The sequence below is a fragment of the Pinus tabuliformis genome, chromosome Q (genome assembly GCF_031772625.1).
Source record: "Pinus tabuliformis cultivar Carrire ecotype Pingquan chromosome Q, CPIR1, whole genome shotgun sequence".
Taxonomy (NCBI): Eukaryota; Viridiplantae; Streptophyta; class Pinopsida; order Pinales; family Pinaceae; genus Pinus; species Pinus tabuliformis.
Window position 1 is genome coordinate 659,709,679 of NC_142296.1, and position 72,089 is coordinate 659,781,767.

At 35.7% G+C, this 72,089-nt stretch overlaps 1 protein-coding gene and 1 pseudogene across 2 annotated transcripts; both read right to left on the reverse strand.

The window, feature by feature from the left end:
- Nucleotides 1-11,288: 11,288 nt before the first annotated feature.
- LOC149221256 (granule-bound starch synthase 1, chloroplastic/amyloplastic-like) lies at nt 11,289-15,975 on the reverse strand. Its single transcript, XM_089385059.1, has 6 exons — nt 15,721-15,975; nt 15,384-15,560; nt 14,881-15,072; nt 12,441-12,527; nt 12,153-12,281; nt 11,289-11,683 (listed from the first exon to the last, which is right to left on the reverse strand). The coding sequence occupies exons 1-6, from the start codon at nt 15,925-15,927 to the stop codon at nt 11,567-11,569; spliced, it is 909 nt and encodes a 302-aa protein (XP_089241185.1). The 5' UTR covers nt 15,928-15,975; the 3' UTR covers nt 11,289-11,566.
- Nucleotides 15,976-16,018: 43 nt separating this feature from the next.
- LOC149221257 (granule-bound starch synthase 1, chloroplastic/amyloplastic-like) lies at nt 16,019-22,929 on the reverse strand (annotated as a pseudogene). The gene is made up of 8 exons (XR_016249359.1): nt 22,774-22,929; nt 19,488-19,908; nt 19,122-19,202; nt 18,904-19,002; nt 18,672-18,761; nt 16,511-16,574; nt 16,297-16,397; nt 16,019-16,176 (listed from the first exon to the last, which is right to left on the reverse strand). The product of XR_016249359.1 is annotated as a granule-bound starch synthase 1, chloroplastic/amyloplastic-like (transcript).
- Nucleotides 22,930-72,089: the final 49,160 nt, after the last annotated feature.

A 72,089-nucleotide genomic window follows, 5' to 3' on the forward strand; every position in this document is an offset into this window, starting at 1 on the left:
TTGACTAAGTTTGACTTCATTTTGAGGGTTAGGTTCGATTTTTCTAGACCGCATTGTTGGGCACAAAAACCAAAAAATCCTGGGTTGGTTGACCTGCATTGAATTTAAGTTTCACTGTTTTATGAACACAGAAAATTACGACAGTTTTCTCTCTCCTTTGACTGAGTATGACCGAGTTGTTTTGGGTTGAATTCATTCTCATGATCAGGGCGAGTTGGACTGAGCAAGACCGAGTTGCTTTGGGGACAATTTGCTGTTGTTTTAACGAGTGTTGACTTTCTGGTTAGGAGTGAAGTTTGACTGTAGTTGACTGCAAAAATTTACAAGGTTTTTTTAACTTTGTATTGGGCAAGTCACTTTGCCTTTTGTACTCTCTGTGTGTTGAACTTTTGATTTAATAATAAGAAGAGTTGATCAAAGGGTTTTCTCCACATTGGGGTTTTTCTTTGGCATCTGCCAAATCTGGTGTCCTCTCGTCTTGGTTTATCTTCTGCATTTTGTTTCATGTTCTATATATTTTCACGTCTTTTTGTCTTGGTTTGTCTTCTGCATTTTGTTTCATGTTCTATATATTTTCACTATCACTGTGATTATTGTGATTGCTATTGGAAATTGGAAATTATTATTAAGCTACTAAGGAACATTAAAATGAATTGTGCTAACCATAAAACATACCATTGTTAACTAAAATTAACAAAATACCTTGCCAAAATCCATGCCTTGCCAAAATCCATGGGTAAAAGTCGAATTGAGAAAACAAAAGTGCTTCCATGGTTTGCAAAAATAAACACAAGGTTTTGAACGAACAAGGTAAAAATAGACAAGGAATTGAGAAAACAAAAGTGCTTCCATGGTAAAAGTCAACGGGGAAATTGAACAAACAAGAGTGTCTCCCTTGTTACTATCTAGGCAAACGTTGTTAAGAGGAAAAGCTATGTGTCACTATCGAGGTAAACATTCTAAAGAGGAGACTAAAGAGAGATTTAAGAAACCGATGCATGAGAATTTCAAGGGCATTGGAGAATGGGAGATTGAGAAAAAAGATATTAAATTTGCTTGAAAATAAGAAATAGGAATTGCACAAACATCTGAAAATTTTAAGAATACCCAAAAATTGAGAAAGAGTAGCAAGGTTCACGAAAACGGAATTTTAAAGTCAAAAGTCAAAATAGAGAAGTATTCAAATGAGGTGAAACAGGGAAACGCTTGTTTATCTTCAGGGCAAAAAGTTGGGCATAATAGTATTGAAGGCCAAATCTGGTGTCCTCTCGTCTTGGTTTATCTTCTGCATTTTCTTTCATGTTCTATATATTTTCACGTCTTTTTGTCTTGGTTTGTCTTCTACATTTTGTTTCATGTTCTATATATTTTCACTATCACTGTGATTATTGTGATTGCTATTGGAAATTGGAAATTATTATTAAGCTACTAAGGAACATTAAAATGAATTGTGCTAACCATAAAACATACCATTGTTAACTAAAATTAACAAAATACCTTGCCAAAATCCATGCCTTGCCAAAATCCATGGGTAAAAGTCGAATTGAGAAAACAAAAGTGCTTCCATGGTTTGCAAAAATAAACACAAGGTTTTGAACGAACAAGGTAAAAATAGACAAGGAATTGAGAAAACAAAAGTGCTTCCATGGTAAAAGTCAACGGGGAAATTGAACAAACAAGAGTGTCTCCCCTTGTTACTATCTAGGCAAACGTTGTTAAGAGGAAAAGCTATGTGTCACTATCGAGGTAAACATTCTAAAGAGGAGATTAAGAAACCGATGCATGAGAATTCAAGGGCATTGGAGAATGGGAGAATTGAGAAAAGATATTAAATTTGCTTGAAAATAAGAAATAGGAATTGCACAAACATCTGAAAATTTTAAGAACACCCAAAAATTGAGAAAGAGTAGCAAGGTTCACGAAAACGGATTTTTAAAGTCAAAAGTCAAAATAGAGAAGTATTCAAATGAGGTGAAAGAGGAAACGCTTGTTTATCTTCAGGGCAAAAGTTGGGCATAATAGTATTGAAGGCCAAATCTGGTGTCCTCTCGTCTTGGTTTATCTTCTGCATTTTCTTTCATGTTTATATATTTTCACGTCTTTTTGTCTTGGTTTGTCTTCTACATTTTGTTTCATGTTCATATTTTCACTATCACTGTGATTATTGTGATTGCTATTGGAAATTGGAAATTATTATTAAGCTACTAAGGAACATTAAAATGAATTGTGCTAACCATAACATACCATTGTTAACTAAAATTAACAAAATACCTTGCCAAAATCCATGCCTTGCCAAAATCCATGGGTAAAAGTCGAATTGAGAAAACAAAAGTGCTTCCATGGTTTGCAAAAATAAACACAAGGTTTTGAACGAACAAGGTAAAAATAGACAAGGAATTGAGAAAACAAAAGTGCTTCCATGGTAAAAGTCAACGGGGAAATTGAACAAACAAGAGTGTCTCCCCTTGTTACTATCTAGGCAAACGTTGTTAAGAGGAAAAGCTATGTGTCACTATCGAGGTAAACATTCTAAAGAGGAGATTAAGAAACCGATGCATGAGAATTTCAAGGGCATTGGAGAATGGGAGAATTGAGAAAAAGATATTAAATTTGCTTGAAAATAAGAAATAGGAATTGCACAAACATCTGAAAATTTTAAGAACACCCAAAATTGAGAAAGAGTAGCAAGGTTCACGAAAACGGAATTTTAAAGTCAAAAGTCAAAATAGAGAGTATTCAATGAGGTGAAACAGGAAACGCTTGTTTATCTTCAGGGCAAAAGTTGGGCATAATTGTATTGAAGGCCAAATCTGGTGTCCTCTCGTCTTGGTTTATCTTCTGCATTTTCTTTCATGTTCTATATATTTTCACGTCTTTTTGTCTTGGTTTGTCTTCTACATTTTGTTTCATGTTCTATATATTTTCACTATCACTGTGATTATTGTGATTGCTATTTGAAATTGGAAATTATTATTAAGCTACTAAGGAACATTAAAATGAATTGTGCTAACCATAAAACATACCATTGTTAACTAAAATTAACAAAATACCTTGCCAAAATCCATGCTTGCCAAAATCCATGGGTAAAAGTCGAATGAGAAAACAAAAGTGCTTCCATGGTTTGCAAAAATAAACACAAGGTTTTGAACGAACAAGGTAAAAATAGACAAGGAATTGAGAAAACAAAAGTGCTTCCATGGTAAAAGTCAACGGGGAAATTGAACAAACAAGAGTGTCTCCCCTTGTTACTATCTAGGCAAACGTTGTTAAGAGGAAAAGCTATGTGTCACTATCGAGGTAAACATTCTAAAGAGGAGATTAAGAAACCGATGCATGAGAATTTCAAGGGCATTGGAGAATGGGAGAATTGAGAAAAAGATATTAAATTTGCTTGAAAATAAGAAATAGGAATTGCACAAACATCTGAAAATTTTAAGAACACCCAAAAATTGAGAAAGAGTAGCAAGGTTCACGAAAACGGAATTTTAAAGTCAAAAGTCAAAATAGAGAAGTATTCAAATGAGGTGAAACAGGGAAACGCTTGTTTATCTTCAGGGCAAAAAGTTGGGCATAATAGTATTGAAGGTCACAAAACAAATAAAAGAATGTACTGGGAGGTCCAAAAACAAATAAAAATATATATTAGGTGTGGAGTTTGATTATCTTCCTAATTGTTCATAGGTTTTTTGTTTTAGCGGTGTTGGACCTTTGTTCCTCAGGGGATCACCGTCACAAGGTCCAAGGTGATGAGCGATTTTATGGAGCCTCGTGGCCGGGGTTTGGGGTCAGCGCCCCAAAAACTAAATAGATGAAAAATTGTCTTGTAAAATAATGGAAGTTTGTAGTCAATCTCGGTTGTTCACTGGATTGAAAGTTATGTTAATTTAGGGTTTTCAGCCCTAGAAGGCAACCCTCGGTTTATACAATATTGCGGTTGTATATTATTACTGTGAGCAAAAAAAAAAAAAATTGTTTCAAAAAAAAAATTTGTTTGAGAACAAAGAGGAAATTACAGCAAATTTGTTGTAGATTGTATCTATTCATTTTGTTGGATAATATAAAAGAAAACGAATTGTTTCTCCATAAAGATAGTCTAAATTAAGTGAACCACATGTCTTTGTATCTTTTAATTTATACGTTTTTGTGTTTATGTTTTTTGCTCCATTAATTAATTTCTTAATTGCTAATTTCTAACCAAATGCTTAGTTTGTCACTTCTAGAAATGAGAAATGATTTTTAAAAATCAATTAAAAATTTGTTCACAAGCGTCCTCAATAAGATCAGGAAATAAATAGACTTATACGTATTAACAACTAATTCGTTAGTGAGAGAAACAAATAAACCGGCATCATAGACTTTTAACGACGTAAATCAAGGAAGAAGTAGACTTATCTGCATTGACAGCTAATTCGTTAATGAGACACAAATAATCCGGCATCATAGGCTTTGGAAGATGCAACTTAACGATGTAGTGAGGATTAGAAGCTGATGGGTTAATGAGTCCTGAGGAGGCTTTTAAAGATTCTAAAGTAAATTTTTAATCAAAGACATCGTCAAACCTGAAGACCGTTGAGAAAATTTACACCAGTAAACAAGGTACACAATCAATTTCCAGGCATGTACATCACTGCAAGAAACCGCTTGCAACTAGCGGTGGCCGTAATTATCCCCAAACAAAAAATTCCCGTGGGCAGGTTTGAACCATGAACTTCAACGTATGCACAAACAATTTCCGAGCCAAAAATCGCTTGCAACTAAACCAAGAACAAAACTATCCACAAAAAGAAATTTTTCAAGGGCAGGTTAGAACCATGAACGTCATTGTTCTAATCTGTTCATGCTGTCACTTCATGGTTGCCATTTCGAATACATGGCGGAATTTATCAAAGTATTTTTAATTGGAATAACGAACTTCTTTTACCAAATTCAGTCCAAGTTTATCAAAGTTCAGGTCAAGATTTATTTGCTAGGCTCCTAACAACCTTTTTATCGATCAATTTCCGAGCCAAAATTCGCTTGCAAGCAACCAAAAACAAAACTATCCACAAAAAGAAATTTTTCATCGGCAGGTTAGAACCATTAACTTCATTGTTCTAATCTGTTCACTTCATGGTTGCCATTTCGAATACTATGGCGGAATTTTGGTTTAGTCGACAATGTTTGCTATTTTTAATTGTAATAACGAACTTCTTTTACCAAATTCAGTACAAGTTTGTAGGTGCAATAGAAGAAAAAAAAAGAAATAACTAAACACATTCAATTAATATTGACCAAGAAAACACCATAACTAACTGGAAACCAAACACACAAATAGACACATGATTTACGTCGTAAAACCTCGACAATGTGTCAAGGAAACATCCACGGGGCAAGGGATTAGAATGTATTATTCAGCAATAATTCTCTTCACTTACATTTCATAAGCATTCACTATTTTTATATCATCACCTCCGTTACATAACAGACAATTCGGTATAAAACTAAATAATTACATTTTACCCAAAATTACTAATTCGTTGTCAAACTAACAAACTCCACCTTGACAACAATTTTCATAATCCCTTGCCCATGCCCATTCATCATCTTTTCTGCAAGCCAAGAGAACCTAAACACCACCGCAGCTTCTCTATTGTAACTGGCTTTGTGAACATGTCTGCACAATTCTCTCGCGTATGGACCTTTTGAAAAGCTACTTTTCCGCCATCGATCACATGTCTCAGAAAATGATACCTTACATCAATGTGCTTGGTTCTGCTGTGATAATCAGGATTTGTAGCCAAGTGAATAGCGCTTTGACTGTCACAAAGTACATTCACTTTCTCTTGCGTCCTTCCAATCTCATCGAGCAGACCCTTTAACCAAATTGCTTCTTTACTGGCATCTGAAGCAGCTATATACTCAGCTTCGGTAGTGGACAACGCAACTGTTTCTTGAAGCTTTGACATCCAACTAATTGCTCCACCTGCAAGAGTAAAGACATAACCTGTAGTAGATCTTCTTTTGTCCAAATCACCTGCATAGTCAGTGTCTACATATCCACAGACTGATCCTTCACTACCATTAAAGACGATGCAATGGTCACTTGTCCCTCTTAGATATCGAAGCACCCATTTCACTGTTTGCCAATGTTCTTTACCTGAATTTGCCATGAACCTGCTGACAACTCCAACTGCATGTGAAATGTCAGGTCTTGTAGATACCATCGCATAAGTTGCCTACAGCGTTTGCATATGGTACATGAGACATATACTGCTTTTCTTCATCAGCTCTAGGACTCAAAACCGAAGAAAGCTTAAAATGGAAAGCTAGTGGAACATTAATAGGTTTCACATTATTCATAGAGAACTTTTCAATTCCCTTCTCCACATACTTCTGCTGTGATAACCAAAGCTTACCATTTTTCCTGTCTCTGTGTATCTCCATGCCCAAGATACGTTTTGCTGCTCCAAGATCCTTCATATCAAATGTCCTAGAGAGTTGAGCCTTTAACCTGTTGATCTCTTCCATGCTTTCGCTTGCAATAAGCATATCGTCAACATACAAAGCTAAGATAATGAATATGCCATTGAAACTTTTGAAATACACACAATGATCATACTCACTTCTTATAAAGTTCTGGCTCACCATGAAGGAATCAAACTTCTTGTACCATTGTCTGGGAGACTGCCTCAGACCATACAATGATTTCTTGAGCTTGCAAACTAATCTTCTGTTGCGACCTCGTACAAAACCTTCTGGTTGTTCCATATATATCTCTTCGTTCAAATCACCATGTAGAAAAGTTGTTTTAATATCTAACTGTTCTAACTCAAAATTAAACAACGTAGTTAGTGCCAACACAGTACGTATAGAAACAAGTTTTACAACTGGAGAAAAAATCTCATGAAAGTCTATACCTTCAACCTGAGAATACCCTTTTGCTACCAGTCGCGCCTTATACTTTTCGATACTTCCATCAACTCTCTGTTTCAGCTTGAAGACCCATTTACATCCAACAACATTTCTCCCTTCAGGAAGCTCTACAAGATCCCAGGTATTGTTCTTGGCTAAGGAGTCCATTTCTTCTTCCATAGCCATTTTCCATTTCTCGCTATCTGTATCATCTACTACTTCCTAATAACAAGGGGGTTCCCCAACTTCAGTAATCAAAGCAAAAGATGAAGCAGAATCTTCATACCTTTTGGGAGTTTTCCTTTCCCTTGTAGACCTTCTTAGAGCCACTGGTTGCTGAACTGGTTCAGAAACTTGTACTGGTTCAGAAACTTCAACGGCTTCCTTTGTGTCTTCAACACCTTTTTCTCCAGAAGTCTCTCCTTCCTTTCGACTGTTACCGAAAAGTCTAGCCTCCAACTGAACTTGTTGATTCGGCGATCCTTGTACCTGTTCAATTCTTTCAACATTTGATTTTAACAGAGAGGATTCATCAAATGTTACATCTCTACTAATGACTATCTTCCGCAATGTAGAATCCCACAACCTATATCATTTCACTGCATAGTCATACCCAACAAAGACATAACATTTCGACTTTGGATCTAATTTTGAACGCTGATTTTTCGGAATGAGAGAATAAGCATCACAGCCAAATATCCTCAAATGTGAATAGTCACAAGACTGACCTGTCCAAACTTCTTCAGGGATTTTACAAGCAATTGCTACTTAAGGTGATCTGTTAACTAAATAACAAGCAGTAGATACTGCTTCTGCCCACAACTCCTTTTGCAAGTTAGCATTGTTGATCATGCTTCTGGCTCTTTCCATAAGAGTCTGATTCATACGCTCAACAACACCATTTTGCTGAGGAGTATAAACAGCAGTTTTGTGTCTAACAATTCCCTCATCCTTACAGTATTGTTCAAATTCAACTGAAGTGAACTCACCACCATTGTCAGTTCTTAGACATTTAATAGATTTGCCTGTTCTTTTCTCTACCATTACTTTAAATTGTTTAAATACATTTAATATATCAACTTTCCTTTTTAGCATATAGACCCAACCTTTACGAGAGTAATCATCAACAAACGTTAAAAAATACAATGCACCTCCATATGACACAACAGGGGATGGACCCCACAGATCAGAGTGAATATAGTCTAAAACATCTTTACTATTATGATTTCCAACTTTAAATCTCTGTTTACACTGTTTTCCATACACACAATGTTTACAAAAATCTAACTTCAAGGATTTCAGATCGGGAAGAGATTTATGTTTCATCAGTATTTGAAGACCTTTCTCGCTCATATGACCCAATCGCTGATGCCATAGACGAGTACCTGCTTCTTCCTTTTCTGATGCAACCGCTGCTTCACTGACCTAAGTATTTCCTTTTAACCTATAAAAATTTCCAATTTTTTCTGCCTTCATAACCACAAGGGCTTCTTTAAAGACTTTCAAGACGCCATCCCGACCTGTAAACTTATAACCATCTGAATCCAACACTCCCAAAGAAATCAAATTTTTCTTCAAATCAAGTACATGTCTAACACTAGTTAATGTTCTAACTGTATTATCATACATATTAATCCTGATATCTCCCATCCCAACAGTCTGACATGACACATTGTTACCCATAAACACAGAACTACCGTTTACATTTTCATACGAGGTAAACCAATTTCTATGTGGGCACATGTGATGCGAAGCACCAGAGTCTAACAGCCAGCTATCTAAAACCTGAGAGACATTACATTCAGGTGAAGTTTCATCTATCATACATAATTCTTCAACAGATAAAACTTCGTCTATCATACCTGAATCGACCTTATTCGCTTCGTTCTTCGGGTTTTCGGATTCCTTTCGTTTCCAACAGTCCTTTTTCAAGTGTCCAACTTTACCGCAGTTCCAACATTTTGCCTTACACTTCTTTCCCTTCGATTTCGATCTGGAAGACCCCCTGGTTTTTCTCCTCTTTCCTTTGAGCATCCTCTAGCGACCATGGCTTCTGATGCTGTTTCAGTGCTGGATTTCCTTCGTACTTCTTCAGACAGGAGAGCTCCCACAACTAATTCAAACTTCAAAGAATCAGCAAAGCTAAAGCTGATTGAAGTTACGAAGTTATCCCACGATTCAGGCAGAGAACACAACAAGGTTATGGCTTTATCTTCTTCCTGTATTTTGACTTCCATATATGTTAATTGACATATTAGTGTATTAAAAACATTCAAATGTTCTGCAACGTTTGAACCTTCTTTCATTCGAAGACTGTGTCACTGCCTTTTCAGATAAATTCTGTTGGTTAATGACTTTGTCATATAGAGATTTTCAAGTTTTTCCCACAATCCTGACGTCGTAGTCTCATCAACAATATTGAAGAGAACTTCATCCGTTAGGCATAACCGGATGGTACTGAGAGCTCGGGCATCCAAGTCCTCCTAGTCTGAAGTAGTCATGGTTGCAGGTTTCTTAGTTGCCCCATCCAATGCCTTTTGCAACGCTTGTTGCACAAGCAAATGCCTAACCTTCAGTTTCCAAAAAGCAAAATTGCTCTTTCCGGTGAATTTCTCCACCTCGAATTTTACATTCGACATCTTGACCATTTTTCCTCCTTCTTAGGGTTTCAGTCTTTCTAGGAATTATATATATAATTTTGTTTGTCTTTCTCAAAGAAAACTTTTAAAAAATAAATAATTTCCCAATTCAACAGATTTTTAATTTCAAATCCTTTGTTTCCTTTCACGCTTTGTTTTTCTTCAATTCACCCTTTATTTTTAGAATCTAAAAAACTATATTGTCACAGCTTTCTGAAAAAAAATTCTGAGACAATTTCTTTCGAAAAAAAAAATACCCGAATTCAACAGGCAACTGCAGCAGCTTGATCTTCACGCGGCTCTCACAGGCAGATCACTCCTGCACGCGCAGATTTGGCAGCAGCTTTGCGCAAATTTGATAGCAGATTCTTCAGCCACACAGACTTCCTCTTCACGCTCTGCTCAGATGGGCAATATTTGCAGCACGCTGGACAGAGCAGCGGCCTCTCTTCTCATCAGGTTCTGGATCAAAAATGGCAGCACTTCACGCAGAAAAATCCACACGCAGAGCTTCTGCTCTCCACGCAGCTCTGACAGCGTTTGCAGAGGGTTTGGCGGCTGAGACAGCCAGCACCTTCACGCAGAGACAATCCGATTTCCCTCAGAGAACACACGCAGAGACTACACGCCAACGTGCTCTGGGTCACAGCCTTCCTTTGTCTCTTACGCGCAGTCCTTCTCAAAGAATATCGCAGAGAACAGCTTCACACTTCTGTCTTTATCACGCAGTCGCACTCACACGCAGAAGACACCCAGCAACTTCATGCCTTTCCCTCTTACGCAGAGGCTTAACAGCAGGTCTGTCTTTTTCTTACGCAGGGCAGGTTGCTCGCTCAGCCACACATTCAGCCATGCTCAGCTACACACTCAGCCACGCATTGATCGCTGAAATTATTTTTTTTTCCTCAGGCAGATTCACGCTCACGCTCTGATACCACTTGTAGGTGAAATAGAAGAAAAAAAGAGGAAATAACTACACACATTCAGTTAATATTGACCAAGAAAACACCATAACTAACTGGAAACAAACACACAAATAGACACAGGATTTACGTGGTAAAACCTCGACAATGTGTCAAGGAAACATCCACAGGGCAAGGGATTGGAATGTATTATTCAGGAATGATTCTCTTCAATTACATTTCATGGGCATTCACTATTTTTATATCATCACCTCCGTTACAACAATTCGGTATAAAACTAAATAATTACATTTTACTCAAAATTACTAATGCGTTGTCAAACTAACAAAGTTTATCAATGTCCAGGTCAAAATTTATTTGCTACCTTTTTATCGATCAACATCACCCAAACCGTTTTGACCACACGAGTGCTTTTGCTTCAATAGTTATTTTCCTAGGCTACTAGCCACTTTTTATCAATCAACTTCAAGCACGAACATTTAGACCCCACAAATCGAGAAACGAGCTGATTGAAAAGGTCAACGTACAGCGTGGGCACACTCTTTCCCAACTTTAGAGTCCCAAGTAACAAATCGAAGGCCAAGCCTTTCTAAAATAAGATAGAAGACTCATTGGCAAATCAATTTCTTTTGAAAAAACGTTGCATGATGTGACTAAATTGAGGCTTCAAACAACGAGAACAATTTCTCCATGGTGATCTTGCTGTCTTCAATAGGAAAGCGAGATGCTATAACTTTAGGGCTTAAAAGGAAACATTGATCTGAATAAAGCACATCCAACGTCATTTTCTTAGAATCATGCCATTTTCACAGGTGAAGAAACGCAAACTCATAACTGATGAAACTGCCTTCTAAAGCACAAGAAAGTATGTAATTATCACGTACATCCGATTTATATATGTCGGATACCATTTACTTCGCAGAAATTCAGCCTGACCCTTCCAACAAAGAGCTGAGCTAGTAGTCCATTATAAAGCTTTGAATCAAAGGTAAACTTAAAAAGGGGTACAAAAGACTTGCATTTCTTCCCATGCATTTTTTTGGATGTTTACAAAAGAAATTGGGTAAGTAGACGAGTTTATTATTTCATATCTACACATTCAGCGAGAAATTCTCAAGGGGTGGCCACATTTTCTTTTGCCAAAGGACCAATTTCATCTCCCTCTTCGCCAGGTTCACTCCCTGCAACTTGCAGACTCAGCAAAACTTCCTCCCACTGCCGCGACGGGCCCTGCTTTCAAGATAAATAAAGCATAAATGAGATAAGCGCCATAAATAAACATAAGTCATGCCAAAATCTCACTGTTCATTAGGCTTTAAATGATTGGCATAATAGAAGTACAAAATGGAGTAAAGTAATATTGTTTTAGGCAAGAGTATGCAAACAACCCATTATAAACATTACATAATAATTTATAAACCGTCTACATGTGCTCAATTAGTAAAGTAATATTGTTTTAGGCAAGAGTATGCAAACAACCCATTATAAACATTACATAATAATTTATAAACCGTCTACATGTGCTCAATTTAGATGCAGCCGATAACAAGTTTTGACATGGAGACTTCAATGCATAAATATTTTCGGCCCAATAACATAAAAGACCAAACATGCCCAGTAAAGCAGGAATCACGAGTCCCAAAGACAAAAGGGAGAGAATAGAAAACAAGTTCGTTCAAAATTCGGTGTGATGCATTACCTTCCATGAAAAATCTTGGCCCATGCAGTTCTGCACCATAGTTGTGAAAGCAGGTGTCCCATACACTTTTAGAGCTCTTTTCACGGTTGTCGCAATAGCAGCGACATCCTCAGGATCTACTTCTTCGCACTACAGAATACCATGAGTCAATTCTTACTAAACGATATGTTCATTCTCCCATTTATCACTAAAATCACGAAGAAGCTTTTACAACTATTTCAAAAGGGAAAATAAATGATCAGACACTAGTAGATTGTTCTGCGAATGATGCATCTTTTGAGCACTTACATCAACATGAAAATCACCCATCTGGAACCCTGTTATTCCCTCTTGCACTGTATCCACTAATCCACCTGTAGATGCAACTATAGGTACCTGTGCATGACAAGTTCAAAGAGAGATCTTAACAAGAATATTATTGCATATGTTCATATTTGAAAAATATCTTCCATCAGCCCATTAACACACAGCTCTCCTTGCTTGCTTGCATAGACATCATCTTGTGTCAAATTATTCAAACGTAAATCTTATATTTTGCATCTCTCGGTCAGGCTGTGGCTTAGTGATTAAGGCAAGGGGCCACCATACAAACAGTCCAGATTCAAACCTAGGCTTGTGCGTTGTAAGGGAAGCTGTCTGTGGCTTAGTGATTAGGGCAAGGGACCACCATGCAAACAGTCCAGATTCAAACCTAGGGTGCGGTGTGAGGGAAGTTGTTTGACCTCCAATAGTTGGTTGTCCTACCTTTATATGCCAATGTGGATGTGGTTATCCAGTTATATGTCAATGTGGATGCTGTTATCCAGTTAATAAACAGACTACGGGACTATTCGCCGCCTGAATGTACTATTAATCTGCAATACATTAGATGGATATATGTCTATATATAAATAATAATAAAAAAGGATATTCTGTCAATGCTGATCGCTCAACAGCACAGGATTTATGAAAATGTTATTCCAGTAAGACGAGATTATATGGACCCGTGAATTGTCCAACAAAACTACAATGCATAGAGGATAAACATCTTCCACCTGAATGAAAGCGGAACAGATGAGAAATTGTGGCTTATCTGCTTGTGCAATGTTTTTTTTATCAGTGATCACTGATGCAGCAACTAACTCTGGATTTTGGTATCCGTGATATTAGTAGGCCAAAAACTGTCACCAGAAAGGCGGCCTCCGTTTTTAGGGGACATAGTGATGCCCGGTGCCCACCTTTTACCGAGAACGGTGAGAAGTTAGAACAAAGGACCATCAAAATATTGTCAATGATGAATATTACGTTGACATCGCTGACATAAATATACTGGTACATCACTAACAACAGAAACACCAGTGTATCTATTGGACTACACACTACACCTCTGGGAATGGATGAGACTAATCAAGGTAATGTTGCTGTTTTGAAAGTTTACCAATGCCTATGGATTTTATTGTAATGGTAAAACTTTTACATTATCAGAAACTTAGTCCAAATTCAATTCCCAATAACCGCCACCTTGGGAACATGGAACAACCCACCCACTCAAGGTGATGTTGCTGGTTTAGAAGTTTACTGATGCCAGCCACACTGCCCATGATCTTTCAAGGTGATGTTGCTGGTTTCTAATGCCTGCCATGCTGCCCATGGTCTTTCCAGTATCAACATTTGTCACTTTTTTGGAGAGAAAATGTCACAGTTATTAGTCATAAGATACTGCCCATGGTCCCTTTTGATCTACAGCATGGTTACAGGTGAGCCAATAAACAAGGAGAATGAGGATGATGATGGTGGTGCAGAGTGAGTAACAGATACAGGTATGCAGAGTGTGACATAAGAAAAGTTGATGAACCATGTACGAATATTCTAGAGAACATGCAGATACAGCGGCTGGCAGGATGATGATGGTGGTGCAGAGTGAGTAACAGATACAGGTATGCAGAGTGTGACATAAGAGAAGTTGATGAACCATGTACGAGTATTCTAGAAAAAAGGCAGATACAGCGGCTGGCAACCCATGTATTCTGGTGGATGATGATTTTTTTCATATGGACTTCAACCAATATTTATGTTTGCACACGGCTGGCAACCCCCCATGTATTCTGGTGGATGATGATTTTTTCATATGGACTTCAACCAATATCTATGTTTGCACGCAACCAATATCTATGTTTGCACGCGGCTGGCAACCCATATATTCTGGTGGATGATGATTTTTTCATATGGACTTCAACCAATATTTATGTTTGCACGTACAAGACCAGCCATGTATTCTGGTGAATGATGATTTTTTCATATGGACTTCAACCAATTATTTATGTTTGCAGAGAGAATCGAGAAGGAAGAAGCCCAAAGATCCCGGAAAACTGAAGTTGAAGAGAAAGGACGCTAAAGGCAAGAATGGACAAATGACTAGTTTAATGAATATTTCTCATAAGAGAGATTTTAGGAGATAGTTAGGGAGATATTATTAGAGATAGTTGAAGAAATAGCTAAAAAATAATTTACACAGCATGCTCAGGTGTCCCTTTCTTTTGCTTTGGGGAATTGCAGCATGCTCAGGTGTCCCTTTCTTTTGCTTTGGGGAATTACAGCATGCTCAGGTGTCCCTTTCCTTTGCTTTGGGAAAGTGTGTGTTTTTGTTCTGAAGCCGCCTTGATGGCATCACCTTTGATTGAAGAAATATGGCAGTACTAAGAATTGCAGAAATGCAAGAAAGATAAAGGCAAGGGATTTCTTTTCATACCGTGCCATAGCGCATGGCGTGTAACTGGATGAGACCGCAAGGCTCAAATCTGCTAGGAACCAACATGAAATCAGCTCCAGCTGTTATCATATGAGCAAGTGGCACGTTAAACTTTGCTACTCCCCTGACGTTGTCTGGATATTTCTCTTCAAGCTCTTCAAGCTGCTTCTCCAAGTACTTTTTACCGGTGCCCTGGACCACAAAAATAAAACACAACAAACTTGTAACAGTGAGTAACAAGTGCGACACAATAAAATTACTGCAAATGAACTACTAACAGTAGCGGAAACATTGAGGGCATTGATATTGAGTAAGCCAAATGTCCGATGGCCAAGTGCATCAGGCCACGGGATTATCCTCTGTGCGGGATAAGTATCAACAGTTAACTTGAAGATAAACCCTGGCACATCATATCTAGGGTCCGGTAATTGTTCTGTGACAATTGACCTAATCTGCATCTCTAATTAGGGAGAATGGGGCACATTATAGAATGCCGAACTTACTAGGATAATTAACTGCACGTTTTCATCTGCAATTAGAGGGACAGCTTCAGCAAGAATATCTGGACCTTTCTGCTCTTCAAGTCTTCCAATAAATCCTATAACAGGAATATCTGGATCCACGGTCAGCCCAACTTCAGCTTGTAGAGCTTCCTTCAGACTAGGCTTGGCATCTACAACCTGCAGTAGCCCACGTCTGTTTAATAGAATTTATATTAGATAATAAAGAGGTTATAATGCAATTGTAAGCATTCAAAGACCTCTTGAACTATGAAAAAATCATGGTGGAACAAATTCATTAATGAAAAAGGCATTAGATTTAGATTTTCATGTTTCTTACAGTCGTTGCATCATAGTTCACTTCGAGATATTTGTCCGTTGAAGGGTCCCATTCTTGGATATCCATTCCATTCACAATTCCTGTAATGCCAACTTTGCGAACAATAGATTCCAATTCAACTCCCTTGTCCGGTCCAGCTATAAGCTCCTTTGCATAATATGGACTCACTGTAAAAACCCTGTCAGATTCTAGTATTCCAGCTTTCATCCAATTTATTTTTCTTCCCTTCACGGTTTGGCATACCTGCACGAATTAAGAGTTTTTGAGATATCTGATCATTCGAAAAAATTCACCTTTAAAACATTTTAGCACGGATAGATGAGTAGTAGGTGGGGAAAATGTTTACCCATCTATAAAATCAAATGAGCTCTTGAACGAATCGGGAAGATTAAGAAGAGAGAAGTCTGAGAAAGCAAATCTCCCTTGATAGGCTATATTGTGTATGCAATATGCTACCTGAATTCATAAATTGCATCCGATTTCAGTCTAAAATCGTCCAGAAAGTAAGCGGTATATTGTTAAATTCTACACTTATTGAATGACATTGAAAGGAAGATAGAATTGCGAAATACATACCTTGGCATTTGTGAAAGAACCGGCAGGCTTGTAGATACTCTTCAAGTAACAAGGAAGAAGAGATGTATGCCAATCATTGGCAATGAAGACAACATCCTCCCCTGTACAGTTACAAATATTTGTTAGAATCATGGAACTATCATACGTGAAATTTCCAAGAAATTTCCCAATAAGAAGACAAATTGTTTCATAGACGACATATTAGAGAACCTACCATAAGGTCCACTAAAGTGTTCACTGCTTGAGAGATTAAGAATCCTTGGAGCTTCAATAGCTGCCTGTAAAATTAACATCAAAATAAACTATTAGTTTTTTCTTCCTGTCCTCAGCAACGGCAATTGGAAGTTAGAAAGATGGTATGACGGGAGCAGCGTTCCCTAGAAAGATGGAAATTTATACAGTAAAAAATGTTAAAACATGATGCAGGTAAAAAAATGTTTGGAAAAAACTGCAAGAAAGCAACCACAGCTGCATTAATTAACCAAAAGACTCAAGCTTGAAGTCATGAAAGATAACTGAGGCAAGCTAGATATTGTTAGCTGACAGGGGTTTTCAAAACTGCACTGCTACATGACAAATTTTAGAATGAATATCATTATTTTGAATGGTACCACCAAATTAGCTATGATCAGAAGAAGCATGGGTCCGTGGAAATGGTGCCCTCTAAAATATCATTTGGTTTTTTCTTGCTAATCGTCAGGTCTTACTACCATAGTCGAACACTCTTTAATTATGTGAAAATATCTTATGCTCAGGAAGGAACTAAAATGTTTAAAAACGACAAAACAAAGGTACTTATGCTTGTAGATATAACTATTTACAGTTCTACATATTTTGCTAGCAAAAAGTAGAAAAGGTGTCAAAAGCCAGGATACTTATCTAAGAACAAACTTATTCGAGGAATTATAGTAAAGAAGGTACAAATTTGGAAGCAGAAAAAGAGCTTTCTACTGTTGCATCACTGAATGCCCGTGAACCAGAACCAGGAAAAAATGATTCTCAAGAATTGGAAATAATGAGGCACTACATGATAGAATCTATCAACTAGTGGAAACTTTGAACTCAGCTCAAGTGAGATTTTGCAGACAATAAATTTTTTGCATATACGTTGAAGGATATCCATACATAACAAGTTTGAAAGTAACGAAAACTAGGTTGAAAATATGCCAGAAATTTTGAACTGTTACACTCCCATCAAATCAAAATAACAGATGTCCGATAAAATAGGACGAAAACAGCCCTATAATTAAAATAAGGGCATGTCATAATATCATGCAATAAATCAAATACAGGCATGATAGTTAAACATGTATAAAGCATAGAGATCGTGCCCTGCAAAATGGAAAAAGAAGGACCAAAGAAAATAAGTTATAACGAATGAGTAGGTTACAAAAATCAGTAACAAGAGCATTGCTCATACATGAAAATGTCAGATTTGGAGTTTCTTTTGGAAAAGAATGAGTTGAAATCCCAGTAAATGGAGATGGATTACTAGCATTCCAGGGCCTTAGTGAGGTAGGCTGGAAGTTCTCAGAAGTCAAAAGGTCAACAGAGAAAATGCCAAGGACTGATATATAAAAGTTCATCAGTAAGAATAGCCATCAATTAAAGCTAAGCCCGTGGAATCAGAGTATCCTATCAATAATGTTTCCAGGCATATAGACAAGTGCCAAAGCTGAAATCTGAAAACAAGTACCGATCTATATAAGGTGCGTGAACAGCACAGTTCATAAGCAACATCAGTTACGGTAGAGTAAATTAAACCTCAAAGACAGCACAAGGGACTTTGCAAGAAACTGAAATTTTGTTTTTAGTTCACTTCAAAATTCTTTGCACAAGAATCCCGATATGCTTGCGGTGGAAACTAAAAGCTATAACCCGGTCACTGGAATTTGACTACCATCTATTGTCGTGTTCCTGTCAAATAATTGACGTGGCATAGTAGCTCATGTATGTAAATCATCATACTATGTAAGATCAAATGTGCAGCCTTGGGCCAATTTCAATGCACCGCTGATCCTTGCAAACCTGCAGGACCTACATGACCTCGGTTGATTTTGTGGGACCTGTAGCACCTTCACTGACTTGATTGCGAAGGTGCCCCCACATTATTTGATAGTAAATAGTATAGATCATTAGACATCAACCAACGTCACTATAACAGAACCTTTTTGAGATATTTGCCTAAAACTCTGCTCTTGCATAACAACAATGCATGACATTTTGCTTGCATGTGTATTGCTTTCCCTGCTAAATATGCTAAAAACACCACATTCAGCACACACTATATAATAGAATAAAGATTTAATCATACAGCTAACAAAGTAGCGAAAAAAAGGATAGATACGAAGATGGTAAGAAAGTCATGACTATACCTGACATAAGAGGCTAAAACGAAGTTCATTGTCTTGGTAGTCCACCCCAGTTTGAGGACCATAAATCTTTCCGCCTGTTTTTCCCCAAACCTGAAAATGCCAATACAGTAAGATTTTTCACTGAAAATCTGTGCAGGCATCATTGCATATTTGATTAAACTAAATTTCAATTAATTCACTTGGTTTTGCACTGTATAGATTTGGAAAGTAATTAAATATGGCAAGTAGCAACCTTTTCAAGGAAGGATGGGTGATCTACAAAAACACGATCAACTCCCCTCTTGTAAACATGGAAGAATCGCACAGTTTCAGTTCTATCACCTACTTTTACCTGTAATGCCAATCAACCCCAGCTTATCAAACCTGATCCAACTTCATCATCAACTAAAAAGTACTCAGGATTCTCCAACCAAACAATGAAAACATTTAGATCAAGATGGAATTCCATACATCAACCGATACGTTGGTATCCCATGAGTCCTTATACTGATCATAGCGTGGGGATACTGTCATAACCCGATGACCACGTGCCTGCAACAAGACCAAGTATTTTAATAGTACATAACAAACAACATCATTCCAGGGCTTCAGTCGTTCCCTGGCCAACTTATTCTAGAACGATTCCAATTGTGTGACACTGCAGCGAATTGTCTTGCTTTGTACAATACTACAAAGTGCTACATTTTTCACTCGTAGCACCAGGAATAAATAATCATTCCTGGAAACTTAGAATGAGTCTAATGTTTTAGGGACAAGAAAATAAAAAGTACCAAAAAAACAACTTCATAAGAAATTCTAATTGGTAATGAGGCTTACAGCCAGCGCAGGTGGCAATCCTCCTAGAACATCACCAAGACCTCCAGTTTTACTCCAGGGGGCCACTTCAGCTGCTACAAAAACCAGATTCATCCCACCGCTACAAGTGACCACTCCCTTGGGACCCTTGGAACCACCACTAAGTGCCTTCCTCAACACTTGCTTGAAATTTGCCTCTGCATGGCTCTGAAGCCGTCCCAAGTCTGTGCTTCTAATCGACCGCAGGCCCTGGTAGTAGGCAATTTGACCTAGTGAGCTGGTAGCATTACTGCTCCTCTATTCTTTGAGGGCAATGCAGTCCCCGAAGAACGACTTCTGGCAGAATTAGTAATGCCAGACTGGCAGGCTACAAAGTGCTGAGCAGCAGCAGAGGCCATTTTATATGCTGTCTCTCCAAAAAGAAGATACTACAATCCTACGCCTGAAAAAATGGCCACAAATTCTGTTAAGATTTATACAAGACAACTGAACTAGCAGACATTTTACCATTAATAGCCTCTGTAGCATGTTTCTGAGAATTCCTTTATTAGTTTTCTTTTGCAGGTGCTCCAAAACTATTCAAACATAATGGTGTTAAGAAATATCATGATAACAAAATATGTACGTTTTTGTCACTTAGTCTACAGTATCATGAGTTAGTACTGGGATTTCTATAAAAATGTTCCATATACTGTATCATTCCCGACTATACATAAAGCAGAGGTAGTTTCAGTCGCAGTAAGGGAAAAGACATCTCTCTACACTTCAAGCAATTGCCGATCGGTGTTCAGTAGAAACCAAAACTCCTACTTTCTTACAAAGCCGCGTTCTAATAATAATGAGGTGCCACAGCTTCAGAAAGTAGAAATAGGGTCAGGTATTACTCAGTCAAGTTTGCAAAGCATGGAATTGTTCTTAACAATTCTATATAAAAGAGATAAAGAAACACAAAATTTGAAACAATTATATTTGGTATATTTAGCTACAGAATTAGATCAAATGTACCAACTCATTAATACAAACATCAGCTTGATGCAGTGAAGACTCAAAACCTGGTTGAAGGACATATGTAAAACTTTTGGGATTTGGCACCTATAGTTCTCATCTAAACCTCCAAAAGCTTTAATGGTCCACTTTAGTTACTAAAAAAATTAATTCTAAAGCATCTGAGCTTCCAAGAATTTATGAGTTTGATAAAACTCGCTTGGTCAATATGTGAGTGTCTAAGCATTAGGAATTTTAAATGTTTGTCTTGCCGGTTGTAATAACTCATTACTGGCAAAGCTCTGACCACCAATGTTTAGAAGGTCAGAGGTCTGTCCCTAAAAATTAATTTGCTCTATTTTTAGCACCAAATCTTCCAGTTGGCTACCCAAAGGGTTTATAAGTTAATGCTAACAATCTATGATATTTCCGTCAACAGGAGCGTTCGGGGTCTATGAAAGTGGGGTGTAGCTCGTCCATCTACCAGGATTCGTATCTCCACGGTGACATTTTCGCCTTTGTCGGTCGGTAGCCTTTGCCGTTAAATCCGCCCCCACACATGGCCTCCCACCCATTCATAGGTGGTAGATTTCAACACTTGGTTGAGAAGAAACCTTAAAAATTTCCCAAGTAACTGATCATCTGCGAGGGTAGATCCTCATCTATGACAACTTTCCAGGTTAAAAGTGCCCGGGATTACAAGTGTTAAATACTCTTTGTGATTGCTTATTAGGCTTATAACAAACTCAACTTCATGAGCAGTTGACTGCATAAAAGCTCTCTGTCCCTAACAAATTATCTCCTCTCTTCAGGATATCGGGTCCTAAAATTCTAGATTTCAAGAAGGAATCTTAGAGCGAAGAGGCAAACTACTACTCGCTAAGCATTCAACCTTTCTGAAATTTTTATATTTTTATTTTATGGAATCACTTTACCAACATAATTTTTGAAAACCAGGCCTCGGGAAAAGACCTCAAGTATAGACCAGATCAGTAGCCCAATTTGAAAACACAACTGTTCCATAAGGCCATACTTTCTTTTTTTCAGCTATTCACCACCTTGGCATCGACCAACTTCAACCATCTGACACTCCAGAGTGTATCTTTGTCAATTACTTACTGGCTCAGTTCATAAAAATCTGAGCTTGCAAAATGTGAGGTCCTTGAGGTTAATTACTCACTGACTTGTTTCCAGCCTCTTAAAAGAATTATTTTCCTCCAAATTAGATTGGATTCAGCAGTGTTTCTACCTACATCGTCATATCGTCAATGCCGTAGCTCCTGAATGCCAGATCTTTTTACAGCTTAGATCTTTGCCTTCAACGACCTAAAGTGTTACTTCCTAAGAATCGACGGTCAAAAAACTCAAATATTCCTTTGCAAATCAGCTCTTCTAAATCTAAACTTTGAAATCATTAACCGATGCTAAATGATTTTCAGTTTAGCGCCTTCCTCTGTCCTTGAGCAACTAAAGCTTCCGGAAATTTACTTCGAATTATCGCCATCTTATTCCTATGGAACCTACATTTTGAAACTTCAATTTTTAGCCACAATATAATACCTCTTCCTCGACACTAAAGCTCCTTAGAACTGAATTTTTTAACCTGATAGCACACTGTCTGAAAACCTAGCTCTAAATCTTTGAAAAACTTAGGTTCTCCTGAGATCTCAGTTCCAGCAGGTTAAATATTAGCTTAAAATCACCTAATAGCCAAACTCTTCGCCTATTTACCGACCAGATTAGCTCCCAATCCTAAATTTCCCTCCTGACCACCTCAAACTCGGCATCTTAGTTTTCAAGAGAGAGTATCGGAGTGGCTAGAACGTTAGAAAGAAGAATTGGTCACAATACTGCCGTAAGGTTTAAAAGATCAAAAAATAATTTGCCTGGAGCAGCACAGAATTATGTAAAAATCTTCCTCCCATGAATAATCTTAAAATCTCAGTTATTTTATCACCAACTAGCTAAAATCCTCGGCACTTAAAGTTGCGAGGAAAGATAGAAGGTCTTAGACATAAAGGACTCTTTTCACTTGTGCAAGGCCGCTTGAGACTCCAGAATATAAAACACAAAAACACACATGAACAATAGAAACAACGGCTTCATACAAATAATACTAAAGAACTCTTCGCTTCAGAAGAAAATGTTACAAATGTTTGAATTCCAGATGAAGTTTACTTACAAATTCGATTCTTGAACTTCAAAGAGAGCTATTAGCTTCAAGAAACGTCTAACGAAAGGCCACTACTATCACTATTTAAATAAAACCTTTAATCACCAGAAGCCAGAAATTTCAGTAAGCAAACTTTCAGAAACGGCCTACCTCGCACTCGACGGTGCCGGGGAGTGAGACAGTTAAGCTCCACGAAATCGCTGAGCCAGTTCAAGTCCGAGTTTGAGTATCGGAGGACCGCTACTTATGCTCAGAAGCCACCAGCATGGCCACATTTGCCACGTGGAGGTCAGGCACATGACAAAATTTTAATTGAGCGAACATTCGCTTGCCAGCTGGCTTTGGGATCTGGTTTTATTTTGCAAGGGGAGCGGAGGACGTTGGGCCGGCCGACGTGGAATTGACGGTCCGCAATTTGCGACGATGAACAAATGGGTCAGGGCAACTTAGCCACGGCCAAAAAACCATTTGTCTTTCTATCGATGGGTGACGATGTAAAAGGTGAGATAGTGACGGTTCACATCGATTAAGGCGCGCCGAGGGAGCAAAGCTGTGGCACGGAGGTGAAATGAAATGACGGGTGGGGCCAGAGTAAAGACTCCCTGCCAAAGCATATTTCTGGGACGTTGAAAATGTGTTGGTGTGTAACATGGGGCCTCCTCTCCTGGTGTGATTTGTGAATTTTTTGCATAGGGATGTACCAAGGCCACAGCATATTGGAATCTGGATCACATCAGATTCGATTTAGGGATCGACGATCCCTCACATGACTCTACATCTACAAAAGCCGTGATGAATCAAATGAGAATTATTTGAGTGCGATGATGTTACAGAGATATATATTGGAAAAGACAAATCGAGACAAGGAAATCTGTAAGGAGAAAATTGTGAAAGTAAGGGCAAGTGGAAAACTAGTAGAAAAGTAATATAAAATATTTATTTTCTCCATGGTGGAAGACCCCACCATTAGAAATGTGCAGGTATTTTTTTAATATTTTTTCGTGAAAAGTTGGGATTTCTTTCCGAGATGATTCTTTTAAGTACTTCAAAAGATTGTCAATCAAATTTCTATATATTTTTATAGCATAAATTCAATTTATATAATATTTGCTATTGTTTAATGGTGAAATGTGCGGCTTAAAAGATTGTACGGTTAGAAAGCAATTTGTATTGCGTGCTCGTCCGTTGAATTTAAAAATATTTGACATGTTTGTGCTATATAATAGGGGAACAAGATTTTATTTTCCAATATAAAGTTATAAAATATGTTTTATTGTATTTGGTGTAGGCATAACTAATAAATAATATACTTTCGATTATATATATATATATATATATATTATTTTAATAGTTTTAGAATATAGGTTTATATCGTTAAAATATTATAAATATAATAATTTTTTAATATTATAAAAACGTGTTTAAGGGGTTAGATTTAATGGGGAAGAGTGAGGAGTTTTTCACTATTGGGTAAGGTTCAATACGTATAAGGCCCTAATCCTAAAGTCATGGAGACACTTTGAGGTAGTGTCGAACGTGGTTGCATTGAAAAAACTATATTAAAAAAGGTTTTGTGATCAATCAATGTCCTCCACACGTCCTACTTCAAATTTTAGTCAACGGATCTTAGCTCAAGTGGTTTGAAGAACAATTAGTGCCCTATTGCATGGGTTTAAATCTTAGAGACATGTTCTAATCAACCCACAGAACAACCCATTTGTGGTAATTATGAAATAGTTCATATCTAGTGTAATGAGTTCAAGTCTTGGGACATGTTCTAACGAATGTCACATGGCTCGGGTTCGACAATGATTAGGTTCGGTTTGAGTTCGAATTTTTTGATGAGGTTCGCCATTAGGTTCGTGTATATATATGATAAAATAGTAAGAAATCAACATTGATAAACAGCAAAAATGCTATCACGGACATGGAAACTACAAGGATAAATTACAAGTTTGAGTTGTGACATGAAGTTATGAGTTTTGATCTATGGACTTGGCTAATGGCTATGAAGTTCGTTGAACCTCAAAAAATCTATATATATATAATATATATATAGGATAAAATAGTAAGAAATCAACATCAGTAAACATCAAAAATGTTATCACGGACATGGAAACTACAAAGATAAATTACAAGTTTGAGTTGTGACATGAAGTTATGAGTTTTGATCTGGACTTGGCTAATGGCTATGAGGTTAGATGAGGTTTGTTGAACCTAAAAAAAAAAAAATTAAGGTTCGCCAAAATTCGAACCTCAAGGTTAAAGTTCAATGAACCTTGTTACATAGGTTCTAACCACCCATTTGTGGCGTTTATGAAATAGCTATACATGTTCAAACCAACCCATTTGGGGCATTTATGAACTAGTTATATATGGTGAAATAGGTTCAAGTCTTAGAGACATGTTCTAATGAAATAGTTATATATGGTACAATAGTTATATATATGGTGTAATGGTTTAAGTCTTAAAGACATGTTATAACCAACCCATTTGTGGCATTTATGAAATACTTATATTTGGTATAATAGTTGACATTTGTCATATGTTTTATTTAAAAATCCACTGGAAAATATATTTATAAAAAAGTATGTCATATTTATAAATAAAAATTATATAAATAATATATGTGTATGGTTATCATCAATTCAACTTATAACCCTATCTTCATATTTACTCAATATTTATTTATTCCCCGGATGCGGCTGGTTGAAGATGATTTATTGCGGATGTGACGCCGGTCTGGCAAGTGGCCGAGCCACATGGTCTTCCATGCTCTCACCTGTGGGAATTTAAGGCAGGCCTCTGTCTCTCGGCCAACACCATTAATCCGTTGTGCAGATCGAGACCTTCCCTGTAAGCTTAATATCATGGCTCCGAGCCCTCAGCAGACCTCCATTCTACCTCTGAACTGCTCTTGCCACCCTGCTGCAGCAGAGCCAAGCTCTCGCACTGCAACAGGGCGGCGTTGTAGGCTTCTCAGCTGTGTCGACCTGGGAAATGGTATTCACTTCTCCCACTCTATTTACTGCACCTTGCATTTTGATGCCTCGACCCCTGCCTCTGTCCCTGATTTGAATCCCCCTGTCATTTACAGTGTTAACTCTGCTGCCCTCGTCCAGCTCCTAGTCTGTAACTTGACCATTTCGGCTCACTCCTCGCTGCAGCACCCCACTCAGAGCAATATGACGCGACGTCGTCACCACATGCGAAGTAGGCGCGGAGGTAGCCGCGGAAGAGCCATCCGCCCCCCTTCACCACTTCCCTCTGCATCGACTTCCCCTTCGCCCTCCCCACCCCCCAACCCATCCACTTCCCATTTCCATGGCAGTCATCCGGTTACCCGCAGCAGATGGGGCCACCCAGATGCCCAATCTAAGTGCTGCCACCTAGTCCGCTCAATTTCGTTTCCTTTGCTCCATGGACAGACCTGTCGTTATAGCCACCGTTTCGGTGGATTTCAAGGAGGAAGCTGGCATGCACAATGATCCAGAACACAGCCCAGCGAAGAACCTGGTTCATCCGCCCCCCGACCCTGTACAGAAGATGTCGAGCACCAGCAATCAGCAGGAGGCCAAGGATCATCCGACCACCAGCAAACCGAAGGCTTCGAGCAGCAAGGCCACCAGTGCAGCCAAAGGAGGTCAGGATGAAGCCAGAGAGACACACGACAATATGGGTGGCAAGCAGGCAGAGGATACTAATTCAAGCAAGTATGGGTGTCCGATTGTGGAGGAGAAGCCACCGTCATAAGACACCTAACACTTGCATGCAGACAGGTCACGTGCCCAGCTCGGTCTTTTTAGTAGTTTGTCTTTTACTGCTGTTAATTTTGAAATTCACCATGACAGTTAATTTTGAGTTTTGGAGATGTAGCCCGTGCGCAGGCAGATGGTTTTTTCTTTCTCTCGTCTTCGGACTGGTTTCCCCTCCCGGGGCAGTCTCGTTTTAGTTTTGATGTTTAAACTGGTCATATGGTTGTTCTAGACCCGCAGAGGCCGAGGCCTCATTGTAAATTATGTTTCCATTCATAGATTTAGTCTTACTTAGAAAAAAAAATATTTATTTATTAAAATAGGTTTTTAACTCTTCGACCAATCACATATACAAACATACTCTCAACTCAAATCTTTATCAATTTGTCTAGTGCAATAATGTCAACAAAAAAAATGAGCCTCTTCTACTTTCAATATGAAGAGCCACTAAACCAAAATCCTTTCTAATTTATTCATAACATATTTGACATCATCACAACAAGCCAATTCATATAACAATTTCCTATATCAAACAAAGAATCAGTCAAGAATGGACCCTATATTATTGGTGCATATCCAATATATTTACTAGCTTTTATATATACTCCTAATAATTAATCAATCAAGAATGGACCCTAAATTATTAGTGCATATCCAATAGATTTACCAGCATATAATCAAATTTCTTCATATGCAAACTTTTATAGAGTGCAAAATACAATGTGTTATGTTTCATTGTTTAAATTGTATTTTTGAATGCTAAATAGAGTATATATAGGACCAATTAAACGTTTTAACCATAAAAGCTTAATTTTTTCATGATATATACATAATTTTTTTTAAATAATATATAATATATACTTAATTTACATTAAAATATTTTACATCACATGTACATCAAGACATTTTATCATGCAAATTAAAATGGTTGTTTATTAATAATATATTTTTTAAGTATATGTCAATATTAATTCTTATTAAAATATTTTATTGATAACCCACATTGAATATTTTTTATATACAACATTAAAATGTTTTATTTAACAATTTTTCTCTATTTTAACATATTTTTTATTTTTATTTTCATTTTAGAGGGAGAACACACTGACGGACACACTTGCATATCCCCTCATATTGGTTTGTAGAATGAGCCCCACATTGAATATTTTTTTATATACAACATTAAAATGTTTTATTTAACAATTTTTTCTCTATTTTAACATATTTTTTATTTTTATTTTCATTTTAGAGGGAGAACAGATTTACATATCCCCTCAAGGTTTGTAAAATGAGCCCCACATTGAATATTTTTTTTATATACAACATTAAAATGTTTTATTTAACAATTTTTTCTCTATTTTAATGTATTTTTTATTTTTATTTCCATTTTAGAGGGAGAACAGATTGACGGACAGACTTACACATCTCCTCATATTGGTTTGTAGAATGAGCCTCTTGGCTCAACTAGCTTGTATACTTACTCCTTTCAATAATTTTGCAACAATTCATAATAACCTCAAATCAAACATAAAATTGATTTATTATATAATAGTTCACAATTATTTACATGATAAGTTTAAAAGGCTTTACTAAGGTGTGTCTTTTAAGAGTTTACATGATAAGTTTAAAAGGCTTTACTAAGGTGTGTCTTTTAAGAGAAGAGATACTTTATAGAATATTATAAATCAAACATAAAATTGATTTATTATATAATAGTTCACAATTATTTACATGATAAGTTTAAAAGGCTTTACTAAGGTGTGTCTTTTAAGAGTTTACATGATAAGTTTAAAAGGCTTTACTAAGGTGTGTCTTTTAAGAGAAGAGATACTTTATAGAATATTATAAATCACACTCTTGCACACTTTTTTACTTCGTAAGGCTTTCCACTTTGAGAAGAACTTCGTTGTTGGCATAGTGTCATCATTTTTCTTCCTTAGATTATATGTTAGATGATCAAAGGATTTTCACTGGTTTGATCAAAGGTAGTTTCGATAATTTGTTACATCGATTGTTTATTGTTTATCGACCGACCCTGAAAAGCTGCATTTCTGGAATATATTACATTCACCTACAAACAAAAATGTGGCCATGCTTCTCTTCTTTTGGGATCTGTCAAGCACACTCATAATGCGTGGATTTTATAGTTTTGAGATTGTTTGATCCAGTAGAAATTAGGAGGAATCTAGAAATTTACAGGTTGGAGTAGCCATCAGCCTCATGTTTTTTACTTTCGAGATTGTTTGATCCAATAGAAATCTGGATGAATCTGGAAAATTTACAGGTTTCCAAGTAGCCATCCGCCAAATGCGAAGGAATTTGCACTGGATTAAGAATTAGTAGATGAATGTTTCAAACATGTACTGGCAAAGAAATAAAGGGAAGTCTAAGATTCAAAAATCAGTTTCGACTGGCGAAAGCTCGGCTCCAACCTTTGACCTTAGCGCTATTGCGGCGGTTTCCAATGGAGCTCAGGTATCTCCATTTCATCCTCGTCGACTCTCTTCAGCGTTCGAATTGAAATTATTCATAGTTATATCTTCTTGTTTTTTAACGTTTCCTCAAACATTTTCTTTGCTTATTTTCTCTTTGCCGTATTTGCAAGTTTCGCTTCCTACTTGAAACCTTTACTCGAATGTACCTCCCTTTTAAGCTTTTGTAATCTTTGTTTAAGTGTGTTTGTTCCTAAATGCAGCTCGATTCTAAATTTGATTGCTAATAGGCGTTTTCAACGAAAATAAAATAAACCTTTGCTCGAATGTACCTCCCTTTTAAGCTTTTTTTAATCTTTGTTTAACTTTTTAGGTTCCTAAATGTAGCATGATTCTAAATTTGATTACTAGGCGTTTTCAACGAAAATAAAAGATTCAATGAAACCTTTGCTCGAATGTACTTCCCTTTTAATCTTTTTCAATCTTTGTTTAAGGTTTTATGTTCCTAAATCCAGCTCGATTTTGAATTTGATTGCTAATAGGTGTTTTCATCGAAAATAAAAGTTTCAGTAAACGTTGAAGACGATAGAAATCTTGAAATCAAGATTCACAAAATCTTTGTCATTATTTATGGAGTTTGGGAATAAAATTTGTTTCTTTGAATGCGTGAATTAATTCAACATGTGTTTCTTTGAACTCGGATCAATATGCAGGTGACTTGCACAAACAGTTCATACCGCCTTACGACCAGGATTATTTAAATTAAAGATCTGAAGAATACAACATTTGGAAGCGAAGTTAAAAGCCCTTCGTTCAAATTAAAAGTGGAAGGCATTTCACGGCGATCTCTAGAGGTGTTCACTTTCGGCTCTCATTTTAATCTCCTTTGTACATTGCATTTGATTGAAATCTTGTCTTTACCTGATAAGTGTGTCGTACTGTTAAACCTTCGTAACCAGGCAGCTTTGCCAAAAATTTCTGTAGTGACTCGTGTACCCTATTTTGGGGTGGAACTCTGAAAAACATCGAAGTTGCACGACATACAATTATGGCAAATCTTTATGGCTTCCACGTAACTTTCATGTTTGCATTTAAGGCTCTGACTTTGTTCCATTCGGTTTTGGATTTCCAAATAACATCCAGGTTGTTGTTTCACCTCCAACCTTCTGTGAGCTTTCATCAAATCCACATTTCAATCTTGGGGCAACAAATACGCCTAGCTTTGGAGGCTTTACCTTTTTAGCTACTAGACAAGATAGTAATTCTTTAGGTATCATGACAACAACAACAATGGGCAATAGCATGGACAACATCTGACATTTCCTTTTATGTACTTTCAAATGTTGCTCGGTATTAATTAGTGTTGGGAGCTTACTAATTCAGAAAATAGTGGCTCTCTGTTATGCACACAGTTTGAGTAGTTTTTGTCATACAAAGGTTGTCAATGTTAATAGGGTTTTGGTAAAAGTTGGTGATTTGTTATGATAACATAACCTAAATTGTCAGCTTTGAGGTTACTAGGTATTACTGGGTAAATTGTATCAAGGCTCCTGATAGATCTTCAACTTTCAAATAGTCAATGAAATTTGGTGAGCTCTTTCGTCTTTCAATGATGGATAGTACACACTTGTTTTGTTTGCAAAAACATGCAACTGGAGGTTTAGGTTTAGTTATGCCATAACGTCATTAGTAAGAATAATAGACTATGACTCTCATACCATAAGGGGTGTCGACTTTGTAAGATGTTGCCACCTTTTTATCTAATGCCCCCATTCCCTACATTGGGATAGCAGTTTGAGTCATCTACACAATTAGTGCTTTACTTTTTTGAAGTACAAAATCTGTTGCTCCATTTTGGTTACTTTGCAAAAGAATGTACTCATTTGTCTCTGCCATAGTGATGCTCATTCATTTGGATTATTGTTATGAAACTAGCTCACAAAAAGATAGAAAAGATAGATCAACGCCTTAGAATTCAGCCTCTTCGAGGGGGCAACCTCCTTTACATTACACAAATGAACAATTCTTGGATGATACAAATGACAAGACCTCCTTTCTATATGTAGGAGTCTAAGGGGTCATAATATAATCAGAGCGGACATAACAATAAAAAGATAAGTGCACAATAATAACAATAGTGGCCTTCTATGGGGCACAATAATAACAATATGGGGACTACATGAGTACAAAAATATAGTAAGGGGGTTGTACTAATAACAATAAGGGGTTACACTAGTAGTATAGGGGCCTAACATGCCCCTCTCCTTCAAAAAGTGTTGTCCTCAACGCTTGAGTAGTTCTTGATGCTTCTGTATAAAATTCTTGTCCTCCCATGTGGAATCTTCAGTGGGTAAGTTCTTCCACTTGATGAGATACTCTGAAATTGATTGATTCCGTAACTATCGAGTTCTTATTTCTGTGATTGCTCCAGGTTCCAATATGATTTTTCCTTCCTCTTCAAGTTCTGGGAATATTGTTTGAATTAGGATCTTCTGCAACTTTTGAATGAGTGGCCACACTTCTTCCTCCTTCTTCCATTCATCCCTTGCTTCGTTTATCCAAACTGTTTGGATAATAGAAATAGCACAAAACAATGCTTCCACATCCTCATCCTTTCTTGAGAGTGCATCTGCAACAAAAAATTTCTTCCCTTTTCTGTAGAGGATGTCAACGTCATAACCCAACATATTTGTGACCCATTTTTTTTGTTCTTATAAAGATAATATTTGTTCTAAAAGTATTTAAAACTATCATGATCCATTTTTACCTTGAAGTGTCTTCCCATAGGGTAAGGTCGCCATTTCTTAAGTGCATGTAGTATTGCCAACATTTCCTTCTCATAAATAGCTTGCTTGAGATGTAGTCGTAAAAATACCTAGTCACCTACATCAAAAAAATTTCACTGTGATGTTGATCTACCTGTTGTTTCATTCGATTCTGCACCAAAGTGGCGTTATCCTTTAAAAGTTGGAGAACTTTTTGTTGATGCTCGATGTGATCTTTCACTGCTTGAACCTTTTTCTTCTTGATATGTCCTTCTATCTTGAGAGTTTGAGGAGTGGTAATTTCTTCCAATGTTTTACAAGATATGGTCGGATTCATTTCTTGATGCTCAATGTGATCTTTCACTTCTTGAACATTTTTCTTCTTGATATGTCCTTCTATCTTGATAGTTTGAGGAGTGGTAATTTCGGCCAATGCATTACAAGATATGGTTGGATTCATTTCTTCTTTCTCAATGTGATCTTTCACTTCTTGAACCTTTTTCTTCTTGATATGTCCTTCTATCTTGAGAGTTTGAGGACTGGTAATTCTTGCCAATGATTTACAAGATATGGTCGGATTCATTTCTTCTTTCTCTAGGGTTGGGTCTTGACGTATATCCTCTTCTTTTGATGTTTCTTGATCCTTTTCTTCCTCTATGTAAAATAATTTCTTCTTAGCACACTTATGACCTTTAGTGCATTTTTTATCACAATTGTTACAAAGCCCTTTTTCTCTTTTTTCTTCGAATTGTTGTGGTGTAACCCTTGTAGGTTGCAGAAGGCTAGGAGAAACAGCACTTCCATCTTTATAGTTGTGAGGGGTAGAATTCCTTGTTGTCATAATTTTTCTTTCCAGTTTGTAACAAAGCCCTTTTTCTCTTTTTTCTTCCAATTTTTGTGGTGTTGCTCTAAAGAAGGTGTTCCTCTTTGTATCCTCATAATGTGCTATAATTTCCTCTGTGAAAATTGACCACGTAACAAGTGGTTTACGAGAACAAAGCCCTTTATACCATAAAAATTGATCTTGTCCTAAATATGAATACGCAATACATACCTTTTGTAACAGTGGTACACCATGTAGATAAAAATATTTCTCCATTTGTAGTATCCAATTTACCGGATCCTTGCCATCAAACTTCCTCATCTCGTTTTTTCTTGATTTTAGGAGCTCGATCTTGAAACGATTGTAACTCTGTAATTTTTTATCTCCAAGTTCTGAATTTTTGTCCTATAGTAGCACTCTGAGTCCTCTTTCTAACCTCAAAAGTCTAATCAAGATTGGATTCTGTAAGGAAGAGTTATGTCAAATCTCCCACGATGACCCGATTATAGACTGGTTCAGTAGAGCGAACTTGTACGATGTTCCACGTGTCACTTTTTGGACCTTTGATTCTGAAAAATATACACATGCAATATAGTCTGTCCTCTTTCTGTAACTTCTTACAAAAATTCAATATGATGCTCAGAGTGAAAGTTATGAAGATTTTCCAAAGGTGACCTCTTTGGAATGTAATTCGGGGTGTGAAAAAACCCTAACTTCCTCAGATTATATCTCCGCAAATATAGCGAGACAGGATCTAAAATTTAGAGTTGAGGTTAAGACCGATTTTGTCTCGAATGGGTTTTTTTTAGCTTCTAAAACTTAGTAGCGAAAGCTTTATAGCGACAATTCCACGACAACCTTTTTTAGAGGAAATTCTAGAGCTTGCAAAAACCCTAACTTCCTCAGATCATATCTCCGAAAATATAGCGCGAAAAGATCTAAAATTCGGACATGAGGTTCATACCGATCTCTTCTCAAATGGGTTTTTCTTGTAGCTTCTGAAACTTCGTAGCGAAAACATTATAGCGAAAATGCCACGATGGCCTTTTTGGGGCAGCGAAACCCTAAAATCCACAACTCTGATACCAAATGTTATGAAACTAGCTCACAAAAAGACAGAAAAGATAGATCAACGCCTTAGAATTCAACCTCTTCGAGGGGGCAACCTCCTTTACATTACACAAATGAATAATTCTTGGATGATACAAATGACAAGACCTCCTTTCTATATATAGGAGTCTAAGGGGTCATAATATAATCAGAGCCGACATAACAATAATAATATAAGGGCACAATAATAACAATAGTGGGCTTCTATTGGGGCACAATAATAATAATATGGGGACTACATGAGTACAACAATATAATAAGGGGGTTGTACTAATAACAATAAGGGGTTACACTAATAGTATAGGGGCCTAATAATTATTTTGCAGGGATCCTTAATGAAGGATGAAAAATTTTCGAAGGAAGGCTTAAGATCTGAAAGTAAATGGGATTTTTTTGTGATTGTCACATTTCATGATAGCATTATGGTTTGGTCATGGGTATTGACATGAGAAAGTGTGACCACACTTGTACAATGCCTCATTTTCTATTATGTGTTTCTGAAAGTAATCAATTGGTTTGCTCCATGACAATTTATTGTCCCTACAAAGATTTGCAAAATTGACCTTTATGTGATGCTTGTGTTTCCTTGTGTGCTAATTAGATTTTATGTTGTTTTTTGCATATCCTCCATTGACTTCAAAATGTTTTTAAAATGAGTTGTTTTGTGTGTTGAGATCTCGCATTGTTCATTGGCAACCGAGACCAAGAGAATCAAAATTCAAGTGTCTCGTGATCAAAATATATATTGTTGTCTAAGTTTTTTTTTTTTTTTTGTCAACTATACATCTATCTAGAGACTGTAGACATGCAAGTGAGCCTTTATTTGCCAACTAAAGCATTTGCGTAGTGGGAATTTTATTTTGCACCAATTTTAGCAAATTAAATTCCCTTTTCATATGTTGATAAATTTGATTTGTGGTGGAATTGTTATTAAATGATGAACATGCTTTTGAAACCATCTCTATATTTTATAATGATTTTGTAGGATACTTTAGAATTGCTTCAAATTATGTTAATCATAGCTTCTAGAATGTGGCATAAGAAAGAGAGGCAAGTCATTTATGGTAGGCTCTTATTATAGAAAAGGAAAAGTGTCATGTTCTACATTTTGATGTATTCACAAGTATATAAAGAGAATTACCAACTTCAAACAAACAAGGCAAGTCCAAGGATTTTTTCCAATAGATACAACATATCAACGAACAATAGCAGTTTCACACCATTTCTCATTTGAAAATTAGACAAAAACGACACCTCTTATAAAAACTTCAATTGCCACACAAACAATTCAGTAGGCTGAAAAATCCCTGAGATTTCACAACTCAAATAAACTTGTAATTCCAACAAAGTCCAGCCAAATTCTAGACAAATACAAATTACATTGGAAAATTAACTAGAAAACCTCCAAAAATGTTAAAAAATAGACAAAAGAATGTAGAAATACTAATACTATACTGGTAAAGACTGTGATCCTTTAATACTAAATGTGAAGATAATGTGAAAGAATGTGACCCAATTTTCAACAGTTGCATCCCCAAATTTGACCCATGAACCCAGTGATGTACCACATGGTCTAGAACCCTTGCACTCTTAAATAGCACATTGAAAGCCTTTCAATATGATGCATGAAAACAACCATTATCCCCAAATCCTTTCTGACTATAGAACATGAACAAAAACATTGTGGTCATCCATGTGTGGAGATACACCCTAGGTCGTCCAAAAATAATTTATCCTTTCTCTAGTCATGTCTTTATGATAAAAATTATAGAAAGACGATGACTGTATATTTTCTTTTTGATAGATTTATATTGAATAACATAACAACAATAGTTACAATGATGACTCAAGTTGTTTTGATACTTTGTCGATATGAATGCATTGAGATTCCATTGGATTCATTTTAACTAAGCACTTTGTCCCCTAGGTCTGTACACTACGCTTTCTTTATGCCTTCTAATGGTGTGAGAAGTGAGGCCAAGAATTCCAAAAGGAAAATGGAATCAAGTCAAAAGAATGCATAAACAAATTGTGATCTCATCTCTGCAATTAAAAACTCCACACAATACAAAATCATGTTGGTAGAAATAGAACTATGCCCACTTGAGCTGGATAAAATAATTACAACATTATATAAGATGTGGGATATATATGGACAGGAGCAGATTACAACACCAAATAATTAAGGAGATGCTTCAAGGAATGATAAAAACATGCGATATGCAGTGAACAAGAATGTTGGGGGTATAAAAGAAGAGCACTCCTGAGGAGAGGGAAACATTGAATCAACACATACATGACTGCTATAGGACTCAAATATGCAAGAAGGGAGCACAAAAAAAGCAACAATACTACATTGAGCATGTTAACCTAATAGGATAGATGAAAGTGCAAGACTACCTTAAGCTTAATGTGCCTTGGAGGTGAAAGCATCTTGTGGCTCAACTATGCAACTAAACAAAGATGGAAGGAGCTCAAGGAAGAATGTAATGGCAAGACTTGCCAATTGCATGTCTGATTAGGTAGAAACAAACAACACTTCCTGTTGACACCTAATCCTCTGTGATTGGGTGAATTTATGTAAATAGTTAAATTAGGAATGTGAACAGTCATTAGGAGATGAACTGAGCAGTCACACTCTTTGTATATAACAATAGCATACCTAATGAAATAAATTGAATCAGTTTTACTGCCTATTGGAGTCACTGCCTGGTTTGACATGGTATCAGAGCCAGTTCTCAAAATAAGTTGTAACTCCCTTCATTTTTGCTACTGTGGACTGTACACTGGTCTTAGCACTGTCCACTAAGTGTTGTCCTCTGTCGTTCTGACCTGAGCACTGTCCTCAATGCCTCTGTCCTCTGCGTTGTGATTCATTTCCTCAACGCCTGACCGCTCCTCCTTGTTGCTTGGTTAACGCTTGAATTGAACGTTGTTTCATATACGTTTGCTGTTGCCGGTTCGAATGCTGCCTGAATGATATACGTTTGCTGCTTTTCGGTGAACTGTTATACTACCCTCCACCTGTTGTGAGCGTGATTTTAAATGCTGCCTGAAAGCGTGATGAGCCCAGCAGCGGAAGCGTGGTTGTGAGCATGATTTTAAATGCTGCCTGAAAGCGTGATGAGCCCAGCAGCGGAAGCGTGGTTGTGAGCATGATTTTAAATGTTGTTGTTTATTTCAAATACGTTTTGAATGATGCCATTTCAAATAAGTTCGAATGCGGATGTTTCAAATAAGTTCGAATGCTGTTGTTGTATTTAAACGCTGGCCTGTTCATATATTTAAACGCTGACTGTTCATGTATTTAAACGCTGGCCTGTTCATATATTTAAACGCTGACTGTTCATGTATTTAAACGCTGGCCTGTTCATATATTTAAACGCTGGCCTGTTCATGTATTTAAAGGCTGACTGTTGTATGGTATTAAGGCGATGCGCTGAACGCTGGCCTGTTGTTGTATTTAAACGCTGGCCTGTTCATATATTTAAACGCTGACTGTTCATGTATTTAAACGCTGGCCTGTTCATTATTGCTATTTTCTTCAATAGCCCGAGACTCTATTCTTGATACATGATGGAAGCGAAATGAGGGGACCGATCCCTCGTCTTGGCGTTTTCTGTGTATGTTCGTGCTGTATGTCAGTGTTAGTATTGTGTTAATGTGTGGCCTAATATCCTTTCAATAGTTGAAAGCCATACATTTGAACGATGACAAAAAATTTGTAGCAGAATATTTGGTGGAGGCAGAACGTCCATGATGCGTTGAGCCCTTTTAAAAGAGGTCGTATACTGAGTATACATTGAATGTTTTCATTGGTAGCCGTGTACATTTTCTCTCTGTGTATTGAAGTTGTGATGGCAGTGATTCAATGGGTACATGAAAATCTTATGTTAGAAGTTTTAATGGACGATAATACCCTTTGAGAATGCCCTTTTGAGTACATTTTCACTGTATATTGGCATAAATATTTTTCTATCAACAGAAGTAATTTCTTTTCTTACAGAATGCATTCAATCATCTCCATGGTAGGAATAGTTCTCACTGGCAAGGAGAACTATCCTGAATGGTCCCGAATGATAAAACACACCCTCATCTTCAATGAGTTGTGGAAAGGAGTGTGTGTCGGAGAAGGAGACAATGACCCAGTACAACCTACCTCAGACAAAGAGCTCGTCATTTGGGAAAACAAGAACAACAAAGCTTATGCATTAATCGCAGCATCTGTAAATGAAGAGGTGAGTCGCCATATTTCATCATATTCAACTGCCTTTGAAGCCCTACAAAAACTGAAAGAACTCTATGACTCACATTCTGCACTTGAAGTTGTCCAACTCATGATTAAACTCTTCACTCTTGAACTGCAAAATAATGATCCTCTTGCTCTTGCATCTGAAGTAAAGTCTATAATGCATGATATCAAATCTACTAAGGTTGAGCTGGATATCCCTCTTATTGCTTTTCTCAAGGCACTTTATCCTACTTACTCCAATTATCTTGAGTCTTTGCAAGCAAATGGAAATCTCAAAGATATAACCTTTGACTCTCTTGTGAAAAAGTTTGCTGAAAGAGAGAAAGCTTTTGGAAAGAAGACAACCCCTGAGTCTTCTGAAGAGACTGTGTGCCTTGCTCATAAAGAAAAGCATCCTGCTCAAGATTCTACAAGAGGAAGAGGTGGACGAAGAGTGAGAGGAAGATATTTCAGAGGCAGGGGGGGCAGACATTCTTAAGGAGAAAAGGCAGATCTGCATTGCATTTGCTGCAAAAGAAATGGATCACATGATGCCTCTACATGCAAGCTACCATGGGACAAAATTGAGCAGAAAAGAAACCAACAGAAAGGTAAAACTGATGATACAGACAAAGGTAAAGCACCTGAATCCGCTCACTATGTTGAGGCACAATGTAACATTGGAGTAAATGAAGATTTGTTTAATGCTTCACTTACTTCCTGGAAAAATGATTGGTTGCTTGATTCAGGAGCAACCTGTCACATGACTCATAGAAAATATTTTTTTGAAGATTTCACTGACAATGTTGATGGAGCAGTATACTTTGCAGATCAATCAAAAATAAAGCCATCAGGGCTTGGCACAATCAGGCTTAAACTGCCTGGTCTTCCAGACTTTCTTCTGGATCATGTTCTATATCTCCCACAGCTCAAGAGAAACTTGTTGTCCTTGGTCCACATCCACCAGCAAGGTCACTCCATTCATATGTTTGATGGCAAGCTTGAGGTAAGAAAAGCATCTGACCACTCACTTGTCATGAGGGGAATAGAAGAAGAAAGGCTTCTTAAGCTGCAAGGAACATCTGCTCATGCACAACATTTCTCATGCAATTCTCATCATGAAGAAGGTACACTTCCATCAAGTTTATTATGGCATGCTAGATTTGGACATTTAAATTATGACAGTCTCCACTTATTGAAGAAAAATGGTGTTGCTGGTTTGCCTACAATTCCTAGAAAACTTAAGCAATGTGATGCTTGCATTCTAGGAAAGCATAGAAAACAGTATTTTCATGATTCACATTCAAGAGCACATAGGAAGCTTGAACTTATTCATTCAAATTTATGTGGTCCAATGCCTGTTCCTTCTGCAAAATGGAAATAAATATATCATGACATTTATTGATGACTACACCAAAATGTGTTGGGTTTATTTATTGAAGAACAAATCTAATGCTTTTCAAACATTCAAGAATTTTCATAAATGGATTGAAAATGATGCACAATCTCATATTGGGTCTATTCGCACTGATAATGGAAAAGAATATACATCAAATGAATTTGAAAACTATCTTCGCCAACATGGGATCAAACATCAAACAACTGTGCCTTATAATCCCAACAGAATGGTGTAGCTGAAAGAATGAATAGAACAATCTTGAATATGGTACGATCCATGCTTTTCTTCAAAAATTTAAAGATAATGTTTTGGGCTGATGTTGTTCTATGTGATGCATATATAAAGAATAGATGTCCATCTAATGCTATAAGAAACAAGACTCCTTATGAAATGTGGTATGGACATGTTCCTTCAGTAAAGCATCTCAGGGTCTTTGGTTCCACCTGCTATGCTTTGATACCAAAGGTACATAGAAACAAACTTGGTGCTAGAAGTCGTAAGTGTATCTTCTTGGGGTATTCAAACACCTCCAAAGCATACCGCCTCTATGATGAAGTAAATAAAAAGTTTGTTGTATCTAGAGATGTAATTTTTCTTGAATCATCCAAAACTGAAAATGTTGTTGAGCGGCAACTTGATCGCTTGGATAGATTCACAAAAACAAAATCATTTCAAGAATTTGATAATCAGATTCCACATCTTGAAGGGGGGATTCCTATACTAGATCAACATGTGGAATCTTCTTCTGAAGAACACTCTCCCCCGCATTAAACTCCAACAACAGATGATGCTTTAAGTGATGTAATTGATAGAATTGGGAGACTCAATATTGATTAAGTCCCAACTCAATCAATAGAGCAGCCTGGACCATCTCAGAAAGGTCCCCCAAAGTGGCTGACGAAGACACTTGAAAGTGTTCATCCTGATGAAATTGGAAAAACAGGAACCAGAAATTCAAACCAACAAAATGGAGGTGATGTAGATGACTCTAATTCCTATGATTGTGAATTGAACTTGTCTACAGATTTTGAACCAACTTCCTTCAAAGAAGCTGCTTCTCATGATGAATGGAAAGAAGCGATGCAAAAAGAGTATGATGCCCTCATAAAGAACGACACTTGGAAGCTGGTTGATCCTCCATTTGGAACCAAACCAATTGGCTGCAAGTGGGTCTACAAGAACAAGTACAAAGCTGATGGCTCACTTGACAAGCACAAAGCTAGGCTTGTGGCAAAAGGTTTTGCACAGAAAGAAGGGGTCGATTATGAGAAGACTTTTGCCCCCACAACAAAATGGGCCACCATCCGGACACTCTTTGCACTAGCAGCTCAGAACGGTTGGAAAGTCCATCAAATGGATGTAAAAACTGCCTTCTTGAATGGAGATCTAAAAGAGAATGTTTTTATGTCCTAGCCTGAAGGATTTGTTGTGAAAGGACATGAACATAAAGTATGCAAACTTGTGAAGTCCTTGTATGGCCTCAAACAAGCACCGCAAGCCTGGTATGAAAAACTAACTGAGCATCTTCTGAAACTCAACTTCAATCATTTTGATCTTAATGATGCAACTTTATTTGTCAAGAAAGTTGGCAAAACAGTTGTATATCTTGTGGTATATGTAGATGATCTTTTAATGACGGGGAACAATGAAAGCTACATTGCATCCATAAAGAAGGAATTGGGGAAAAGTTTTGAAATGACTGATTTGGGCTATGTTCATTACTATCTTGGCATTGAAGTAACCCAACATCCAAAGTCCATATTTCTTTCTCAAAAGAAATACATTGGAGATTTGTTAAACAGACTTGGCATGAGAGAGTGCAATCCTCTTACTACTCCAATGGAACAAAACTTAAAGCTCACATCTATTGAAGGAAAGGAATTTGAGGATCCAACAAAGTATAGACCACTTGTAGGAAGTCTCAACTACCTTACTACTACCAAACCAGACATTTCATTTGCTGTTGGAATCCTCTCCAGGTTTATGCAAAAACCTTGTGAGGGACATTAGTCTGCTGCAAAAAGAGTTCTAAAGTACTTGAAGGGAACTAAAGACTTTGGAATCAAGTACACACAGGTGGATGACTTCAGTTTGATCAGATACTCTGATTCAGACTTCGATGGAGACAAAGAAACTGGGGTATCTACTTCAGGATATGCTATGAGTCCTGGATCAGGAGTTGTCTCCTGGAGATCATGCAAACAATTAGTTCCAGCAGATTCCACAACAGAAGCAGAATACGTGGCAGCAGCTGAAGCAACAAAAGAAATTGTGTGGCTCAGGAAAATTCTTGAAGATTTGCAGGTAAAACAAGTACAATCAACTCCACTCATGATTGACAACACCTCTGCAATAAAGTTGGCCAAGAACCCAAAGTTCCATAATCGAACAAAGCACATCAATACTAAATATCATCTGATCCGACATCATGTTGAGACCAAAACAATCCATCTCCGTCATTGTTCCACAAATGAGCAAATTGCAGACATCTTCACCAAAGCGCTTGGAAGAGAAAAGCTTGAAAGATTCAGAACGATGCTTGGACTCACCAACATCCCTTCAGATTAAGGGGGGGAATGTTAACACCTAATCCTCTGCGATTGTGTGAATTTATGTAAATAGTTAAATTAGGAATGTGAACAATCATCAGGAGATGAACTGAGCAGTCACACTCTTTGTATATAACAATAGCATACCTAATGAAATAAATCGAATCAGTTTTACTGCCTATTGGAGTTACTGCCTGGTCTGACACTTCCTCCTACATTGTACCACCTATAACAACATTAAAATGGGATCGACATTAGAAGAGAAAGGTTGGCACACAGTTTTCTAGGACAATTAGTGGGAAAATGTTGCAAGGATAACATCACAAATGATGCACCTTAGAGGAAAATTGTTGCAGGAAAACGCACAGGTGTTGAACCTGAAAGAAGCCATTTAGCTAAACATTTTAAGGACTATTTCTCAAACCTTGTATATAGGGGTATCCTCCTTTTGCAATGAACTCACCATTTAAATTTTTAAATGCATTCATGTTTTTCATAATTATATGTTCTATATTTTGCAAGGTAGGCCACCTCAAGCTATAACACCTTTGCCTTATAGATACTTGATCTTGTGATATTGTGGACATTTTAACAAAGGATATATCTAACCATTCTATCTATCACATGATGAGCACTAGAAATAATTTGGTGCTAGAAAAACTACTTAAAATATATAAAAAGTTATGTTTAATGCCATGTTATTTCTCCCTTTTTTGGAGGAAAGTAGCACATGGTCGAGCCATTAAAAGGCTTGTTTGGCCTTCAAGTTTGTTAATATATTCATTATGTTTGGTGTTTCTCTTACAATATAAAGAACAACTAATCTACTTAACTGTAGTTCGTTGAAGACCTATGAGTTAACAAATAAAGATGTAAATTTATACACCTTGTGGTCCTCATTGAAGCTTATAATTCTTGTGGTAATCATCTTATTCAACCTTACATTCATATTGATATTGTGTGCCAGAGAGAATCAAAACAAAACATAGGAAGAACATTACATTCAACAATATCAATAAAAGGCTCAATAGAAAAGATAGCACAACAACCAAAACCACAAAGACAAGTTGATCAACAATTATGCACCAGCCAAAATGATAGGGACATGGATGTGCTTCCATAAGAAGATGGAGAGATTAAATGAAATTTTGAAAGAGAAGATTATTTTGACTACCATTGCCTATGATTTTGTGATTTAATCAAAATTTAATCTACCAACTGCATGTGAATATAGCTTCTTTATGGAAGGAAAAACAATCTATCATCATGAGCACCAGTTGAGGTTTAGAAGTGCTAAGATTACAGACTCTCATTACCTCATCTTCCTTGTTTTGTAGCTTGTAATTTGTGATCCTTCTTAATTTTGTTGTCCTTACAATTGACACGTTCTCCATTAGTAACTTAGAATGACCACAAGTATTATGATATCGACAATAATTTCATGTTTTCTTATTCTAAAGCTTGCACCGTCAATATTTAAAGTTTAAATTTTTACCGTTTTGTCCATTCTTCTATCTATTCTTCCAAGTTGGGGTGAGTAGAAGTAAATGCACAGGCGCTGTTAATATTTAAAGTTTAAAATTTTACCATTTTGTCCATTCTTCTATCCATTTTTCCAAGTTGGGGTGAGTAGAAGTAAATGCACAAAATTTAGAAGATGAAGCGTTGGACTTTTTTGAAGACCAATACTGTAACTTTACCTCAATCCTCAGCATAAAGTGGAAAGCTTACTTCAAATAAGTGATATTGAAAAACTCAATTCCTTCCTTGAGATGAGGAAACAACTTTGAAATGGACATATTCAAGGGTTTCAAAGTTTCAGATGAATCTCTCCTTTATTATTTAAGAGACACCTTGTAAATTGCCTAAATTGTGGCAGTTGTGCAAGCTCATTTTCTTTGGATCCCAGTGGATAACATCTTTTGTGGATTATAACATAAAATTGATCCCATTGCCAAATTACCTATTCATTGGTAACATCAAGGAGTTGAACCTAAAAGTGCTACGGGGTAGGTGCTTGGTCATTTATATAAACTTAAGCTATCATTGTTTTTTGGGCTCACATCAAGTAATGATAAATCTAAAAATAAGATTAATGATGAGGTTCATAATTCTTTTATGTTATCAAGTTTCAAATGGAATCCCCCATAGACACGTTGAATCAACCTTGAAATAACTAATTGAATAAAAAGGTCCATTAATAAGAATTCACTAAAATGTTCAATTATTAGTCCAGGTGACAATTCACACATTCTTATCTTAAGCATCTTGACAAGGACTTTTAACATTATCTGGTACTTACCACTACTTTCAATGCACTAAAGAGATCTACAGATACCCATATCGATTGCTTAAAAGAATTCCTACAAACTGATCCTAGTGCCACACATGTGAACATGTATTTTCTGAAGAAAAATCAATTTTCTAAACTTCTTGTTTATCTTGCATAACTATGAAAAAGTATCTATGGTAGTTGGAGATCATGGATGGAATGTAATGCCTAATTTGAATGTGTCCCTTTTTCAAAGTGGAATATTTTGCTGCGTCAATCAATAACTACAATAAGATAACCACAATGTGGAGCAACATGATCAACACCCATGAGGATAACTAAGAAAACATGAGAATGCAGTAAAACTGATAACAACTTGCAAAGTCTAAAAGTCAAACAACAAAGGTTTAAATGTGGCCAGAAAATAAGTCCATATCAAACACTTTTGAGGATCCTTTAGTCAAATTTGTTGATACTCTTGTCATAAATACACGAGATTGACATTTTTATGACTTTGATTTTCATATAATAGAGAATTATTTCCAAAAAAACTAGATTTAGGTTATATTATTGGTTTCTTCTCTGCATAGCTATCATGGTATTATTAATAAAGTCGCCTCCTTACATAAATTTAAAGTGTAGATGAGTTGATTGTGTTTAAATGTTTACTTTTCACAGTGAATATTAAAAAAATATTTAATTCGATACATCAACTCCTCATCTTCATTGTCCTTTTCTATAAACCAATCTTCATCTTCATTATCCTTTCCTTTAAACCAATCTTTACTCTGAAAGAATGCAAATACTACCTTATTAATAATAAGGTAATAAAGTGGAAATCTATCTATTAAGATGTAATGTTAAAGCTAGTGTTCCATATTATTTCTTTATATTATAAAATACAATTTACTTATATACCATTGTTTGAGTCTTGAATGGAGTTTCGCCTCAGCTGCAAGATGGACTTGCATCCATCGGTCCAATTAGGTTGGGATGGATCAAATTTTTGAAAAGGTGGGTTGGGACAAAGCAAATTTTTGAGAAGGTATGTTTGATTTTAATATATAGGTTTAGGTTGCAAGATAAATTTGAAAAATGTGAAGTATGTTTTATAGTGGTTATTCATTCTCCACTATGATATCTCTCCTATGTTCTTGATCCTGCCAATGGCTCCCCACCTGGACAAGTGGGTAAATCTCAGTAAAAATCATGCACAATGCCTGCCATATCACCAATCTTGATACTTTATACAGACATCATGCACAATGCCTGCCATATCACCAAGCTTGATACTTTTAAAGAGTGGTTCCCAAAAAAGATAAACATCAAGATTGCAAAAAAACACACGTCTGCTTATGTTTTTTTCTTCTTTGTAAGAATGCCACCCATGTGCTTGCTCTTAAGTTTCAACACCACCTGCAAAGCATCAAGAAACTATTACATATGCACAAAATGAATGTGGGAAATTTTCAGAGAATAACGACTTGAATACCTATCCATTTTGTCATGTACACAAAAACCAGTTTCCAGTGCAGGTCACCCGCTATGCATATCACAACCAACCATTGGGGATGGCCAAAGGAGGGATTAGTCAGAGCTTGAGGCAACTTCATTCCCAAATATAAACACAACTAAGATGATTACAAACTATTTCGCGTAATTTCCTATGGAACAATCAATTAATGGTGAGATTGACAGAGTTTTCCCACTAGGGTTCCATTCTTACTGTGGTCTAGCCCACCCAAATGGGATGAATTTCAAAGGGATTAAGACACTATGAAAAACTCAAGTGATGCTAAAGAAGGTTCACCATATGAGAGGAGAAAATAATAGGTTGAAGAAAACTAAGAGTCTGATCTCTGAAAATATAAGGGATTTTTAGTAGTTTGATGTACATTAAGTCCCAAGAGGTCTGTGACCCTCAAACCTGGCATAGGTCCAATCTATCAGGGCGAAAGGAAGAAATTGAAGGAAACTACGAATTCAATATCTGGATATATGATAGCTTTATTCAACATTTTATGTTTTAAAGAACAAATTCTAATTAAAAACATAGAAATTAATTGTTTTTTGATATAGGAAATGTGCACACAAACAATTGATGCAACAGAAGCAAGTCACACATTTTCTAAGAACGAAAACCATTTTAAGAAAATAATAGAAATGATAAATGGTAAAACAATGATGAAAGGAAAAAATTCTGGATTGAAAATGAGCATTGTTGAAAGAGTTCACTTAAAAAATTAGCTTGAAACCATAAATGGAGACTGATGCATGCTCGATTCACTAAGAGGCGGAAATTTTCAAATGGTCCTCATTACATTACACAGATTTACAAATGGAACTCACTCTTTTGACTAGCATTATATCATAACAAAGAATGCAAATTTCCAATGGAACAATTAGTTGATCGTGAGATTGATAAAGTTTTCCCACCAAGATTCCATTCTTGTTGTGGTCTGGCCCACCCAAATGGGATGAATTTTTGAGGGATTAAGACCCTATGCAAGTCTCAACTGATTTTACTTCTATCTTCTATGCTAACCTTTCCTACACTCCTACCTTACGACATTTCCTTTGCAACATGTGGTGCAATTGCTAGTATATGATCATTTCATACTTACTCATTCTAAAAAGTGACATAAAATTATTTGAAAACTAACATTTAAACTACACAATGTATATAAGTTTTAAAATGAAAACAATCAGGTAACAATGACATTATTGTGTCCAGGGTAGATGTGTAGGTGTAATGTAAGTATGTAAACAATTTTAAATGTTGGCTCAATTAAAAATAAAAAAGTTAAAAGTTAAAAGTGATATTGGAGATAAGCGTAAACATTTAAATGTTGTCTCAATTAATAATAAAAAGTTAAAAAAAAAAAAACAAAAGCAAAAACAAAAAAAGTTAAAAATAATAAAAAGTTAAAAGTGTTATGGAGGATGATTTAAATGTTGGCTCAATTAATAATAAAAAAATTGAAAGTAATAAACTAAAAGTTAAAAGTAATATAAACCCTAGGATGAGCGTAAACTTTAAAAGGTGGCTGAATTAATAATAAAAAGTTAAAGTAATAAAAATAATAAAATTCAATTTGTTATATTTTGATTTTGTTATTAACTTGTGAAAAGACTTTGTTAAAATACCATGGGCCAAATACCATGGCTCATCAATACCACATGCCCAAAAATCATAACTTATTTCATAATCAAAATATTTTATAACAATATGACAATATTCTTAACCATGAATATTCACCCCCACTTTACCATGGATATTATTAACTTGTAGATAGGTTTTGTTTCAATACCATGACTTATCAATACCACATACCCAAGAAACATAACTTATTTCACAACCAAAATATTTTATAACAATATGACATTCATAAACCATGACCCCCACTTTACCATGGATATTATGATCTTGTAAATATGCTTTGTTACAAAACCATGGGCCAATACCATGACTTATCAACACCACATGCCCAAAAAACATAACGTATTTCACAATCAAAATATTTTATACCAATATGAGAAGATTCTTAACCATGGATATTCACTCCCACTTTACCATTTAAATTATTAACTTGTAAATAGGTTTTGTTACAATGATCATTGCTTATCAATATCACATGCCCACAAACCATAACTTATTTCACAATCAAAATATTTTATAAATAGTTTAATTGAATCTAATTCTATAACATCTTTTTAATTAAATCTAAGAGGTAAAAGGTTATAATTATCTTTGAGATATATATAAGTCCTCTATCCCGATGACTACTAAAAATATTCCCATAGAAATTAAATCAAGGTTTTAATAAAATTAAAAATGAGAATATTTTTATATATAAAGATGTGAAATTTATATAATATAAATAATATTATTAAGAACCAACATAGATCCATCTTAACTAAGGATCCAAGTGATGAGAGCAAGCAAAGTGACTAACAATAATAGAGGAAAGATAGTGCATGATTCTTTTAAGTTTTTTATTATTGTATTTTCTTTGACATGATTGATCCAAAATATAGGTTTAATATTTTACAACCAATTGAGTTTTTTTTTTTTTTTTTTTTTTTTTTAACATAATACAATGAGAAAACTAGAAGGTAGAGAGCAGAGAGAGAGTGATGGGGGGAGAGAGAGTGGAAGGTGGGAGGGAGAGGGAGAGAGGGAGAGAGAGGAAGGAAGAGAGAGAGAACGGGAGAGAGAGATGGAGTTGGAGGGAGGGAGAGAGGGAGGAAAGAACAAATAAATAGAGAGATAGAGGTGGAGAGAGAGAGGGAGTGACAAGGGAGAGATGGAGAGAGAGTGAGGGAGAGAGGAGAGGAGGGAAGAGAGAAGAGGAGAGGAGGGAAGAGAGAGAAAAGGAGAGGAGATAGTTAGGGAAGGAAGGGGAAGAGAGAGAGAAGGAGAGAGGTGTTGGAATATATTATATTCCTTAGAAGGTAATAATGTCTTCGTATTATGTCGGAAGTTGTCCACAATAATACATTATATACTATTTTGTGATACCATCACATCGTATCCTGTTCTCACAACATACTGCTATTTGTATCAGGTTATTTATAGTTGCTCTCTTTGTAAAATTGTAGGAGATTTATGGAGATAATAGAAGACAACATTCCCGTGGACGTAGCCCAATTGGGTGAACCACGTATATCTATTGTATTCTTTTTCCTTACTCTATTTCTGTTCTTATTTATATGTTGATATATTGTTGGTTTTTAGATACATAGCTAGTTTAGTATATCTATTATTCTAACAAGAGGGAGGGAGATAGTGACATAGTTTGAGGGAAGAGAGAGAGAGTGATGGGGGGTGGGAGACATAGGGAGGTGGGAGAGGAAGGAAGAGAGAGAGAGAGAGAGAGAGAGAGAGAATAAAGATGTAGAGGGAGAAAGGTGGAGAGAGGGAGAAAGGTGGAGAGAGAGAGAGGAGAGTGGGAGGGAAGAGAGAGAGAAGGAAAGAGAGAGAGGGAGAGAAGGGGAAGAAGAGAGAGAGAGAGAAGGGGAAGAGAGAGAGAGAGGGAGAGGAAGAGGGAGGGAGAGAGAGATAGATAGATATGGAGAGAGAGTGTGTATGTTTGGGGGCTGAGATAGAGAGAAGGAATAAGAAAAAGACACATAGATACACATATAGATATTATATAATATTATATAACTAGCCTAGATCCATCTTAACCCTGGATCTATCAAGTGCTGAGAGTGATCAAATATTTTGAGGTGCAAACCTTTCATCAAGTTTTGCACTCAAAAAAGAGGTTTTCACCTCGAGAGATTTGATCTCTCTCGGAGCTTGATAGATCCCGAGTTAAGATGGATCTAGGTTGGTTTAAATATTTCAAGTACAATTCATTGTTTCATAATTACCTATTCATACATTTATACAATATATATTATACAACACTATTCAAAATTAATAACTTTACTTTATATAAATATAAGTATAAAAGAATCAATTATTCAAGTGCATACATGTTAATGATGGTTATTGCTAAGTTTGATTAGTAATATCCATATATCGCAAACAGACTAATGCAACTAAAGTTCATTATCCTCAAGGAACATAATAGTTCATTATCAAGGTGATTGCCAATTGAGCTAACTCACATAGACAATTGCAATAAACAATGTTAATATCTTTAAACTCATACATTAAATCTTATATACACTCTCGTTCATAATTTCGAAAAAAGCTTTTGAGAAATACTTTTTAACCAACAAATAAAACCAACATATTTTCAACTTTCCAATTAAAAATAACCAAAATCTAAACTCATATTCATACTCATATCTTCAAATCAACAATAAAACTAAAAATCTTACGCATTTTCAATTAATTAATATAAATCTATCTCAACAATATTCTTACATTAGCAAAGGTTTCAATCTAAATTGTCATCGCCATATTCTGCATATCTAACCGCTATACTTTCCATATATAACAATACACAATTATCCACTCATGAGGTGTAAATCACTTGGTTTTAGTGAGGCTTAGTTCCTATTAAGTTTTAGGTTCAAACTTTATGGGCGGGGGTTGATCATGGAAGCCACTTTTTGGGGAATTAAACTATCCCAAGGGGCATCCAAGCTCGATGGGCATCCAAAGCCACTTTGTGGGGAATTAAACTATCCTAAAAAGCATCGAAACTCAATGAATGGAAGCCACTTTTGGAGAATTTAACTATCTCAAGAAGCATCCAAAACCATTTTTTAGAGAATTAAATTATTCCAAAAAACATCCAAACTAAATCAAATTTCACATAACCAAAATAATAAAAAATAAATAAATAACATACACTTACAAAATAATAAAATGCATTTTTTTGCTAAATAATAAATAATATATGATTTATTTTAAAATGCATTTTTTCCTAAATAATAAATAATATATGATAATATGATTTATTTTATGTATAATGACTTGATACATGGTATAGCATCTTATCCTTTTGTATCATACTAGTATATCATCTTATCATCTCATCCTTCTCTATAGACTAGTTTATTACCCATTACTTAAAGAGAGGATACTATTCATAAATATTCCTATTTACAAGGTGAAAAGATAGTGAGGGTTTTTATTTTTGGAAAATGTTCTTGTGTGGCTTATAACTTGCAAAAGAATACAAAAATTCCATTTTACCGATATAATCTACAATGTCTTTTTTAATATTTAAATATAGATTATATTGTTTTTTTTAATATTTAAATATAAATTATATTTCCTTAATATTTAAATATAATTATATGGTAATATATTCAATTTAATAATGATGAGCATAATTTTTTAAGCCCCTCATAAATATGAGTTATTTAGTTTTTTAATAAGACTAAGTTAATTAGAGAAGATTTTACATTCATATTTATAAATGAAATTTGGGGTATTCTCATAATTTTTAAAGATATTTTCATTGTTGCTTAAAGATGAGGGAGGTATTGCTTCGATACGTGGTTACTCAAGGTAACTTTCTCATTACCAAAGAGGTTGTTATATGCTTGGAGAGTTCATTCTATAAGCAATTGTTGATGCAACACATATTGTTATCAACCCAACATGTTGGCAAAATTAGGGATCATTTTGGCTCGTGCAACATGATTTATGTTCTTCATGGTTTTCAAATTTATTGGTCCACCATCTTTAAGAGTAATTATGGGTCCATCATCATCATCTCATGGTGGCAGACTTGGTGTTTTAGCAAAGGTCAAGCAGTAGATCAGGTTGGGATTTGACCAAGAGACCAATCTAGAGTTGGAAATAGGAAGGAACTTGTATTTATGGTATTCGTCATTTTCAAGCTAAGAAGTTTAGTAGGGAAAAACCATTTTCTTAGGAAGGGTCTTTGGGATTTCAATTCTTGTTCTTGGAAGAATTGGTGTTTAGTGGCTAGGGAGTTTCCCTTGTCCTCTGTGGATTGGACTATCTTTATAGAGATCATCAAGCTCATTCCTCAACAAAACCTTTTCAAGATGAATATTGATATGGATGGTCACTTTTAAAGAGCTTAGGAATGGAGTTTTTGACACCCTTTTACCTAGTATGACTCTCATAAACTCTACTCTATTTTGCATTGGCATCATGTGTTAGGATGAGTTCTCAATGTCAAATGGGTTTTTACAGATGAATAAAGTCATTGGATTCATTGACAAATGGTATTTGGTTGATTAGAGTCTTCTATACAAACTAGGTGTCTGCTTGGTTAGTGATTTAGCAAGGCCTCCCCTCCAAAACTCAATTGACAAAAAGCAGCTTTGTTGACAGACTGTGACATTTCTGCTCTGAAACATATTTTATCAGAATGTTCCTTTGCAATATCTTATTGGGCCTAGATTCAATCTCACCTCACTCACATTCTCTAGAGCTATTTACATAAGTGGGCAATTTTATTAAGAGATTCCAAATTTATGATTAGAGACTCCTTATTTAATATTTAACATTATTTAAAAGTATATGTTATATATACTCCAAAGCAAATGTGTTTTTTTTATAATAAAATTAGTTCTTTTATTTTTTTAAGAATTATGATGAAATGATATATATATATATATATATATATATATATATATATATATATATAACTTCTAAACAAAAAATTTTATTAACTAAAAATAAAATTTTATTAAATAAAAACTCCTATTAAAGTTTTAAAATTATTTTAATTACTCTAAATTTTCTATCCTTCCTTTCTTTTTCTTTTTTTCTAACCGTTTAAAAGGATATATGCGCTGACTTTCCAGTTTAAAAATATTCGATGGAATGGTACACTATACTTATATGATTGAGGCATTTAAAATTTCGATATGTAATTTTTAAGATTTCAAATTTGAAAAAAAAAATGTTATTAAATTTATTTTTTTGAATTTGTATTTCAGCCTGTTATAATTATAATAAAATATATGAGTATATTTGTTTATTTGTTAAGTTACTTTTAAAATGTGTAAATATAGAATGTGTCCATTTGAAATAGTGTTTTAGGTTAAGGAATAATTTTTAGCTGCCCCACTTGAAAGAGCTATATTAGCCCGTCCAAACTATAGGGCTTAACTCTCATAAATTCAAGGAGAATTGATTTGCGCCTCGTGGCTTAAAAACTTAAACAAACCAACACCATAGCCTGCTCCATATAATCCTTGGTTTGATCTGTCATATGCATTTTGGCCCTGTAGGTTGTAGGATGTAACACCTGGAGCTGCACCAGAATATTGTACTCTATCCAAAGACCTATAAAAGTTTCTGTCTGCACCATTGGAAGAAGCATAAAGAGTTGGAGTTCTTTCATCTGCACTTAACGGAGGCATATATACACCAGCATTTCCTCCATTAGCACGAGGACGCTTAGGTTGAGACTTAACAGCACCTGCAGACCTTTTTCTGTCAGCCTTAGCTTTCTCTAGCTGAGCTACACGCTTTTGAAGAGGATCTGGTCAGAACTGCGATTCAAGTTTGTGCTCCTCAATGCACTTTATAACAGCTCTGTAAGCAGAAAGCTATTTTGTATTTACTTCATTCTGTAGCAGCAAATAAAAATATCGGTCAAAAAAGGAACTTCCGATATAACCAACAATACTAAGCCAAAATGATCATCACATAACAAGACATTTTGTATAACAGTAATACAATCGTACTTGTGCAACATTAGAGTTATTCCCGCTTTTCAAACTTGTCTGAGAAGCTTTCTTAGCATCTTTCAGATATTCCTTCAACAAAGGAACAGGTGCAAACTTCTCTGTCAGCCCAAATGCATGAGCAAAGCTGACTGCCTCAATTTGTTTTCAACAAAGGAACAGGTGCAAACTTCTCTGTCAGCCCAAATGCATGAGCAAAGTTGACTGCCTCAATTTGTTTTCCACTATTGACCAGGGTTTCTACAACATCTGCATGAAATTGTCACAAAATTTTCAGTTAATCTGAATATGTCACAAACATTTGAAATACCAAAAGACAGTTTACTGTGAAAGAAAAAAAAATACAGACAACTTCAACGGATTTGTCAATAAAGATAACAGCTATGCCAGCTTGAGACCATTTTCGTAAGTAAACAGTTCCCCACTCATGAAAGGCCTTATGACACTTTACCATAGCTGATCATCTTCAGGTGCCTTTATTAATATCAACAAAATAACTTACATACAACTTTCTACCTCATAAAAAGATGTCTACCTAGTAGAGGCCACTCAGTATCTGCCTTGCATATGAAATGTTGAGATCTAAAGAAAAGACTACCAACCCCGTCAACTTAGAAACCCGTTCACTGGACTAAACAAAAAACGTTGGGAAGGTTTACTACAGCCAGTATTACCAAAATTTATCTTCAACTCAATCAGCCACAACCAAGTATACTGATAAAATCCACCAGTCCCTCAAAAAAACCAAGCTAGCCATGAATGCCAGAAAATCAACAAAAAGCCTATCTACCAAAATGGATGGAAATTTTGCCAGCCTAGCCACTGAGGCTAACATTACAGAACACCAGCCAACCAACCTGGCATTTTTGATTCAAGTCCAAGGGAACGACAGAGTTCAGGTGTCTGCCTGCACCGTGCAAATGCAAGAACAAGCTTGCATAAGTCATCTTTATCAAACTCTGACGCAATTCCAAAAGTAGCTAAAAGTTGCAAGAAGGCATGGGCCTCCAACGAATTGCCATTGGCAACATCTCCTTCAAGGTTTATCTTCGACTTCCATTCATGTGCAATACTTTTGGCTTGCTCCTTTATATTTAAGGGCAGAACTGGATGTTCAACACCCAAAATAGGATCTGCCAAAACAGGTACAAGAGATTCCAGTAATAATGTACAGGCACGACGTAGAGCCGGGAGCCCAGACTCTTTCTTGTCACTTGACTTTTGTTCAAGAGAATAAAACCCCTCCAAGGACTCCAACACTAACTGTGGTGGGTCAGTTGCAGAGTTTAATGCAGAGGGAACCTAATTGCAAAGCCCTATTTCCAATTGCAAAAGTCATTAAGAATGGGAAGAAAGGATTTAGGGATTATAATATCTGAAAATTTCTATTTTTAAAGTATTATAAAATGAGTTTAGATATTTATATAACAATAATAAGTGGAAATCAGAAAAAGAAAAAGAAAAGAAAAGAAATTGATTGGAGATAAACTTTTTATAATTTTGTAAATGTTATTGAGTTCCAATGCTCAAACAAAATATTTATAAAAGGTAATTCACTGGTCTGTGGATGAAGCAAGCATTTGGAGGCTAATTCGTGAAGTCTGGCAATAAAAGAGGTGAAATTAGAATGAGTAATGATAAGACAGACATCCTTGTATAGAAATTGCAATGAGGTTCTTCTTAAAGGTGACTTAATTGTATCACATTGATTTTGACATGACAACATCAGCAAAATGATATAAAAGTCGTTGCAACTAGTACATCTGTGTTTGGTGCATTAATCACTATATGAGATTGAAGGAATCTGGCGCATTCTCGATCAGAACTATTGCTTGATTGACAACAACATGAGTCTTGTGTTGTACAACAATTGTATAATTGGTGCATTAATCACTGTATGAGATTGAAGGAATCTGGTCGCATTCTCAGTAAGAACTATTGACAACAGCATGGGCCTTGTGTTGTACAACAATTGTATAATTTGATTGTGAAGGATTTAAGGAGAAGTAATGTTGTTTTTTCTGATCCTAGCAAGGATTAGCAAATATACTATTTATTGGTCCCTGTGGTATACATTGTTTGGACCTTGTTTTCTCCCTTAATTGTAAGTGCATAAAAATATTAGATTCATAGGGCATGGTGCCATTAATCATGTGATCCAATGATCTTGGACGTTTTTTATTGAATTCTTCAAAACTTATTTCCATTTGATCTTCCAAAATGTGAAGATAGTTTTATTGGTTGGAACAATGCTACAACTTACAAGTTATAATAACAGAGATTCTGTTTTGCATAATGCTTTCCACCTTGCAATCTTTTTGTGGATATGGTTAAGCAATATTCTCTTCGAGTAAAGAATAAATTATTGTGTGTAGAGTCATTGGGTTTACTATAGTAATGATCCTAACATTTTGTAGTCTTTTGTTTGTTGTTATGTGGTTTAGTGGTTGAGACAGTGCATTACCATGTTAATGACCCAAAGTCAAACTTAGAGATCAGAGCCCTCAATTATAAGTTGGTTGAATTTTATGAGATTTATATGCAATATTAATTCAATAATTAAAAAAAATATATAGACTTAAGCACCCTAAATAAACTTCAATTTATACATCTTTAGAATCTCATTTATGCTACATATTTGCATCTTATGTACATTTTTCCATTCCCATGTCGGAATTGTTCCTCAATTTATGCCTTACGGCGTTTCCTTTGCAACATTTGGTGCAAATACTAGTTAAGTTACTTTTAAAATGTGTAAATATAAAATGTCTCCATTTGAAATAGTGTTTTAGGTTAAGGAATAATTTTTAGCTGGCCCACTTGAAAGAGCTATACTAGCCCGTCCAAACTATAGGGCTTAACTCTCATAAATTCAAGGAGAATTGATCTGCGCCTCGTGGCTTAAAAACTTAAACAAACCAATTGCAAAAGTTATTCACATCTTTTGTATAACAAAATAATTTGAAGGAAATCTGTCGGCAAAGCAGGGCTTGCTGTACCGTAGCCGAAAGATCTGCCCCGAAGGTGCTCAAAGGCGGCTACCCAAAGGGCTGCTGGGTGTCCCTGCATCTGGCTGGCAGATACCCTTTATGCCTAATTATATGCCAGCGGAAAAGCCTGCTGGGAGTTTACCCACCGGCTCGAGATCGAGAAGCAGCTACCTGTTGAACCACCCGTCGATTCAGTCGATGACTCAGCCGTTGATTCAGTCGATAAAGCCGTTAATTCGTTTTTCATGTCGATCCTTTGTTTAATTTTTATTTGTTATTTGTTTTTAAAATCGTTGTTCTTTGTTCTGAAAATAGGATTACTTTATTTAGAATAAAATAAAATCACACACTTTCTTCGATATCATAGTATATACCAACGACTTAATATTGAAAAAGTATTAAATCTAATATCTTTAATTTGGCTTTTCATGCTATAGCGATATGCCTCAATGACTTCTAACGCAATTGCTCTTATTATCTAGTAACATATTTTTGTTTTTTAAAAGTTAATAATATTATTTATAGATTAATAACATGTTTTAATATTTTGTTTTCTTTAAGTTAATAATATGTTTATTATATTTTAGGCGTGGCCTATATTGGAATTAGACTTGAAGAATTTTGATTTTTAGATATATGGGTGAATAAGATTTGATTTTAAGAAAATATTTTTGTCTAATATAATATCCAATAATAACATGAAAAGTAGTAGAAGGGATTTTCTGTTTCAAATCAAAGAATAAGAGATTTAATTTAAAAATTAGTACAACCACGTTAAAAATATTAATGTGGTTGATATATCCGAAGGCTTCATAAATATAACCAAAAAACTATTGCAAGATAAAGAATGTCTTACTAAAGCACACATTTACCCAGATTAACCATGTATAAAAGTGTTATGGGTCAACTTTAACTTGAGAAAAAATATATATATAAATAAATGTTATAAATAATAATGAGGAACTTATCATGGAGGAACTTAATAGAATTGGAAAAATCTCAAATCCCTAGAAAATTGGTGATTGGAGAGCCACTTGGCACGAATACAATTTTTTGAATTTATTAAAAGTAATAGATCATTTTGCTAAATAAAATTTGCTTATATATAAATGAATGTTATAAATAATAATGAGGAACTTATCAAACAAGAACTTATTAAAATTGGAATAATCTCAAATACCTAGAAAATTGGTGGGAAGCCAAGTGTACGAATATAATTTATTAAATTTATTAAAAGTCGATACAACTTAACAAACTCTTCAATGCACTAAAGCCGTTAATAAACATTAAAATTAAGCTAAGCATATTTCTTTAGAAATCAATCTAGATCCTCAATTAAATAAAATGCAATAAATCTTCATCCACCTTAAATTGAAATTAAAAACCTTTAACAATTCTTTATTTCACCACCTGTCTTTTATTTATGATTTTTGTTTTATCTTTTAAGATTTCATCTATTGAATTCTTTATTTACCACCTGTCTTTTATTTATGATTTTTGTTTTATCTTTTAAGATTTCATTTAGTGAATATGGAGCTGCTGCATATTCAGTGAGAATCGGTTGTCACCCTCTCGTTGGATTGAAATTCTTGTGTGTGTTATGGAATCTTGCCACTTTGGTTTCTGGTCAGTTTAATTTTTGTGTCGACGAACATTTATTCCGAGGTTGACACGTGAGTGACTCTATGGGTGAAGCTGAAGCTGGCCCTCACTATACATAATAGTCTAGGGTTTTAGAACAGTGTTCTAACCCATGGAGATGAATATGAATGCGCCAATGAATATGTACAAAATAAGGGTTTTCTTTTAATTGCAATTGCAATGGCCACTGCCGCATCGAATTGAACTAGAAAGCCACAAATGAAATCAAGGGTTACACAGGTGAAGTATTGTATCACGTGGCTATTCAGATTTTTAATCTGAATAACCCAATCAATCATATTTGCTTATATTCTATATTAATTTGCCAATAAGTGAACGTGTAATAATGTTTAATTTTGAACTAATAATGTATTTGGATTAACTATAATCATAAAGATGACATTTTTAATAAGTATGACCTTTTTTTTTGGTTAATATTTGGTAAGCAAATCTTTAAATAAAATTTGAATTTAAACTTATGTCATTATACATTTAAATAAAGTGATACTTACAACATATATAATATGGTTGTGGTAGTATATAGATAAAAAGGGTATTGTTTAACTATTTTATGTTTTAAGTTTTTGGATTAGAATTTACTCATATAATTATAATTGAGACAGTAATTTTTTGTTATTTAAAATGTGTTTTTTATTATTATATAAATGAATCTAGTACTTTGAAAAACTTTTAGAACATCTAGATTATACAAATTACAAATTATACCATTGACACTTATAAAACTTATAATTTTACCAAATAAAATTCCAAAATATAAAATAAATAAACTATAACTATATACGTTAAAATGCACTATTTGCTATGGATGAGATTGACTAGCTATAGCGACAACATACTTTCTCATCTTTAAATTGAATGGATTCACTCCACAATTCACTTCGAAGATTTGACATGGTTAATCATACATATAAAAGAATCAATATAAGGATACCTTTTACATCAAGACACACCATTACAATTACAATGTAAGTTAATAGTTATGTAATATTTAAGATTTAATTCAAACATAAATGTATGGTTCATGATATATTTTAAGATTATCACATTAACTATTATTTTATATGAGGAACAAATGTTTTTTTATTTATATTTGGCTATGTGGTATCGATTTTATATCTTTTATTGAAAAGTGATAGATTAAATATGTTTTTAATGAAGGATGTTAATTATATAAACCAGATCTATTCATATATTTTCATTGTCGTGTTGAGATTTAAAGGAAATGCTCCGGGTAGTAATTGCACGAGATGTATATCTGATTTCGATGGGTAAGTATGTGATTCGCATTTCACAATTATAACTATGTAGAAGTATGTGAGGCGTATTCTATCACTAGTATAACTTTGATGTGTAAGACTCCGATGTGTAAATAAATATGTCATGTTCTCAAAAAATAATAAAAATATTTTAGCTAATGTCAGTCAATCCTAAATTATATATAACTTTTTAATCTTATTAATGGATTAAGATTAATATTAAAATATAACAATGTATTTGAATGGATAGTAAATTATCTCATGCTTTTAGTAGTTCCTTTATCATATATGTGAATTTGAATGGATCATAAACTAGCAATTGCACCACATGTTGCAAAGGAAACGTCTTAAGGCAGTGACATAGGAAAAAGTAGCATAGAGAAAATAAGTAAAAAATTTATGCAATTTTGATATATAACTTTTTAATCTTATTAATGGACTAAGATTAAAATTAAAATATAACTATGTATTTGAATGGATAGTAAATTATCTCATGCTTTTAATAGTTCCTTTATTATATATGTGAATTTGATTGGATCATAAACTAGCAATTTCACCACATGTTGCAAAGGAAAATGGTTGCCCAACCCTCTCGCTGACTTGGACAATACAATAAGTTTGATTGATTTCAATTATTAATGCTCTGATTACTTATCTGTTTCGACAGTACTTGAGGAGATGGGTCTACATGTGACCGCGTATGTTTGGCTTGCTGGAACAGGACACCTGTCCCTTCCTTGTTTTTCATCCTCCCGCTCAATGTGTAACCCTAAACCCTACTTGGCTCGGTCATTTTCGTTTGGTAAGGAAGAGGCTCTGTGCGACTGTATTCTGGTTGATTTCTCCCGAGGGTTATGAGCTCGTCGTTCTGGCACAATGCTGGTCCTCTGGACTGTAACTTGCTCAACGGTAAATTCGGTATGTTCTGTTATGCTCTCTGATGGGTTCTCTGTTTGTTTGCTGGCCGTTTTGATGGCTCTGGGTCGTTTTCCAACGCTCTGCGACTGTAAGTGGTAGTCACTGTAACTCTGTAGTTTGTTCTTCACTGATAGTTGTTAAGATTCAAACATTCCTGGCTATGATTGTGGTTTGTTGGCTTTACCATTCACCTGGTTTTGTTGCTTGTTTGCGCGCTCAGGTAGCGGCCATGAGGTGACCCCGTTCTCGGCCTCGGTTCATCGATTGTTCAGGTATGCACTCTTTCTGAGCTTCAGTGCATTTTTCGCTTCTCTTTCTGTTGCTAACAATTGCGGCCCCTTGTGGTCAGGGTCGCTTACACCTCTGCTACCTGTGCAGTTTCTTCTCCGGCGTTTTCGAAACCCTTCCTCCCTGGTAAGCAAAACTTCTTTTAAGTAACCCTCTTCACGTTTCTTCTCCGCGTGGGCTTCAACTTGTTGCCTAATCTTTTTACTGTTGGTGTCTGCAGGTGGAGGGCAATCGTTGGACACCGGTCTCGGCTCCTTTGGCACTCCACTAGACCAGGTAGGGTCTCTCCATGGTCTTGTTGTTCGTCGACTGTCGTTTTGTTATTTAAATACATTCTGGTTGCAACTGCTAGTAGTTTAGGTTGTTTGGCTGTAGATTCCAGTTACTATAATTTTGGTTGAAAGTCCAATTCTATAAATGAATTTGAGGGTTTGCAACTCGAGTATGTTTCCAGGGTTTGTTCCCGGGTACTCGACCTTCACTGTGTTGTTGTCCGGTTGATTTTATGTCTATAATATATTCGGGAATTCTGAACCCAACTCTCTGTTCGCCTTGTATTTGAATCTTAACTTATCTTAGTTGGTTTCTTGGCTTGTTTATTATGTGCCTGTAGACTTTAATAACGAATTTTACTTTTATGGAAAGAAAGATAGTCTCATATATGAAATAGTGGACTTGTTACCTGGTTATGCGCGTGGTCTTCGCGTTTCTAGGTTCTGTATTTAGTGGTTGTGAAACCCTCTGTTCTGTTGCTTGTGCTTTCGTTCAGTTCTGGGTCACTGTCAACAATACTCTCGGGTTCCCGTCGCTCGCTCTTGTTGTCTTTGCTCGGCCTTACGGTCTGTCACAACGTTTATTCAACATACGAATGTTTCCTTTTGCCTTTTGAGATGTAATCAGTATCTTGTTTGGAAATGCACTCAATGAATTCAGTTTAAAAAAAAAAAAAAAAACTAGTTGCACATGGAAATCGGATTGTTGTAGAATAATACTTTTTAAATTCTTTGTTGCTCTTCTATTATGGTGGGAATCCACCCTACAATGATTTTCCTGTTTGCTTTTATATGACTTGTTAAACAGTTTTAGAAAACTGTTAACAGTTACATACAGTTACTCCAGAAATTGTCAATTTTTCATGTATCTAAATTCTAAGATTAATTAAAAAGGAAAACAAAGTTTTGTTTTTTTTTTTTTTTTTCGTAATTAAATAAAACAAAACCCCTTAACGGAAAAACAAAACAAAACTGAAATTGATGCAGTTTGGAAAAAAAAAAAAAAAAATTAGGTACGATGCCCTATCAACCAACCAACCTGTAACCTGTAAGACAAACACCTGTCTTAATGTTTACCCTGAGCTGGATGCTCCTGCATCAGAAAAGCCGTAAGGCAGTCACATAGGAAAGAGTAGCATAGGAAAAACAAGTAAATTTTTTATGCAATTTTGTTTTATTTACTGCCATATGTCTGAGAAAAACTTTGAAATTTTGAAATGTTGAGCATAAAAAATTGCTGATGTGACTTATCCTAAAGCTAACTACAAAAGTTTAAATATGTGTGTTTGATCAACATAATTTTTAGATGTATAAAAATATAGTTACAATTCAGTTAATTCTTATGATTTTTATTTAATTTTAACAACTTGAGATGATGTCTAAGAAAATAGTTTTAATAAAGTTATAATTTAGTTAATTTTTATGATTTTATTTAATTTTAACAATTTGAGATCTATGATGAAGTATCTTGATGCTTATTATGGATTGATGTGTATTGTCATTTACCACCTAATTAATTTATATAGCCACCCTAGGTAATGTAGTTTAAAAAACAATATTAATATTGAATTTTTACATTTTAGGAGTCAAATCACTAGGATGAGGTGAGTAGGTCCCTTGTCTCACCAATAATGGGTTTTCATAAACCAATTTGGTATGTCCCTTGGATGTGACCTTAAAATCCAATTTTGAAGGTCAAAGCCAAGCCACATACCGAATTTGTGTACGCAAACCCTTGTATATGTGTGTGTGTCCTAATAGGGTTGTATAAAGCCACTGAATATGAAAGGGGTAACACAAATTTCTTCTTGTAAGCTGACAGATGTTGTGATGAATGATCATTACAAGATAACCCCATGCATGTCATTGAATACTCTCTAGTTTTCTTGGCTGAATTAAAAAATAATAAAAATTTAAAAGCGGTGACAAAAATTTCTTCTTGTAAGCTAACAGATGTTGTGATGAATGATCATTACAAGATAACCCCATGCATGTCATTGAATACTCTCTAGTTTTCTTAGCTTAATTAAAAAATAATAAAATTTTAAAAGTGATATCGGGGATGACTATAAACATTTAAATGTTGGCTACATCAATAATAAAATGTTAAAAATTATAAATAAAAAGTTAAAAGAAATATAAACCCCAATATCTCAGATGAGTGTAAACATTTAAATGTTTACTCAATTAATAATAAAAAGCTAAAGCAATAAAAATATTTTTAATCAATTTGTTACATTTTGATTTTTCTATTAACTTGTGAATATGATTTGTTAAAATACCATGCACCAAGGCCATGGCTTATCACTACCACATTCCAAAAAACCATCTCTTATTTCACAACAAAAATATTTGATAACAATATGACAAGATTATTAACCATGAATATTCACCCCCACTTTAACATGAATATTATTAACTTGTAAGTAGACTTTGTTACAATACCATAGGCTAATACTATTTCTTATCAATACCACTTGCTAAGAAAATATAAATTATTTCATAATCAAAATATTTTATAACAATATGACAAGATTCTTGACAATGGATATTCACCCCTACCTTACCATGGATCTTATTAACTTGTAAATAGACTTTAATACAATACCATGGGCCAATACATGGTTTATCAATACCACATGCCCAAGAAACAAAACTTATTCCACAATCAAAATATTTTATAACAATATGACAAGATTCTTAACCATGGATATTCACCCCCACTTTGTCATTGATATTATGAGCTTGTCAATAGGCTTTGTTACAATACCATGGACCAATACCATACCTCATCAATACCACATGCCCACAAATATTAACTTATTTCGCAATCAAAATATATTATACCAATATGACAAGATTCTTAACCATGGATATTAACCCACACTTTACCGTGGATATTATTAACATGTAAATGATTCTTAAGCATGGATATTCACCTGCACTTTACTATGGATATTATTAATATGTAAATAGGCTTTGTTACAATATAATGTGATAATGCATTGGCTTACTAATATCACAGGACCAAAAACCATAACTTATTTATTTCACAATCAAAATATTTTATAAAGTATTTTATTTTAATTTAATTTTATAACATTTTTTTGAATTGAATCTAAAAGAAAATATGTTATAATTACTTTTGAGATATATCTTAATCCAAACATTCTATCCTCACGACTACTAAACCAGAGAAATTAAATTTCTTTTGATTTCTAATGATATTTGATTACTTGCATTAGATACATTGATTTCAATGTAGATGATTTCTATTCCTATTTGATTGCTTGCACTGAATGGATTGATTTCAGTGCAAATGATGATTTTTAATCCTATTTTAGATGCATTAATTTCAATGTAGATGTTGATTCCTTATCATATTTGATTTCTTGCACTAGATGCATTGATTTCAATGTAGATGATTTCTAATGTTATTTGATTGCTTGCACTAAATGCATTGATTTCAGTGTAGATGGTAATTTCTAATCCTATTTGATTGCTTGCACTAGATGCATTGAATTCAATGTAGTGCTGGTTTTTGATCCTATTTGCTTACTTTCACCAGATGCATTGATTTGAGTGTAGATATTGATTTCTAGTCCTATTTTCTTACTTGCATTAGATGCATTGATTTCCATGTAGATATTGTTTTCTAATCTTATTTGATTGCTTGCATTAGATGCATTAATGTCAGTGTAGATGTTGATTTATGATTTGATGTAATTGGATGTATGATGGTACATTAATTTTAAAGTGATTGGATTAACAATGTGCATTGATTTCAGTGTAAGCACAAAAAATTATTGACAATATACATTGATTTTTGTGTTATAGTAATTTAACCTATTAATATTGGAGAGAAAGAGAGACAAGGTATGATGTTTACTACAACAACTCGAGCTAAAGATTTAAATGGTTTATGATTTCAACTATGATTTTCATATAATTGATATGAAAAGATGACAAAACTAACAAGGGTGACAATAATAATAATAGTACAAGAAAATAGTTTGAGATTGATCACAATGAAGACTATTTGTAATTGTCTACATTCTTATTATTGACATTTTTTATCATTCAACACTATTACATTGTCACTTTGCATTCAAAATTTGTATTCCATCATTTTGCATCATTAAAGTTATTAACAATATTTATCATCTCAACAAACTAAGATAACTAAGAAAATTTAAAATTAAAATAATCTCAGACATATTTAGCATATTTAAAATGATTATATTAATATTAGATGTATTTACATATTATTGATAAAAATTAATCATATGTTTGATATATTTTCCTTGGACACACACGACTGAAACCAGCCTAGATCCATCTTAACTCTGTATCTATCAAGCGCCGAGAGGGATCAAATCTCTCGAGGTGCAAACCTCTTTTTTGAGTGAAAATTTTGAGGAAAGGTTTGCACCTCAAGAGATTTGATCCCTCTCGACGCTTGATAGATCTGAAGTTAAGATGGATCTAGGCTGGTTTCAGTGGTGTGTGACCAAGGAAAATATATCGAAGATATGATTAATTTTATCAATAATATGTAAATACATCTAATATTAATATAATCATTTTAAATATGCTAAATATGTCTGAGATTATTTTAATTTTAAATTTTCTTAGTTACCTCAGTTTGTTGAGATGATAAATATTGTTAATAACTTTAATGATGCAAAATGATGGAATACAAATTTTGAACGCAAAGTGACAATGCAATAGTGTTGAATGATAGAAAATGTGAATAATAAAAATGTAGTCAATTACAAATAGTCTTTATTTTGATCAATCTCAAACTATTTTCTTATACTATTCTTATTCTCACCCTTATTAGTTTTGTCATCTTTTCACATCGATTATATGAAAAGGATAGTTGAAATCATAAACCATTTAAATCTTTAGCTCTGAGTTGTTGTAGTAAACATCATACCTTGTCTCTCTTGCTCTCCAATATTAATAAGTTGAATTACTATAACACAAAAATCAATGTACATTGCCAATAATTTTTTGTGCTTACACTGAAATCAATGCACATTGTTAATCCAATCACTTTAAAATTAATGTACCATCATACATCCAATTACATCAAATCAGAAATCAACATCTACATTGAAATCAATGCATCTAATGCAAGCAATCAAATAAGATTAGAAAACAACTTCTACACTGAAATCAATGCATCTAATGCAAACAATCAAATAATATTAGAAATCAACATCTACACTCAAATCAATGCATCTAGTGCAAGTAAGAAAATAGGATTAGAAACCAACATCTACACTAAAATCAATGCATTTAGTGCAAGAAATCAAATAGGATTAGAAATCACCATCTACACTGAAATCAATGCATTTAGTGAAAGCAATCAAATAGGATTAGAAATAATTTACATTGAAAACAATGCATCTAGTGCAAGCAATCAAATAGGATTAGAAACCACCATCTACACTAAAAGCTATGCATTTAGTGCAAGCAATCGAATAGAAATAGAAATCATCTACATTGAAATCAATGCATGTAGTGCACGCAATCAAATAGGATTATAAATCACCATCTACACTAAAATCAATGCATCTAGTGCAATAAATATTCTTCCCTCTCTCCCCCTCCATCTATATCTATATCTACCTCCATCTCTCCTTCTTTATCTCTCTATCTCACCCCCCAAACACACACACTATCTCACTCCATATTTATCAATCTCTCTGTCCCTCCCTCTATTCCTCTCTCTTCTTCCCTCTCTTCACCTTCCATCAATATCTCTACCTCCCTTTGTCTCTTTATATCACCCCCAAAACATACACTCTCTTTCAACAATCTATCTATCTATATCTCTCTCACTCTCTCTTTCCATTCTCTCGCTCTCCCCCGCTTCTCTCTCTTTCCTCTTGTTGTCCTCTCTCCCTCTCTCTCCATCTTCCTTATCACTCCCTCTCTCTCCACCTTTCTCTCTCTATGTATTTATTTTTACCTCGCTCTCTCTCCCCCTCCAACTTCATCTCCTTTTCCCTCCATCTCTCCACTTTCTCACATCCTCTCTCTTCCTTCCTCTCCCTCCCTTTCTCACCCACCTCTCTCTCTCTCTCTCTCTACCCTCCAACAGTGTTACTATATCCCTCCCTCCATCCTTCTCTCTCCTTTTCTCCCCCCTTCTCTCCATATCTCCTTCTTTGTATCTTTATCTCATCCCCAAACATACACACACTCTCTCTCCATCTCTCCCTTGTCACTCCCTCTCTCTCTCCACTTCTCACTTTCTATGTCTTTCTTCTTCCCTCCCTCTCTCCCCCTCCAAATCCATCTCTTTATCCCTCCCTCTTTGCTCCTCTCTCACTCCCTCTCTCCTCCTCTCTCTCGTCCTTCTTATCTATCCCTTTCTCTCCTACCTCCCTTTCTCTTCCCCCGTCACTATCCTTCTCTCTCTCATCCTTTCTCTCTATCCCTTTCTCTCCTACCTCCCTCACTCTTTCCCCATCATTCTCTTTCTCTCTCTTTGCCCTCCAATCCTCTCTCTCTCCGACTATGTTACGTTATCCCTCCCTCTCTCCTTCTCTTCCCCCTTCTCTCCTTCTCTCCTTCTTTGTCTTTTTATCTCACCCCTAAACAAACACACTCTCTCTCCATCTCCCCCTTCTCACTCCCTCTATCTCTCTCCACTTCTTACTCTCTATGTCTTTTTTATTCCCTCCCTCTCTCCTCCTCTCTCTCAAGTCCTCTCTCTCGTCCTTCCTCTCTCTGCCTTTCTCTCCTACCTCCCTCTCTCTTCCCCCATCTCTCTCTCTATCTCTCCCCTTTGATCCTCTCATTATCTCCCTCCCTCTCTCCTTCCCTATCTCCCATCTCCATCTTTGTGTCTCCCTCTCCCTCTCTTACCCTTCTGTTAAGTTATGGTATGTTCTATGCTTATAACAATTTACTTCTTTTTCTTGTTATATTCCACAGATTAGCAATCACATGTACATAAAGTAAAGTGCAGATGGAACATTAAACGATTGACAGAAAAATGGCCAAGACAAGAGACACAAGATGTGGCGGTTACCCCACAATGTGTGGGGAAACCCTTTGATCGAATCTTCTTTTATCTTCAATAATTCATCAGAGAGAAATAGTACAATAAATCTGATTTATATCAGCAGTAGCAAACCCTAGATCAGCAACATCAGCATTAGCGGCTTCATCATCAAACTAGGGCAGACGATATCTCACAAACCGACCGTCGGATTGGCTTGATTCCACCACCAAAAGTTGCAGCTTCCAAAGGAGGTTCAGATGAACCTATAATGCAGTTCATATGACGAGATCTTCTGGTCCACGTAGGTCAAACTTCACTTCTGCAGTTGCAGCTTCAGTTTCAGCAACTTCCTTCAAACTAGTGCAGTGGATATCTTGCAAACCATCCGTCGGATTGACTTGATTCCATCACCAAAAGTTGCAGTCTTCAGAGGAGGTTCAAATGAACCTACAACGCAGATCAGAAGAGGTGTTTTGATGGTCCACGCTAGTCAAAGTTTACTTCTACAGTTGTAGCTTCAGTTTCAGCAGCTTCCTTCAAACTAGGGCAGTGGATATCTTGCAAACCATCCATCGGATTGACTTGATTCCACCACCAAAAGTTGCAGTCTTCAAAGGAGGTTCAGATGAACCTACAACACAGATTAGAAGAGGAGGTTTGATGGTCCACGCTGGTCAAAGTTTGGATCTTCAGTTGTAGCTTCAGTTTCAGCAGCTTCCGGCTTCATATGTGTGAGAGATAGACCCTTTTCTGCGCAGTAGAGAAGAGACTATTTTCTGTGCAGTAGAGAGAGAGAGAGAGATGTGATGAGATGAGTGAGTACAAATGAGGCAAAGTCCTCTTGTATTTATACACAATTGATGATGTTTGAATAGATGCAACTGTTGGGCTTCTGAGCCTACATGAGTTGTAGGTCGACTTGATAAGAATTCCATAATCAAAATAAATTCATATCTCCATAAATACTTATCAGAATCGGATGATATTTATATCAATCCTACACCTCTCGATGAGAGGAATATAATAAAAATATTATTAGCCACGAATAAGATGACCCACATGAAGTTTGGCCCTAGTTGCCAATTTTAACACTCCCTCTCAACTAAGGAGAACTTCATCTGTAATCTGTCTGTTGGTCGCTACTATTCATCCATCAAATGCACTGCCTTGTACAGCCTAACGCTTGCCCTGCTATGCTCCATTCTGCCTGTTCTGCTTTGTCTTATTCTGCCCTGTACTGATCTGTATGGCTCTGCTCTGTTATGCTCTGCTCTGCTTTGTTCTGTTCTGCTCTGCTTTTGTCTGAATTATGAAGAAGAAGAAATGATCGAGGATGTATCATATTGACTCAAAGTCAGTCCCAGATGTTATCGGGAAAACTAGTGTCCATTCAGAGCTGCTAGTCCCACTAAGACGGGTAGCTATCTTAGAAACAAACATATTAAAGTTGTATTTTCCTTTATGAGAGATAGATGAGAGAGAAGCAGAGAGCACCAACCTCAGTCTTTCGCTAGTCTCCTTGCTTGTTTCCTCTCTACTTTGATGAAGCTTTTCCCACTCCTTTCTCACTTGTCCCGCTTCAAAGAACACCTGTAGATTCAAGGCAGTAAAATACCATCAAAGCATAGAGATATATAACCATAAATAATGTAGGATTAGATGTACATTAACCATATAAATGCATGCATAAACAAGATTCAAAGATATACAATCATATGGAGAAAAACTCAAATAGCTTTATTGATAGAAGTAGTAGAAGAGAGGATTACAAACAGGCTGTCTAATCCAGCATCATCCTCCCAGCATGAAAGCCCTCTTCACCTCATACAAAGCAAGATCACCCAACAATGTCTTCAAAGAGAAACCAACAACACTTCCTTGCAAATTACAAAATTCTAGCCCCTGGATCTCTTGGATGAGGGATCCATATATAGATGTTTATAGGAGAGTGAGTCAGCTTTTGGGTTTTTGATTAGTGTCATTTCACTGATAGTTCTTAGTTCCACTTGGATATTTCATATCTCTTACTCATCCCTGGGCGAATTCAGAGAGGCAAGTGTCATATGAGCAATTTCTAGAAGATTCTTTGGGTTTCCACCTAGCAAACTGCTTCTGCCATTTGTCTGCTCTCGCTCATCGCACCCTACAGAAGGGATTTCCAGTATGCATCGCACCCCCCGTGTGTAATAGGTGAGATGCATCGCACCCTATGCATGGAGCAGTCTGTATGGTCCTATTTTGACCAGTTCTGAGTAGTTTTTCATGGAGAACTTTTGGGAGATGATGTAATCAGTTGACCTTGTTCCTTTAGGGTATGAAACAACACTTTTAGGGGTTTAGGAGCCCTTGGTTTATGGACATATGTGATTGGGGTTGTAGTGCCCAAATATGTCTATAACAGTTGCCCCCTAAAGCATGAGTTCATAAATCCTTTTGATGTCGGGTGAAATGCTTTATAATGAGGATCCGAGGTTTTTCGAACTGGAAGGTGACCTGTAATAAGATACAATACAATACATTATCTTCATAATATTTTCATGATCTAGCTGAGGCGGGCATTCCCATGCTCAGCTTTATAAATTCATATTCATGTACATAAGACAGACAATCGTCTGTGTGGCAAACTGATGATTCTGGTAGAGCCATCATCCTTTAGTTTGGATGATTATTGGTGCAGCTGTGATGTACATAAATGCCTTTATTTTCCTGAATATATCGTAGCCCAGATGGATGGAACTAGATCTGGGGTCTTCAAACTCATTCAATCTTCGCCCAAAGTACAAGTCGATCCATGTGAAAAGATGTTCTGATGTCGAACATGGAAAGACATTGCCTAATTACCAGCCAATGATGTAAGCTGTTAATAGGCACGAGAGGAATCACCGATAATGATGATTAACCTCAAGGTACTGCATTACAATTCACGTGGTGTGAATACATGAGTTGATGTCGAATACCACGTAAAATCTTTCGGTTGAAGGCCATTGACGTAAACCTGTCGCCAGAAGTGAGAAACTTGCCATTGAGGCATGCAAGCTTCAAAGTACTGAAAGGGTTGTTCCTAAGTCAACTTCTTGGATAATGAGCTGATGTCGACAAGAAGTGACCCGTCGTAGGAGGGTCTTAATGAATCCCACATCTATGACACGGAATGGAGAAAATGATTTTATGGAGGTGAAAACGATTTGATGATATAAGGTTCAAGGGGGCGGTCACGAAACATAAAGAGTGAAGGTATTGTAGCGGATGAGACGTTAGCTAGGTTGGTGAATTCTCTAAGCGACTTCTCTTGAACATATTGGCGACACTGAAATGGATTGGTAGCGTTAACCCCAAGGTGGATGGTACAGTGGACCAATGGTGATATCACCGGTGAACTGAATAACCCAACCCGACTCAATCATGGTGACGGAGTGAAAGTGTCATGTTCAAGAGCGACCTGCTACCAATAAAGCTATTCAAGTTTTCTTCCCTTTTTCCCCAGTCATTGCTAACCAGTACCTCTTTATTTTTGTTAAGCTTGAGGAGGATAACATATGCTTGTTCTATAATTTGTCCTTTAGGAAAACCCGTCGCTATGTTTTAACGAGCCTAGCGATAGTGAAACTCGCTCTTGTCTGCATGGACAAGTTTTTCTCTATTGTTTTAACAAGTTTAACAACAAAGATAACTCGGTCCTTTTCAATTTTAGAGAGTCTAAAAAGGGACATAAAGGCAACTCCAGTGGTCCTTTTTCGTAATGTAATCCCTTAAGTCCGAAAAAGTGTAAAATAATACGAAAGGGATGACTTTTCGATAGTTTTAACGAGCCAAACAAGACAAGCGCTCGATCTTTTTGTGTAATAATCCCTCAGGTCCAAAAATATTAAAATCTAGAGGAGGGATGACACTTTCGGTCACTTTAACGAGCTGGAGAGGCCAATTGCTCGGCAATCTTTTCATATTTTACGAGTCAGATGAAAAGAGCTTAAAGGAGACTCGTTTTTTGAGGAACGAGTGATGTTTTTGGATAGCAACTGGTTCCAGGTAAGATTTGGAACTTTTCAATCATAGCAGTGTAAAGAAAGTGGCTAATAAAATCACTCGTCGTAATTGTTCCTCAAAAGGGTAAACAATCAAATGGAGGTGTATGATCGGCTAAAAAGAGTGGAGGTGATGGTAAGAACACGACCAAGGTTCAAAAGTTGATAGTCATGCGATCAAAATGGTTATTTACTGAAGGTGGGGTTCATTTTTTAATGAGTTTGAACTCTATGGAAACACTTGCTCATTGCAAGGTTTATTTTTTGACGAGCTTGAACTTCACGTAAAACTACTCATGGCGACGTTTATTTTTTAATGAGCTTGAACTTTGCGTAAAACAACTCGTGGCGAGGTTTATTTTTTAACAAGCTTGAACTTTGCGTAAAACTACTCTTGTTAGTTGTATAATAAGGATGTCTCATCGATAGGTTCATTTTTTAGGGAGCTTGCACCATTCGAAACTTTACTCTAGAGCCTTTTGTTATGCATGCTAGGAATGACCAACCTATGAGTTTAAAGGGTTAAGAGCCTACAAACTAAGAAAATAAAGGGTCGTTTTTCA

What these genes read in the sequence shown, in the direction of transcription:
- LOC149221256 (XM_089385059.1), bottom strand. Translation starts at nt 15,927, where the DNA reads ATGAAAGCTGGAATACTAGAATCTGACAGGGTTTTTACAGTGAGTCCA. An exon ending in TGAACTATGATGCAACGACT is followed by an intron (nt 15,561 to 15,720) that starts GTAAGAAACATG and finishes GGGCTACTGCAG; the next exon opens with GTTGTAGATGCCAAGCCTAG. An exon ending in GCCAAGATTTTTCATGGAAG is followed by an intron (nt 11,684 to 12,152) that starts GTAATGCATCAC and finishes TCTTGAAAGCAG; the next exon opens with GGCCCGTCGCGGCAGTGGGA.